The 62,612-nt window shown below is 35.6% G+C and overlaps 3 protein-coding genes, 1 long non-coding RNA gene and 1 pseudogene across 4 annotated transcripts; 3 read left to right on the plus strand and 2 right to left on the minus strand.

Moving 5' to 3' along the window:
• Positions 1–20,388: 20,388 nt before the first annotated feature.
• Positions 20,389–22,543, minus strand: LOC142644581 (uncharacterized). Its single transcript, XM_075819161.1, has 4 exons — positions 22,433–22,543; positions 22,049–22,132; positions 20,602–21,213; positions 20,389–20,472 (listed from the first exon to the last, which is right to left on the minus strand). The coding sequence occupies exons 1-4, from the start codon at positions 22,481–22,483 to the stop codon at positions 20,389–20,391; spliced, it is 831 nt and encodes a 276-aa protein (XP_075675276.1). The 5' UTR covers positions 22,484–22,543.
• Positions 22,544–22,934: 391 nt separating this feature from the next.
• LOC142642372 (uncharacterized) lies at positions 22,935–23,593 on the plus strand. Its single transcript, XR_012845646.1, has 3 exons — positions 22,935–23,012; positions 23,094–23,215; positions 23,378–23,593. It is a non-coding gene; the product is annotated as an uncharacterized LOC142642372 (long non-coding RNA).
• A 1,113-nt stretch (positions 23,594–24,706) lies between these two features.
• Positions 24,707–35,787, plus strand: LOC142644582 (coleoptile phototropism protein 1-like; annotated as a pseudogene).
• An 8,618-nt stretch (positions 35,788–44,405) lies between these two features.
• LOC142643029 (uncharacterized) lies at positions 44,406–54,635 on the plus strand. The gene is made up of 13 exons (XM_075817553.1): positions 44,406–44,874; positions 45,406–46,453; positions 47,186–47,395; positions 47,491–47,717; positions 48,552–48,626; positions 49,274–49,345; positions 49,429–49,527; positions 49,659–49,730; positions 49,807–49,921; positions 51,018–51,086; positions 51,378–51,720; positions 53,058–53,181; positions 53,816–54,635. Exons 1-13 carry the CDS (start codon positions 44,725–44,727, stop codon positions 54,320–54,322), a joined length of 3,111 nt encoding a protein of 1,036 aa, XP_075673668.1. The 5' UTR covers positions 44,406–44,724; the 3' UTR covers positions 54,323–54,635.
• Positions 54,636–58,384: 3,749 nt separating this feature from the next.
• On the minus strand, positions 58,385–60,294 carry LOC142642401 (amino acid transporter AVT3B-like). Its single transcript, XM_075816749.1, has one exon. It carries the CDS (start codon positions 59,882–59,884, stop codon positions 58,595–58,597), a length of 1,290 nt encoding a protein of 429 aa, XP_075672864.1. The 5' UTR covers positions 59,885–60,294; the 3' UTR covers positions 58,385–58,594.
• Positions 60,295–62,612: the final 2,318 nt, after the last annotated feature.

Genomic DNA, 62,612 nt, shown 5'->3' on the forward strand with positions numbered 1-62,612 from the left:
AAATTTTTTTTTTCTTTAAAAAAAAAAAAAGATTAGAGAAAAGAGAAGACTAGTATATACATCTAGGTTGGGAAGCACAAGTTCTTTGCTTTCTTGCATAAAGAAGACAAGCATATACTTTTCTTTTTCTTTCTCCAATTATTTGTCTATGGTGTTGGAGATGCTTTTTGTTTTGGCATGATGGAGAGAAAAATGGGGTGGTGGTGACCGTGACTATAGCATTGATAGTGATGATGTATAACATAAATAAAAATGAGCAAATAAATTTCATAAAATGAATAACAACAAAATGTTAGTGTAGACATGTTTTTGGGGTGTGGGGGGGGGGCAAAGGGAAAAATAAATATTATTATGATATCTAGGCATGAACAAACGTTTTTTTTTTTCTTTAAAAAAAAGATTAGAGAAAAGAGAAGACTAGTATATACATCTAGGTTGGGAAGCACAAGTTCTTTGCTTTCTTGCATATAGAAGGCAAGCATATACTTTTCTTTTTCTTTCTCCAATTCTTTGTCCATGGTGTTTGAGATGCTTTTTTGTTTTGGCATGATAGAATGAGATGAGAACAATGGGGTTGTGGTGACCGTGACTATAGCATTGATAGTGATGATTGTATAACATAAATAAAAATGAGCAAATAAATTTCATAAAATGAATAACAACAAAATGTTAGTGTAGACATGTTTTTGGGGTGGGGGGGGGGGGCAAAGGGAAAAATAAATATTATTATGATATCTAGGCATGAACAAAAGTTTTATTTTTCTTTAAAAAAAAAATAAAAGATTAGAGAAAAGAGAAGACTAGTATGTACATCTAAGTTGGGAAGCACAAGTTCTTTACTTTATTGCATATAGAAGGCTAGCATATACTTTTCTTTTTCTTTCTCCAATTCTTTGTCTATGGTGTTGGACATGCTTTTTGTTTTGGCATGATGGAATGAGATGAGAAAAATGGGGTGGTGATGACCTTGACTATAGCATTGATAGTGATGATGTATAACATAAATAAAAATGAGCAAATAAATTTCATAAAATGAATAACAACAAAATGTTAGTGTAGACATTTTTTGGGGTGGGGGAAGGGCAAAGGGAAAAATAAATATTATTATGACATCTAAGCATGAACAATTTTTTTTTTTCTTAAAAAAAAAAAAAAGATTAGAGAAAAGAGAAGACTAGTATATACATCTAGGTTGGGAAGCACAAGTTCTTTGCTTTCTTGCATATAGAAGGCAAGCATATACTTTTATTTTTCTTTCTCCAATTCTTTGTCTATGGTGTTAGAGATGCTTTTTTGTTTTGGCATGATGGAATGAGATGAGAAAAATGGGGTGGTGGTGACCGTGACTATATCATTCATAGTGATGATGTATAATATAATTAAAAATGAGCAAATAAATTTCATAAAATGAATAACAACAAAATGTTAGTGTAGACATGTTTTTGGGGTGTAGGGGGGGGCAAAGGGAAAAATAAATATTATTGTGACATCTAGGCATGAACAAACGTTTTTTTTTCTTTAAAAAAAAAGATTAGAGAAAAGAGAAGACTAGTATATACATCTAGCTTGGGAAGCACAAGTTCTTGGCTTTCTTGCATATAGAAGGCAAGCATATACTTTTCTTTTTCTTTCTCCAATTCTTTGTCTATGGTGTTGGAGGTGCTTTTTTGTTTTGGCATGATCGAATTTGATAAATTTATCCTTATAAAGCAACCCATCAAATCTATATATAGTAGAAGCTTGGATGAACTCCATATAAACTTCACATTAACAAAATTCAAATTAGGGCTAACTTGGAAACTTCCCTAAGAGTGTTTTAAAGCTAAAGTTTGATTTTTGTTCCTTTAAGTATTGGTGGTTATTTCTCCAACTTTTGTTGTAAGTCTATGGGTTTTTTAATACTATTCATTAACAACAGGTTGCTTTACTTTCTTAATTTTTCTTATAAATGTTAAAAATGCAATGAATTTTGGGTTTATTTACTTCTTAATTTTCACTTGAATTAATGATATTTATTGCTAATAGGTTTGGTTCATGTGACATCTGATGCAACTTTGATAAAAGGTACGTGATATTATTTTTTTTTGTTTAGTCTATTTAGGAATACAAAAATACACACAAAAATTAAGCTTGTCATATAGTGAGTCTTTTTAGTTAGTGACATTGATATTTGAAAAGCATGATAAACTAGCTTAATATTTGGTAAGCAGAAGGCAAGACTAAACCAAACTAATCCCCGCCATCATTTCAAATTTCAATTTTTTTATGTCCACACATTTATTTCTCTTCTTAAACTCTTTTTCACACTTTCTTTCTTATAGTGTATAATCCTCACTTTTGCACATCAAATTGAGTAGCACATGAGATTGGAGACATTGTAGCAATAGAGGAGCTGAGGACTTTGTGAGCATAGTTTGAGTTCAGTGCCCTATCAAATATACACAAATTTATAAAGGTATCTATTGGTTTCCAATAATTTTTTTTTTTTTTGCCTATGCTCTAGTTTTAATTTAAGGTATATAACTCCCAGCCCTATTCTATAAATTCGTTTTCTAAACAAACTAGAACATATAAAAGGAAAACCTATATATATAATCTAAAAAATTGTAAACATATAAAAGGAATTAGAATTTACTAATAAAGTTTGAAAATATCATGATTTACCATTTTCTTTATAGTAAACAAGGTGAATAATGCTCTAACGGGATTAGGTACATGCAATATGACTTTCATATTTGGAATGATTGATTTTAAGAATTGATTGAATGTATTTTGAGCAAACATTAAAGTTATATGGTACCTCAAAGTCTATTAGTTTCTAAATGTCATTCATCATGGAAAAAGAGACAAAAGATGTCAAAAATATTGTAAACAAATGGAAATATGAAAAGTAATAGAAATATAGAAAAAGAAATGGTAAGAAAGGAAAAGTAGTACTTGATTTAAGATTAATTAGCAAGGCCCATTACCTTTCATTCACCATCTTTGTCTTTTTTTTTTCTTCTACTTCTTCTTCTTCTTCCTTTTATTTTTTTATTTTTTTATTCCTTGTCAATGAAAGGAAATGTTAAAATAAAAATAATATAGGAAAGGAATACTTGACAAATAAGAGAGAGAAGCATTTGACTTGTATGTTGTTTAGCAAGCTTATTGCTTTTATTTTATTTTATTTTTTCTCTAGCTTTAGAATTTTCAAATGATGGTGGTGTTATATACTTTTTATAAGGCCATGCTTGATGCTAACGATAGAATCTTCTTCTTTTTTTTCTTTTTTTTTTTTTTTGTGTGCGTTGGGGTGGGAAAAGGGGGGGGGGTGTTGTCTACACCCACTGGGGCACTGGAATTAATCTTGCTTTGTTTATAGGATAAGAAACTATTTCAAAGCGATATGTTATAAGAAACCCTAAGAAAGAAGACTAAAAAATATATGACAACGCTAAGAGATTGAATCTCATATATTGATAAGTTGAAGAGAGATGGGCAAAAGATATCTCGTAAGTGAATGACAAAAAAATAAAATGTTAGTTTGGAAGTGTTATGAGAAAAAGAAAATTGAAGATTTTAATTATTTTACCAATATTTTAACACCCTCTCACATGTGTCTAGACTTCCCCTTGATAAGTAGGGTCCAAAATGTGAAGACAAAATTCATATTCTTACTATAATTGATTAACACTTATCAAAAAAAAAAAAAAAAAATTTGAGGTCACGTTTGGTACATTGGATGGAAATTATGTTAGGAATAGAAATTCATATTACTAGAAATATTAGACGTTGCAATATAATAACTATTTATATTTATATTTTTGGTTTGAAATTTGATAGAAATTGCGTTCAAGTTACCCTTAAAGACAACTTTTACAAAATTATACTATATAATAAGTTTTTTCCTTAATAATATTTTGATAAAACACCTACAATTGTTCAAATTAAAAAAAAAATCTAAAATACTATAATTTGAGTTCTTGATATATAGATTAGTGAATTTGTAATATCCAATCAACTTGATATTCGTGAAGTGTGATAGATACAAAAATGACATTTGAACAAATAATTTGTTTAGCAAAATATTACTATGAAAAAAGTTACAAAGTAGTATAATTTTGTAAAAGTTACCTTAAGTGTAACTTGAAGGCAATGCCTATTAAAATATTCATCTTGCCTTGTGTTAAAAAATTGTTAGGATATATCTTTACTTGCAATATTAGGAAGGCATTGGAAAGGATTTGGGATTACTTTACTCCTAAGAAAGCGTCTGAATGCAAAGGTTTAGCTTATAGTCTTAGGAAATGTTCTTAATTCCTTATCGACTAGAAACAAATTAAAGTTGGGCAAATATAAGTGAGGGGGACAAGCTTATGAGAAATGACCAATTAGTGTTTCATTTTTCCTATGTCATTGTCCCCACTTATAGCTCCCATACCCTTAAGTACAACTTTTGTGTGTTATCAAAAAAAGAAGAAAAAGTATGGCTTTTTTGGTTCAGTTGAGGACAATCATTTTCATTTACATAGTTACTGTAACAACATTGTATATTTATATATTTTTAAATTGAATAATGTGGGTGATTTTGGAATTAAATTGTAAAATTAACATCTTATAATATTTTAAGTTCTTTAGGTAATAAGAATATATAACAAGAAAAGAAGAGAGAGAAAAACATACGAATCTAGTTTGCTTAAGTCAGATCCCCCCCTACTCGTAAATTTTCACATAAATTGGTTGACATGTAATTTTGCTTTTGTAAATTATTCACCCACGATAAACATTTAATTTTTAAAAAAAAAAATCTAGTACTACAAATGGTAGGTTAATGTGTAATTGATAGACAATCACTTGCAGCCTACCATGTCAAAGTTGTGACAACAAGTTGTAAAATATTTTGTGGTCCTAAAACCACTCTTAATACTTTCAAGTGCAAGTATGAGCCTTTATGTGGAGCTAATGAACCTTTACGTGGAGCTAATGAAATTTCCCTTTTTTTTTTTCCCTTTTTTTTAGCCTTCAACTGCAAGTATCAAGTATGAGACTTTTAAGTGAAGTACCCTACAATTTTTTTTTTTTTTTTTCCAGTTGTTGTCTTTTTTGTGGGCCCAGGGGGAGAGAGTTATTTAGTTAGGATGGTGTGAGAATGAAACTTTGTTGGGAGAGTGCAAGTATGAGCCTTTATGTATAAGTTTTTCTTTTTCTCTCTAATTTGTTGTCTTTTGTGTTGGAGATGCTTTTTTATTTTTGGCACAATGGAATAACTTTAATATGTTTTATCTTTTGAAAGTAACACCATCTAGTCTATATATAGTAAAAGTTATAGATGAGCTCTATATGAACTTCGTATCAACAAAATTAAAATTAAGGCTAACTTAGAAGCTTTTTCTTATAAGTATCGGTGGCTGATTCTTCAAGTATGTTTGTATGTATATGTTTTTCTACTAATGTTCATAAGGTTGCTTTACTTGCTTAATTTTTCTTATAAATGTTACAAATGCAATTGGGACTATTTACTTGTTTTGCACTTGAATTAACGATATTTATTGTCAAATGGGTTTAGTTCATGTTACGTCTAATGTAGCTTTGATAAAAGGTATATCACTCACAACAATCGGATGCAATTCACTATGAAGATATCTATTTAGTATATTTAGGAATACCAACACACATGCAAACCCTATAATTTGAAGCTCTTTCGTATATTACTGAGTTTATAATGTCTAGTCACATTAAATTTGAAAAGCACGATAGAATAGATTAGCTTGATTAAAAAATTAATCAAGAAAATATTTTTTTTCTAAAAACTAAAAAAAAAAAATTATTTTCAAATTTAAATAAAAAAAGTACTTGAGAAATTTAACAAAAAAAAAAAAAAACCAATTTGATTAACTGTTCAGCTTGTTGTACAATGGATCAATTGCCCAGGTAAAAAGGCAAAAGTGGTGACTTAATGGCAGGGAATTTGGGTGAAGAGGATCAGACCCGGAAAGCGAAAGAGGTACAAAAAGAACAACAAACTGAGGCAGAGACTACTGATCATCCCAAAAGCGTTCCCAAGGTAACAAACACCTCAAACGAGTTATATATATATATATATATATATATATATATATATCTTTTTATGATAAATAAATATTATCATTTAGGTATAATTGTGAGAAAAAATGTGAATTATTTTGTAATAACTCTAGCACCATTCGACAATAGACCCAAAATGAAACACATGATGTGAGTCATGTGATCCACCCAGTCATTCCGTTAGACACTTTGGGTAACTTATACAAAATTATATGATTTGATAAATTTTTTCCATAATAATATTTTGCTAAAAAATCTGCACTTTGTTCAAATATAACTACATCCTTACCTTGCAATACAGGTTTCTTAAAAAGTTATTAAAAAAAAAACTTATATATATATATATATATATATATATATATATCTAAATATTTTATACTCTCTAACATTGCCTTCCAATTTTTTACATTGCAAAAAATAAGAAACAATATATTTTTATATGACAAATAGAGTTAAATAAATATTAATATAATTTAGGGGATAATAGTAAGAGAAGATGTGAATTATGTTTTAGGGAGGAAGATAATATATAGTAAAAATTTAATGAATGATAACAAAATGCTAGTCTACAACTAGAATTAAATATAAAAAAAAATGTTTTGACACACCAATTTTAATTCATGAAACCCCCAAATAACAAGCCCATAATCCGGTGAGAGCCATTTACTAACAAGCCCACAACACAGCACATGCAGTAATAGGTATTCCCAAAACCCCAAAAATAAACTTGAGCAAAACCAAGCCCACCATCATGTTCAACAGTAAGCCCAAATTCCCACCCAGCCCAAACGCTAACATCATCACCTCACCGTTTATGTTTACGTCTGTTGCTATTTACAAAAACACAGAGAGCAAAACAAAACAAGTGCGCACTTCTCTCTCTCTTTCTCTCTCCGTTTGTTTCACTATGTCTGTGTATGTCATTAGGAGATGAAGCAGCTTCAACATTTTAGGCATCCGGAGCATCCGTTGGTCTTCAATGAAGACAGAATTTACGGCGAAATTTGTGGGGGGTGCTGGGAACGAATATTGGGTCCTAGCTACAGTTGTAAAGAATGCAGCAGATGGGGAGAAACCTTTCATCATAAATCATGTGCGGAACTACCCCTTGGGTTGCTGCACCATCCCTTGCACCCATTACATCCTCTTATTCTCATTGATGAAGGGACAGATCATCCTGAGCCAGAGGGAGAAAAGAGCAATTGCGAAGTCTGCAAAGAAATGCGTGGGGAATACTGTTATTTTTGTTACCGATGCAACTTTAAGCTTCACATCAAATGTGGTTCTTTAGCGCCCACCACGGAAGCGACTAAAGTCCACCACCACCCATTGACCCCCTATTGGAAGTGGATGACTTTCACTTGCGACTTTTGTGGCAAAGAAGACAAAGGTATGCCCTATGTGTGTACCTCATGTGGTTTTGGGATTCATACAAGATGTGCTAATTTCCCAGGCAGACTCAAAGTCATACGGCACAATCACCCCCTCAACCTCATCCATTCTCTTGAACTCCATCAATCCAACTCCCAATTATGTCAACTCTGTTTTCAAAAAGTGGACACAAACTATGGGCTTTACTATTGCTCCAGATGTGATTTCGTTGCCCACCTCGATTGTGCTATAAGCGGGGGAAACATGGAAGACATAAATTTGCTGGAACTTAAAGAGGAGAAGTCCGTCGAGTCAAAAGCTATGCTGAAAAATGTAGATTCAAAGCTCGATCAATCCGTTGACTCAGAAATTTGCAAAGTCATAAAAACCACTGTGGGGGAGGACGGAACTGAAACTGCCACAGAAATCAAGCACTTCAGCCATGAGCATGACTTAAAGCTTACTGATGAGGTTCCAAATAACAAAATTTGCGACGGGTGCGTACGAGCTATTCTCCTTCCATCTTTTTACAGTTGTGTCATATCCAATTGTAGCTTCTTTCTTCATATATCTTGTACTAAATTACCCAAAATAAAACAACACCCACTTCATCAACACTCACTCACCCTCACTTTTAGAAAGAATCATGTTTGGTGTCATGCCTGTCGTCAATTTTTCAATGGCTTAGGCTACATATGTCATAAAATGCAGCTTTACACTCGATGTTCAATGTAGTTTGACCTCAAACACCCTTACTCATGCCTGTCACGAGCATCCTCTTTACCTCTCTATCACAAACTATGCACAGAAGTGTAGTATTTGTGATTCTAAAGAATACCAAGTGTTTCGTTGTACCACTTGTGAATTTGTTCTAAACTTCAAATGTGCTACACTACCACAAACCGCATGGAACAACCAACATGAGCATCCCTTCACTCTATGTTATGCTCCCGAAGACGACTCCAATGAATATTATTGTGATATTTGTGAAGAAGAACGAGATCCCAAACAATGGTTTTACTACTGTGTAGATTGCAGTTTTCCTGCTCATTCCAAATGTATTCTTGGAGATGACCCAAATATAAAATAACATATAATAGCCACATGTTTGGAGATGTTACACATTAATTTGATTGTAAATACAATGTTCAATGACATAAATGATCTATATCAATGTGCCCAGTGTAATTTTCAGCATTCATGATAATTGTTTATAGAAAGACCAATGTTATTTTTATTTGTATGTTTTCCTTTTGTGTTGAGCCTTACTTCTTTGTTGTTGAATCTAATGTGTTATTATGGCTATCTATTTGTGTAGTTTAGGGGGAATTTTCATTTTATTTTTTCCCCCGTTTGAGAAAAGCTTTTTTGTGCTGTCAAATTTATTAATCAATTCAGTCATTTGCTTCCCCTGGATTAAAATTGAAATAGTAGTGCAGGTCATTGATTCATTTTATAACCCTGTTTTATCACAACAATCAAGGCTGAAATTAGAGAGTGCTTCAGTTAGCAATTCTGTTTTTTCAAGTCAAATCTTTGTGGATGACAATAATGGGTCCATACACTATCCATCATCTGGCTTAGGATGTTAGCACTAATGAGATGGAGGGTTTGTCTTTGATGGAAAGGTTTAAGATAGAGGAGTTAGATGAACAATGGAAGAAGCAGGGGATAGAATATGATCGGTATCACTTGAAGTGAAATGCTTTGTAGAGGGAAAAGAAATGCTATCCTGGATCTTATTAATGTGGCTGATTAGCACAAGAATAATAGAGAACAAGAGCTATTTTTGACTTCTTAAGTATTTCTATTTGGCACAATTCTTCAAGTTTGGATGTTGTAATAGCTTGGATATTTCAAGGAAAGCTTTGCATACTCATAGAAGGTTTTAGAATTTATTAATGAGTTATCCATTTTGTATTATTATCTAGAATTTCACATGTCAAACAGAGATTTGTGTATGTGCAGAGATTTACTATATTTTTAAAGAAAGAAACAAACTTGTAATAAATAAATAATTAGAACTATAAGACACTGATAAATTGTAGATGGATTGAAACTACAAGAGAATGTACTGTAGGCTGTGGCATCTACGATTTTAGTAGCAGTCATATTATTTACTCATATTCTTACACCAAAGGTATTGAAATATGGAAAAAAAAAAAAAATTTCTTGTTATTGCCTCAAGACAGTATGGTTTTAGATCAACAACTGGCTTAATATATTCAAGCAAGGAACTAGTCCATTCTTAGAAAAAAGCTGATTCCAATGAGGATAAGCATTAGAAGGTAGGGTATATTACCTTGTCATTGTTATTAGTGATTAATCCATTACTTTAAATAAGATGTTGGTAACTGTTAGTGACATCTAGAGTTAATGGTCAGAGCTGTCATCTATGTGACAAGGTTGGTCCATTAAATCAAGCAAAGCAGCAAAGCTAGGTAACCTCAAGATATCATTAATATTATCCCCCACCCCTCCCCAGACATGGACGTAGTATGTGGAAAAGCATTAGAATAAAATGAGATAGATTTCTACAACACATTAATTTTGATGTTGGCTATGATAGTCAGATATGATTCTGACATGACCATTGGTGTGGAGATCAACCTTTGAGGGTGGCTTTTTCATTCTTGTAGGCTAGTTCTATGATAAAGATTCTTTAGTGGAATATTTGCTGGTGAGATAGGGTGAGGGGACGAAGAAGTTGGGATGTAAGGTCCTTCGGAACTTTAATGACTGGGACTTAGAGCTGGTGGCATCATTCCTCCATCTTTTAGATGCTCATATGCCCAATAGAGAGGGTGGTGGCTAAGTGAGATGGAGGTTGAAGAGAAATGGGGAATTCAGTGTCCACTCATTCTATCCGATTCTATGGGGCTCAAACACTGATATCTTTCCTTGGAAAGGCATTTGCGGGGTTAAGGCTTCACAGAGGGTCTCCTTTTTTTGTTTGCACCATGGCATGGGGAAAGATTCTTACTTGTGAGGACCTTATCAAGGAGGGTTATACTATTGAGGGTTGGTGTTGTATATGCCGATGTAGTAAGGAGACAGTGGATCATATTTTGATACACTTACAATAACTTGGTCATCGTCTTTTGGAATACCCATAGTGTTGAAATCAATTGCAGGGACAAAATTTCACAATGGCAGTCAATAAATTGCTTGGAATGGTCCTCAGATGCCAGTAGAAACCAAGGGCTTTGTAAGTAACAATGACAGCCCAAAAACGAAGACTCAGTTTGAGATTGTATATAATAGAGAGAGATTAAGAATGGAGGGTCAACTCAAGTTTGTAAATATTAACAAAGAAGGCCTAAAAATGGAGAATCATTTTGAAGATGAGCTTGTTTAGAGTTATGTTCTTATCTGGTTATATGGGTTGTTGGACATGAAAAATGAAGTTACTAAGCTTAATAGAATTGATTGGCTTGGTATCTAGTAAAAATGAAAAACTAAACAAAGTGGGTATGTATATATATATGTTATTTCGAAGCAATACTATGGTTGTTTGAAGCATATAATACTTGACATTTCATGCTATTCGCTAATGTTAGCATAAGAATGCTATTTGCACACTTTGTGATACACTTATTTTTCACACCCGATCTTTAGACCTTTATTTGAAAATAAAATGGAGATCACACATTTCCTTGAATTTCTAATCTGCAATCATTTTTTCATGTGTAGTTTAGGGGGGAACTTTCATTTTTTTTTCCCCTTTTGAGATGAAGCCTATTCAGATTGTTCTTTTGTACCTCTCAAATCAATTAATGTGTTGTCACATTTATTAAAGTAGGATTTTAATTCTACCATCAGCTTACTAAATTCTTCATTGTACCTACCAATGGTGGTGCAAGTAACAACCCTGAGCTGGGCTTTTATCTGATTTTGTGATGGTCTGGCTAACTGTATTTTAATTCTTTTTTTCTTTTTTTTTGTTTTCTTGGTGGATTTGTGATAGTTTGCAGCTGATCTACATTTGTGGTAGGTGCATTTGGGTGTTTTGAACAAAATTTGGGCTGGTTGTGGCTTTGCATGTGTGTTTGGGGAACATCCTTTCCAAATAACGTTACTGTGCAAATGATTTCGTTAGTTGGCTGGGTTTGGAAAGTATGTGGGAAACTAACAACTCGAGTTTTAGAAACTCGAGATTTAATTGAAACTCGAGTTTTTAAAACTCGAGTTGTCGTGTTTGTTCTTCGATTACGTGGACAAAGTTTCCACCTGGAGGAATTTAGCCACGTAGAAATCGAGTTTATAAGACTCGAAATATGTATTAAAAATCGAGATTTTAAAACTCGAGTTATTGGGTTTGTCGGAATTTAGCCACGTAGAAATCGAGTTTATAAGACTCGAAATCCACACAATTTTGCCCCCACTTTACCTTTCAAACGCGTAACTGAAACACTCTCAACTCTCAGTACTCTCAATCTCTCAACTCTCAATCTCTCAATCTCTCAATCTCTCAACTCTCAGTCTCTCAACTCTCAGTACTCTCAATCTCTCAACTCTCAGTCTCTCAAACGCTCTCTCTCAATCTGTCACTTTGAAACGCTCTTTCTCCTCTTTCAGAACCCTCTCTCTCTCGCTTCTCAGCTGCTGCTACACCGACCGCTGCTACACCGACCGCCGGTCCGCCGTAACACCGCCGGTAAGCCTCTCTCCCTTCTCTCCATTTCCTTTCATCTTTCTTTTCTTTGCTCCATCTTTTCTTTGATCTTTGGTACCAATTCTGGGTTGTGAAAATTTGTGGGGGGCAATTAATGTGGGTAATGGGTTTGTGAACATCATAGGTGTGAGAAATTAGGTCTAGTTTTAAGAGGCCAATGCTGAGCTTGATACTTATTGATGAAGAGGTAAGATCCTCCTAATCTTTTTACCTTTTTCCTTTTTTGCTTCCCGTTCTATAAATTTCTTTGGGGTTGGTATCATTACTGGCCAAGGCTGTATCATGGTATCCACCTATCCAAAACCATCGTTGCCGGCCACAACCCAACTTCAACTTCTTGCAGCAAGTAACATTCTTTTTCCCCTCTCCTTTAGTTCTTGTTGGTTCCATTTGCTAGTCTTCTTCTATGCTTATGGGTTGTCATACGTGTTCTTGCTTTATTTGGACATAAAATGCAAGAATTTGTATGGGTTTGGTAGTAGGTGTCTCGTTTTAAGTTAGTTCAAATGTTGATTTTTATTGCATGGAAGCTGTTTGTGAAATTGTCTCTTACAAGCTTTGAAACTAATTGGGTGTATCTATGAAGTTGGTCCAGATGGTTTCATTAATTTTAACTATCAGTTTGTGTGTAGTTAAAATTTTGAAAGCTATATTGATATGCTTTCTAGTGTGAATGAATGGTACCGATCGTTTTGAGTCATTTTTCTAGTAAAAAAGAAAAGGAAAATTTTTTCTTAATTGTTTGCTACATTCTGAGTTCATAATATATTCTTTTATCTTTAGGTTGACATACGACCATTTGCAATATGCAAAATGGGGCGTAGAAATGCATTACTTGGAATCTTCCACTTCAAGGCCTAATTTTCCCGCCTTAATCATTAATAAGGAGAAGTTGAGCATATTTGACTAAACACAAATATAAGACGATTTGAAAACACAATAAATCATTTGGTAATGGACATAATGATTATATCTATTGCACAAGGATACTGAAATCTGAAAAGGTATTGATGGAGATTTAGTTATATGTATAAGCCGTGTCTTACAGGACTTTTAATAATATATTTTTTTTCTCTACTTATGGACTTCATATAAGCAAAAAGATATTTTGGGATCAGGAGTCTTTTTTTTTTTTTTTTTTAAGTTACGAGGGTCTTGAACCCACCACCTAGCACTTACAAGGGAAGGAGGTGCCAATTGAGCTAGAGCTCATTGGCGGGATCATAGTAGTTAATGTGAAATAGAATTGAACATTTAAATTTTGTACTGGCATGTGAGTGGGTTAATTGATACATCCTTAAATCATGCCATAATAATGCTGTAGTTTATAGAGACTCTATGGATAGCTTGCCATTTGCCTGGCAAGTTAGATTGACATGATAGTTACTGTTCAGAGCTTTTTTCATTCTAATTTATTTCACTGTCTTAATGTTTCAATGTCTATGATGCCCTTGTTTCCATCTTTGGTTTTGATGACTATGACCATCCTCAATATGTAGATTATGCTTTTTTGGTTGGCATATGTACATTATGTGCTTTGACAAGGCCGTTCTTAATATTACTGAAAATAATAATGAAGATGAATTTTGGTTGCTTACTTGCTTATAGTCTTGAAATTTGTTAAACTTAAGATAATTTAATTTTTAAAGTGAAATAACCAGTATTGATTCAATTAGATGGTAAGGTGAAGATCTCTTGCATCTGGACCAATTCATTACTGTTTTGTTCTTCTCTATATTATGTTGCATCAGTTTCAAATTTTTTATTTTATAAATTAAAATCAAACTTGGAACTTAGAGATGCTTTGATATCCTAAATCACAAGTTCTATTCTCCTACTGTATAGAGATTTAATGGCATTGGTCATATGCCAAAAATAAATTCAGTAGATGCCAACCAAATACAAAATAGCAGCAATAAGATGTCTGAAAAACATAATGAAATATACAATTACTACACAGCTAAACACCCTAAACCATGTAATATTATTTTTAATTCGACTACAATTGGGTTAGATCTGCTGCTAATTTACATCGATCACAATGTGAACATCCCTTTATTTAAAGCTATTAACATTTTTCCACTAATAATTTATTTCTTATTAATAACCCCGTCATAACCTTGTCATAAGGGACAGTCACAATTTAGTCTTCCTACCAATCTTGATCGGATTTATATTTGAATTAATAGGTGTGAGAAATTAGGTCTAGTTTTAAGAGGCCCCGCAATTTTTTTGAAGTCATTGTTTGTAGTTTTTGGTTGAAGATTCTATATCCTTAAAAGAAATACCTTAGTGAGATAAATTTTGGGTTTTTGAGTATCTTATTTTGCAGGGAAGTGTAGTAGCAATATTCATACTTGCTATGTAGGTCATTGGTTTGAGGACGTAACTAGTTCATTAGCTAATGAAAAAGTAAATGTAAAAAATTGGTTAGATTTGTCGGTTCAACTGCCAAATTTGTTCACATTTATGCGGTATGTGTTGGTTTAGACCAGTTTAGAATTAGATCCCGGTAAAGGCTACCATTTTTCAAACTCGATTGACATTAAATTGTTCTTTGAAACTTTAGTTTCAGCCATCAAATAATCATGGCTTAAAGATTCACTTGGACAAATCACTTTAATGTCAAGCTTTATTTGATATGAAGCGCTTTCACTACGCACCATGTGGTCTCACTCCACATTACTACCCAAGTAGGTTGATATAAGTAGTAAGCAGATTTATTGCTTCCCTAAAAAAAAATTTCTTGTCATCTGGAAATTTGTTTTGCCATGTCTATTAGTAGATAGATTCACTCATTAGCATCACTTTGACCTCGTCCCGAGAATTTCTGGTTAGTGTTTTGTTTCTCTTTCCCTTTAGTAACTAGACCGAGTGATATACACTACATGTGCACCTTATGACCATCCGTCCTCCTACCGTCCCCATTTCCCTTAGTAAGTATGAGAAGCTTATTATGTAGAATTTGATGGTGGTCTCGATTTGTTTGGAAAATGGGTCATGAACCGACAATATTTACATACTGTTAAAATACTATTTTACTTGGAATGCCTTTTATTAAAAATGTTTCAGGGGATAGAAAGTGGTTTTTGGTCGGCACTAGACAAGCTTCTCTGCTTAAGATCAAAATTTTCCACCTAATTATCATTCTTTGGACACCCTCTTCAAATAACTTATTACCATTAGAATTCAATCACTTGAAGCATCTTAGTATCTTTTTAATTATTGTAGGAGGCATCAAATAATGTTACCTTAGAGTTATTTATGAAGACTTAATTCTGTGGAATATTGTTGCACTCTTTGCAGTATGGAGCCTGGGATTGATGAGGAGCCAGAGATTGTGCGCCCTGGTCCAGAAGATCCTTCATTGTTGACGCGACAACGAAATCATCGATCAGAGGACATTTGGAATGGCGAGGTGAAATATCTAGTTTTAACAACTGCTTTAATTTTTACGTTGTCTTTGACTTTTAGCAAGTTCTTTGAAAGTTGTATATCTAATTCTAATGACCGCTATAATTTTTATCCATTTTACAGGACTCGGGCTCACTTACATGCCGTGGTCGCGCTAAGGAGATGGCAAAGATAACGATGCAAGATAATCGGGTGATTGATATTATCAAGTTGGTGGGGTTAGAAGGATTGTTTAGGGTCCCTTCCAGAGAGATAGATCATTGCCTAATATCGGCCCTAGTTGAGCGATGGCGGCCGGAGACTCATACGTTCCATCTTCCACATGGTGAGATGTCAATCACCCTAGAAGATGTGGAGGTCATTTTTGGACTTCCTATAGACGGTGAGGTCTTGGTTGGGCCGACTACTGTGGTGGATGGGAATTGGAGGCAACTGTGCGTGGAGTTGCTTGGTTTTGGCGTTCGGAGAATGACAACAAAACTTTGGTGGGGCAAAGAATTCTCATTAGTCGCCTTGTTGAGCGCATTGCAGAGCCCCTGCCTCATGATGCAACGGAGGAGCAAGTACATCGCATGCCCGGTGCTATATTTTAGCGCTACTAGGGGATAAGATTTTCATGGACAAGTCGGGAGATAGGGTGCATCCGATGTTCTTGGAGTTCTGCGGAACCTTCATGATCCGCCAAAGTATAGTTGGGGTAGTGGTTGCCCGGCATGGTTGTATAGGGAGTTGTGCCGGGCAAGTGATAAAGAGGCATCGCAGATTGGTGGGGCGTTGCAATTGGTTCAGTATTGGGCATGGGCGAGGTTGCCATTCTTGTGCCCGAGGATAGAGCCTCCACCGGATGCGATTATGGCCCATGGCCAAAAGCTCCACTTGCATTTAAGTAAGTATTTTCCCGATACTTAGTGTGTGTTATGCAATGTACTATTCTTAGTAACTAAGTGGTAATATCTTATGTTATTCGATCGTAATCGTAGGTGGGTGCGGGTGCCAAGCCCGAAGAGTAGGCCATCCGGCACGGCGTTGATCCATTATCGTGAGCAATTAGTTAGAATGCAGCCGGACCGGGTAATAGTATACAAAATTTACTGTAGACGTTATGTTAATTTTCCTTAAGAATATGTTGAAATCGTTGCTTTCACATTTATTCTATTTTAATTTTTGTTTTTCACTTTATGTATGTATTCTCCTTTGTTTCACATTGTGAGAGGCTATGATAATTGTATTTTGTTTCTACCGTAGATTATATGGCAGCCATATGAGGCGGACTTCGGCCACCTTCCCGACTTCGCGTCGCAGGAGGGATACGTGGACGGCAAGGGTGCCACCGGTGTGTTTTTGCATAGTAGAGACACACCACCCGCATCGTGTCCTTCGACAGTTTGGGTTGGCGCAAGAGCGGCCCGACCATGTTGTGTACGATGATAGACTGCATAGAATAGACTTACGTGGGAAGGTGGAAAAGAATTGGAGGGAGGAGCATGGACCGTATATCCTTACATGGGATACGAGACAACAACGAGTTTGCCATGCACCTCCTCAGATTGGTGAGATGCCTCGCAATCATGATTATTACCGCTGGTACCGTTCGGTCACTCGAAAGTATGTTGACCGCAACAGCGCTAAATTAGATATAACGGTAATGTGTTAAATTAGATTTTATTGCCTACTTTGTTTTTTCTTCAGTAGAATCAATTGATTTCTTTTTTCAGCAAATCTGGTTTGATCTGACTGACCTCCAATTAAGAAGACTTTCTATTACATATAGTATTCTAATAACACTTTTTGTTCTTAGTTGAGTATTTGAGTAGATCAAATCTGATTGTACTGGTTATTTCTCCGTTTTAGATTGAAAGCCATTTAGCACTGTTGGAGATGCTTCCTGTAGGCAGCCGAGCACACAACCATGTCCGACGTGTCCTAAATAATGTGGCTGGGCTTGGTGGTGGTCTTGCAGCAAATGGGCAGGCAAACAATGGGCATGAGACTGAGTCAACAGCTATTGCAACCCCAAGCACAAACCCAGCACCCCGAAGTACATCGACCCGTGGTCAAGGTGCTACTGCAAGCCCAAGCACAAGTGCAGCTAGGGGCCGTGGTCGGCCTGCTACCGCAAGCCCAAGCACACGTGCAGGTAGGGGCCGTGGTCGGCGTGCACCAACCCCGCGGGTTGTAACTAGTCCGGAGGTACCTGCACCCATCCCACACGCATCTCCTCCACCCGAGGTTCCTCCACCCATCCTGCATGCATCTCCTCAACTCGAGGTCCCTTCACCCACCCCTCCTTCGCAGCCTAGTTTTGATCTTGGTTTTGATTTTCATATGACCCCTCCTACGCACCCTGAGACACCCTCATACCCACCCACCAGCTCCAATGCACCCACTTTGCCCATGACAATGATCCCCACTCCTAGCTATACAGAGCATCATTACCCACCTACCTCTTCCTCATCCGACCCTTTAGGGCCTCCGGTTGGGATTGACACTGATGTACCAGACGAGCATCCCCCTCAGCAGCCCTCACCCCCACGAGGTAGACCACAACGTACTAGAAGAGCACCCACTTGTGGGACTGGTGGACACAAAATAGGACACAAAGGCGGCTCTATGGTATGATAACATTACCAACAATGTAATGATATATCTTGTGGTTCACTTTATTCTTATCATTACACCGAATATTGATTGTATGCATCTAATGTCTTTGCAGCACGATGATGAGCCTAAGGATGATGCCCCACAGCCTCCTCCCCTGGCGCCCAAACATTACATAAGGGTTAAAAAACGCAAAATTGGTGAATCTTGAAAAAGAAGCAATACCTGAAATGTGGTGGATGTGGATGTGGATAATGTGAGGCAATGAGTTACAGTAAAATTTAATTCCAAGCTTGGCTGCTTTTTAATTCATTTTTGCCACATGCTTTTTAGGAATTTTTTGATTTCTTTACTTGTTGAATTGTTTGTGATAGTGCTTCTAAATCACCTTTTATCTGTGATATAGGTTGTTCTTGTTGCTTCCATTGTAGGCAAGTCTGGGAAAGGTGAGTTTTTACTTGTTACTTACATTTAACACTTTCTTTTTTTTACTTGTCATTATGGGAGTAACTATGTAAGTTAGCCCAAAAGAAGAGTGATTAGGATTCGAATGTTTTAAAAGCATTCTTAAGTGGACAAGTAACCAGTAACTATTTAAGGTATTTAAATGTCCTTTATTGTCACAGAATTTGCACAAGTAACCATATCCTTCTTGATCTCTCAAAAACAAAAATTCATTCTTTATATTAATGTAACTATTAAATGATCCTGGAAATATATATTGACACATTGTGGAGCATGTTGAGATTCATGAGTTGCCGTTGGATTTTCATGCAGGGTGAAGTATTTGAGATTCTTATATATAAACCTGTTGGTCTGATGATTTGATATCGTGTCCTGCTTTGTATTAAATGTTTAATTCTTGTAATTTCTTGTGGTTGTTCATGGCTTATAAATTTTTCATTTATCACAGCTTTGTGATTTTGGGTTTGCACGTGCAATGTCCACGAATACTGTTGTTTTGAGATCCATAAAAGGTTTGTCCAATCTTCGCATTAAATTTCTGGTTACCTTTCTATTTTGTGAACTTTTATTGAGATGCTATGATATCCTTGAGGAATTAAGGTGTTCTAATACAACTTCTATCTATATTATTCAGGCACTCCACTGTATATGGCTCCCCAACTGGTACGGGAACAGCCTTACAACCACACGGCTGATTTATGGTCCCTTGGAGTTATTCTGTATGTTAAATCTCATTGATTGTACTTTGGAATTTTCTAATTTGATTGATTGCTTGCATTCTATTCTTTATTTTAGTTTACTTCGAGTTTTGACTCATTTAGTTGCACTTGGGATAGAGCCTCCACCTGATGGGCCTTGAACCCACAACCCTCTCCACCTAGAACTTATAAGGGTAGTTGGTAACTTATGTACTTGATTATAATGGTTCCCAGCTGAATTCGTCGTGTATACTTGGGTGATTCTTTTTTATGATTTGAAACTTACATTACTTATTAAAAAAAAAAATTATAAGGGGGAGGAGGTGCCAGGCTAGAGCTGATTTGCTGGTGTCTTTGCTTTGAAATCTGTTATGTAAGTGGAGACATTGCTATAAGTAGGTGTCAGTTTGATATCATCACTTGACCAAGATGAAGCTCTGTGGATCTTATCACTTTGTGATTATCGTTTGATAGCCTTTTACCTCATTATTAAGGATTGTCTTAGCATGGTCTAATATGTCACATACCTGGGCCCTGTTTTGGTATAGCTCTGGTTCTCATCATTAAGCGTACCATAATGTCATCAAGTTTCAGCACGCCTTTTGCACCATCAATGATATAGCTACAAACGAGTTGCATATTGTTGCTTGCTTAAAATAGTTGCATGATTTGATTTTGTGATATATTCCCCCCTTCGTTTTTTTTTGACAAGTATGTTCCCCTCGCCCCCCCCCCCCTTTGTTTTTTGAAGACATAATTGAACCTTCCTCATGAGTCTGTTATGATTTGCTTACTTCCCATCATTTTTCCTTGATTTCTCAGATCCTCAAGAGTGCTAGGCAGCTGGGAGATTTTCTATTGGTTGGTATTCACACAGACCAGATTGTGAGGTATATCCTCCTTATACATGATATGACCCAAGTTCATGGTTGCTTTGCCACTTTCCCATGGCTTTTTGTAAAGTTTGGAAGTTGTACATCATACAGTCTTTCTTTTAGTAATATGAAAAAAATAAATAACAAGAACCAAGGTACATCATATGAAGGGGCTAGACATTTTAGATAATTGACAACAAGATTCTATTGCACTAGATTTCACAATCTAGTATTGGTGTCCAGTTGTAAATATATTAATATTAACATTATCCAAACCAACAAGTTTATCAACTTCAGTGAATGCAATCAGCTGAAATTCAAGAGTAAAACAAACTCACTGTAATTTTCAGCCAAATATCTTCATCTTCATATTCATATTTACCGCAACAAGCACAACGGTTCCTCTGTCCGTGATATGCACCACAAACATTGGTCAGACCTGTCCAATTCCAACAAATATATTGTGTAATTGAATTCGAGCCTTGTGTTTCCTCCCATTATAGTGAGCAGCCAAGTCATTCTCTCCATTGCATTTTGTATTGCAGATATTGCACCTAAAAGTATAATTTTCCTCACTATCAGCTTCATTCTTCGGTTCTAGTCCACTGTTTGACATTGAAACTCTTTTTTCATTCTCCTCTCTTGTGGGCTGATCAGATTTTTTAGCAGTTGAAGCTGAGACGCCCATTGACTGCCCATTCTGTTCACCCTCATTATTTGTAATACTTTTTTGTTTCCATTCTTTCCTATATACAGTCTTTTGTGGCTCCTCAACTGGCCGAGCAGTTTTCTTTGCGGTTGAAGCTCGGACAATATTTGGTTGGTTCTTTGTTTTCAGTGCCTCATAAGTAGCCTTGTGTTTCCTTCCTTGAAGGTGTAAATTTAAGTTTTTCTCACATAGAACAGTTAACTGACATATATCACAAGTCCACTTTTTTCGGACTTCCTTAGGCATGGGTATATCGGGAAGTTCTCTTGCTGTTTCTTTAATCTCCTTAGTGGCTGATGTTCTGTTCTCAGTCTGATCAAGATTAGGCTCTGTTAGAACTACCTGGAAATTCGGTGATTAAGCAAAACTATTGTTTAGTCATCCTACTTGTGAAAAAAGCATATGAATTCCATTGCCAAAAAGAAAACACGACTGAAACAACCTAAAATACATAATCAATGTTATAGAGATCTCTTAATTTAAACCTAAAATATGTACAATACAAATGCAGATGCAAATGATGATGAAAACTCAATAACAACAATCATAGGAAAAAACCATTCCTTTTGAGGATTCATTTTATTTATTTATTTGGGATAGATATGATAGGCTTTGAAAACTATGGCATCGTATTCATGAGAAAAAAGAAGAAGAAGAAGGTCCAATAGTGCACAAAGCTCCCACTTTTGAGGGCTTTGGGAGAGATAACTAGTGAGCTGCCCCCATTCTTTCTTTCTTTCTTTTTATTTTTGTTTTTTGGAGAGTGAGCTTGAGACTCAAATTTGTGACATTTCTCCTTGGGAGGAAGGCACTTGCCATCACACCAAGGTCATACCCCCATGATAATTGCTCTTTTGAGTCATTATTTATAACAAGATTATGATGCTATTGCTGACCCTTCTAATAGTCTAGACCGACCCAAACCAGGTTAAAATGTGAAGCCCCTGAGAATGTACTGCGATTTAAAAGTTAGCTACGTTCATTGCCACCTTCTGGTTTCCCATACCTTGATTGTAACCACTAACATTATCAACCCACTATTTTAAGCATTCAAAGAACTGATTCTCCATGAAAAATACTCATTTTTACACCCTTCTTAAAAAGATTGGGTTTTCTACAGAACATTTTCATAAAGTTGAACGATAAACTTCCTAGTGAATATAATACAAAATCTTACCTTGGCACTAGGTACTTCCTTTTTCTCTATTACTTCCATAGATTTATTATCTTTATGCACAATGTTAGCCTCTCTGCTATTTGACTGAACCAAGAGAAAAGGAGTGGAGATTAGCTCATCTAGAAATTTTTAATAAAAAAATTGTAATATACATCACAGACTCACAGCTCTTTTTCTTCAATAATTAAAGAATAATTGAAATTTGGAAAAAGTGATTTTTCATATGATTTCCAAATAGTGAACACTTTATTAATAAGATTCTTTCAAAACTCTTTGGAATCCTTTTATTACATCTAACTAAAACCAATAACTGTTGGGCATAAGAGTATATTAAAAGACTCATAGTAAATGTTCTAGTTGCATGAGTAACACTTTAAGCTTTACCCTCTCCACTTGTTTCTTGACCATAACCGAAATAGCTTTGAACTCTTCCATGCCATGATTAGGATTTTTACTATTTTTCTGAAAAAATGAAGGCAAAGTTAGAGATAAAGGTGTGATCATTAGTCCATTTTGTCACCCGGGAATAAGATCCTAATAAATATAACAAAAGAAAAGCACAAATCTATTAAAATATTTTTTTTGTCAAGTTTGGGTATCAGTCCTGTGCCATATTGTTAAGTGCTAGTTCTAGAATTCTATGTGGATATGGATTGTGAAGTGTAATGCAAGTGTGTGTTATGTTCCACAGTGCGCATGTACTTAGTCCATCTGCATTATACAAGTGACTATGGGAAGCTTTAATTGTGACCAATCCTTTCGGGATATCATGCAAATATGACTAGTGCATACTCAGTTTGTGGTAATTCCACAAAAACCAATTTATCTGAATGTCAATTCCAACCTATCTTGTTAAATATTTTGTATCATCTGAGTTGTATTTTCTTGGCATGAGCAGATTACAACTTTCAATATCTCATTGGTTGTGCATGGAACAATGGCTGAGAGTAACCCCTTGCTGACTGTAAGTTGGGTTTTTATTTTTTTATTTTCCCAGTTTATATTTTTACTGAGTTATGGATAGTGATGATCTTGTATTCCTTAGGGTGAAAATGATCCATACAAGGTTCCCAAGAGCATGGGAATTTTCCGGTTGCTTGCAAGCCCCAAAAATATAACCACTAGCTCGCAGCCCAAAGGATAATGGCCAATCATGAGGCTTTCTTGGTATTCCTTGTTCTTTTGCTGCATCTCTCGTATTCAAAATTTCTTTAAATTTGAGCATCCCATCCGAAATACAAACCATCAATTTATACATGTTTTGTGTTTGCAAGTTTCATTTATAAAAAGAAATGCTGCTTATGGTTTTGTATCTTATTTTCAATGCAGAAACGCAATGCAAAGAAGGCTGAGAGTGAGAAGAAATACTATGCTCAGAAAAAGTATGTCTCAGGAGACTAGTACTAACATAGATATGAGCAGGAAGCCTAGTTTGGTACAGTTCATCGTCTACCTTTGTCCTCCCATAGAGATGCCTGTTGTTCAATACGTAGAGGAGCCCATACTTTGTTCTTGAAGGATAGGAGAAAGGAATATCATATGAGAATACATGCGGCAGAGACCCGGTAGAATTATATTACTTCAAATTTTGATGTTACTCATTGTAGGATTATAGGGATTCAAATTCTAAATTTATATGCCAATCGATCATTACCTAGTCATATTTGTAAACATTGAACTCAACTAGTTGTTTAACAATTATTTTTTTATGGCATTTGATTTTGTGGTGGGTGTTATTTATTTTTACAAACAAGTTAAACCGGATGTTTCGCTTGTCTCACCGAGAGATTTATTAGATCATTGAGTGCCTTAAATCAAGTCGGGACTCGCTTGCCTAAAAGCTAAAAACTCGTTTGCTAGGCTTTTCCTCTTTTACTTTTCCTTAGAGTGAGGACCGTTTTAGGACATGATTGAAAGCGAAATATTTTTAAGAATTTGGCTCCATCTTATGTACTCAACCTTTAATATTCTCGTTATTTATACCTCTCGCATATAAAAGGCATTGGGATGGTTTAGACTTTAGACTCATTTTGTCACATATCATCATTGTGATGGTCCGGTAATCGTAGCATACTGTTTAAGGCATGATTGAAGGCTAGATATATTCAAATAACTTGGCTTCATCTCGATGATTCCGATGTACTCTTTTAGTTCCATCTATTCTATGTGAGGCCGGCTTCTACGAGGCATTACACCCATGACCGTTATACCTAATATTGTCTCGCATAAAAAAGGCTTTGGTTTTTAAAATGATACTAATTTTGCCAATTATCATTACTATTTACTATGAATGGTCTATCGTACTAGACCCAAGCCAAATTTTCTAATTATATTTGCCTAGTCAAAAATACTGGACAAAATTGTGATTGGTAGAATAGAAAATCCTGATCCTTGACCAGTTCAGTTTCTTCTCATACTGTTTTCAACTATGGAGAACGCTAAATGGCTGACAGCAGTCAGCAGTCAAAAAGCACCAAGAACATATCTGAAGAAGGATTTAACGTTCGGTCCATCACTTACAAGGCACAATATATTCCTTACAACCACTCTGAATTTAAGTAAAAATTATCATATGTCGGCAGAGTCACATAGCACCCCATAAATATCAAAGACTAAAAATTGAAGTGTTACACAGTCAAACACCAAACTCTAAAGCTTATGGAAACTGGATCAAATGATTCAAGACTAGACGTCATTGCAGAAAGGATTAAAAATATTCAAATTGTTGCTGCCACTGATGTAACCCCTCACTTCCAGGCATTTCACCACACACATTTACATTTGGGTGCACTTGCCCTAATCCCGCATTGTGACTTCACCACATGTGACTTCTTGAGGTAAACAAAATATCACTTAATGGACCATTCTAAGCATTATCATGTGTTTCATGATGACTTACCTCTATAGGTAGGAGCTATTGGGATGCTTCTATGTTTTGGTTTCATTTTTCTGTTACAGCTGGTTTATGATCATATTGGTTTATTATTATTTTTTAAATGTCTAAAATTAAACAGGGTTCAGGCCTTGATCTTGTCACCAACAAGAGAATTGGCATCTCAGACAGAGAAGGTGATATTGGCAATGGGTAATTTCATAAGTATTAAAGTACATGCATGCATTGGAGGCAAGAGTGTGGGTGATGATATCAGACAGCTAGAATTAGGCCATCGAGTGGTGTCCGGAACTCCAGGCAGAGTTTGTGACATGATCAAAAGGAGAACACTGAAAACTACACACATCAAATTGTTAATTGTTGTAAGTTTATGTTTTGTGATCCCTAACCTTACTCTTTTAACTCTCCTCTCTCTCTCAGATGTGCAAAATGCCTATGAATGTTGCTGATCTAATATAAGTTTTGCTGGCCGTCTTGTGTGTTGATGCATCACAGTTGTGCGGTTTAGACCATAATTTTCACCAAGCACTTATAATTCTTGCAAACACTAATACAAGTACACCTTTTCATAACATACCAACAACGTACAGCAGGGAAAAAATGAGCAAGTAGACATCAACAACAACAACAACAACAACAACACTAATACAAGTAGGTTCACAAAACGTGTAGACATCAACAACAACGTTGAATGTTCGTAGGTAGAAATTTTTGGAAGTCATCATTGCTTGAATCTGAGAAGTCTGAAATGTCACTTTCATCATCTAACGCAGTAATTTCATTAATAGACTTCATGGCTCGCTCTTGCGCCTTCCCCTTTAGATGCTTCCTAGCTTTTTGGACTGCATGAAAACGGTCTAGCCGCCTTTGCATTTGATTGTTCTCTTGTTCAAGGCGAGCAAGTATGTTGGCAGGTTCATCTCTAGGTAACTCGGCTGAGCGTACCTTAGGAACTCGTAACCCGTGCCATCGACAATACACCTCCAACTCACACCTCTTCTCGTATAGGGTTGACCATGGTGGTTCTACTACGGTGAACTCCATTGCGGTGGTATCTGTACTTAGTTTTGTAGGTTTGCCAACTATGATGTGCCCAACGCTTCCAAGACTCTCGTACGTGTATATTGGCATATTAACGAAATCTCTCTTCTTTCCAACCCATTTCCCTCCATAGTGGTCTGTGTATGTTTGTAGTTGTTGATCTGCTGGAACTTGTGATGATTCATTTGTTGAAGTAGATTGAAACTTGTTTCTACGTGTACGAGATGATGTTGAGGCGTTGCGACTCATAGCTTACTCAACCTACAAAGTTAGTGGTGTAGGAATAAGAAAAGAATTGTGGTACATTTATAACCTCATTCCACTGTGTATTCAATAATAAAATTTAATATATTCAGGCTTGTCATGTCAATACAGCCGGAAAACCACTACACGAATTTTTTGTTCAAATGTTCCCAATGTCACGGTGAGATTCTCTTATTCTCGGCGTAGTTGCAGCAGTATCGCCATGACTATTCAAACGAACAAGATTCATGTGAAGAGTATTTAGCATGCTTGTGTTTCATCCGACATGAACTTGACAAGACAATACCGAGTTGTGTTAAATGCATCATAAACTTTTCAGGGGTCTTCGCATCCTTGAAAACGATTGCATTGCAAAATGATGCAGATCCGTGTATTGACGTGAGTGTGAATGATATGACTAGATAGGGTTCAACAGTTGCCGAGCTATTGAGCAAAGACATGTAGCACTATGAATATCGGTATAGCAATGGTGGACGGTGACCCCCAAACTCGAGAATTCGTTTTAATAAATTTAGATTTTGAATAAGGCCTCTCAACCTAACCTTGTTGTCTCCAATTACATATGTAAGTACACAAAGATGGATCTTCCTTACCAAAATGGAACAAAGTGGACTGAATGGACCAAATTAGGCCAAATCAGACCAAATTAGACCAAATCAGACCAAATCAGACCAAATAATTAGACCAAATTATCCAAATCAGACCAAATTAGGCCAAATCAGACCAAATTAGACCAAATCAGACCAAATTAGACCAAATCAGACCAAATCAGACCAAATAATTAGACCAAATTATCCAAATCAGACCAAATCAGACCAAATAATTAGACCAAATCAATGTTCCTATCCCAGACCAAATCAGACCAAGTAAGACCAAATTAGACCAAATAAGACCAAATCAGACCAAATCAGACCAAATCAGACCAAGTAAGACCAAATAATCAGACCAAATCAGACCAAATAATCAGACCAAATAATTAGACCAAATCAATGTTCCTATCCCAGACCAAATCAGACCAAGTAAGACCAAATTAGACCAAATAAGACCAAATCAGACCAAATAAGACCAAATCAGACCAAGTAAGACCAAATTAGACCAAAATAGACCAAATCAGACCAAATTAGACCAAATGGACCGATTTTATTTTCCATTACTCGTAACCAAAGAAACTCGAGTTTTAGAGACTCGAGTTCCACTGGGCAAATTTTTTTTCCCCAACTGCTCTGTTTCAGGCAGAGAGGCAGAGAGCCATGCCCTGTTTCACAAAATTTTGCCCAGTGGAACTCGAGTTTCTAAAACTCGATTTTCACTGGGCAAATATTTTTCCCCAGCATCATGCTCTGTTTCAGTGCAGAGGCAGAGAGCCATGCCCCGTTTCACAAAATTTTGCCCGTGGAACTCGAGTTTCTAAAACTCGATTTTCACCGGGCAAATATTTTTCCCAAGGAACTCGAGTGTCTAAAACTCGATTTTTACTGGGCAAATTTTTTTTTCCCAGCAGAAAATGCTCGTTTCAGGCATTGTTTTACAATGTAAATGCACTCAAATCACAACAAAAGTCATTCTCAATATATCACCATTCTAAACATGTCCAACCACACTTAATTTGCAATTCTAACCATACTACTCAAATCACAATCTTCATAGAGGTACATTGGATAGAGAATTACAAGTACATTCAACAACAATCAAAAAGTTCACATAGAGCCAATACAACGTCGTCCATGGAAGGATGCCCGAAAAACGTAGAGTATTTACGTTAGGAGACAAGATAGTAAACATCGAATGAACAACAATTATTTAACCGATGCATAAATTTTTGCCAACCTACCTAGTGTGGAACATGGCCGCTTGTGGAAGCACCGCGGACCGCGGACATTTTCTCGCGGTTATGCCCGGAAGCATGACACAGTCCACATGTCTGCTTCGGTTGACTCTCTATCAAATCTGCGTCCTCCCTCCGCCATCCCGGTTCTTGATCCTTATTCCTCACTCCATCCATCTCATTTCTTATTCGTGACTTCACCGGTCGACCTTTGGCCCGCAACAATGCCGGATTAGGCAACCACTTTGGCCCCATGGGATCCCTCCATAATGATCGTGACTTAGGAACCACAAATCCATGCTCATAAGTGCTAAGGGCATGGTTCAAACCATAACATGGGTGAATATACGTGGTCGAATCAATATGTAAATAGTCACATACTCTAATTGCATGTGAACACGGGATCCCTATATTTTGCCATTTCCCACAACTGCATGTTTTTTCCCCTAACCGAACTTCGTAATCGTGGTTTCCCCCTCCCGCGCTAGACACGTTGAGTTGGGTAACTACTTGAAATATCGCCTCTTCATTGCTAAATGGCTTGAGATAGTGTTTCTCAGATTTACGCTTATTTCCATCCCACGTGGATAAGGCATATTCACTCCATTTCTTACCCTCTGACAACTCATAATGGTATTCTTTGCGCCGGTCGTGGAAATATTGAACAATTTTGCTCCAAGTGAACTCAACCAACGCGGCAATAGGAAGGCCCCGTGCACCTTTCAAAGACACCATTGAAACACTCGATATATTGGTTGTCATTGCTCCAAAACGTCTCCCACCATCGTATGACTGGGTCCACATGTCCACATCCTCGCTCATTAGGTATGTGTATGGAAGATAATCTTGATTCTTTTCCTTACCATCCCTCCCCGTCACCTTCTTCTTCTTCCTAATGGCCTCAATTTCCACCTGCTTAATGGAGTCCATTATGGTAGCAAATTTAACTACCTGACTAGCATATCCCGCTTTCAACGCCGCTGACTTTAGAGTCGAGTTCTGAAAATGGGTGTTGAAGTTGCTAGCAACATGTCGAAGACAATATCTATGAAATACCTTTGCTTTTCCATCATCCCTTCTAGGCCAGTTTGCAATGGCGTTTTTGATACCGAGATGTCGGTCAGAAATTATGCAAATGCCGTCGTCAGGTATTAGGTGGCCAATCGTTTCTCTGAGGCATCGTAAAAACCACCTCCAACTGGACCCTGACTCACAATCCACAACAGCAAAGGCGAGAGGGAATACCTTGTTGTTAGCATCGGTTGCCATTGCGACCAACAACTTTCCCTGATATTTACCATACGTATGGGTCCCATCAATACCGATAACCGGCTTGCGCATTTGAATCCCGATATGCATGGACCGAAAGACCAAAACACATAATGCAACAATACGGTGTGATCTTCATCGGTGGGTGTGACACGATAGCAAAACTGGGTAGTCGGGTCCTGATCAATATACGCCATTAGCAACTTTTGCAGCCTTTGGTAAGATTCTTCCCAATCTCCAAACATAAGCGCAATCGCCTTTTGTTTCGCATCCCATACCTTGTAGTAAGAAGGCTTATGGCCATTATATTTCGCCTCTATCGAGATCCGAGATGCTTAATTTGAGTGGTGTGATCCTCAAGTAACTTGTTATGGATTTTGCCGCAATAAAATTACAACTCATCATTCTACCATCATTTCGCACCCCGCCGGTAAACACGTGTGAGGACCCACATACACGGTGACCATCCATAGATTTTGGAGCTCGGGCTTCATAACCGCGTAGACATACCACTTGCACGACTCATGCACGCATTTCGCACAAAAATTTTTCCTCGTCGACCTAGTGATCTTAAAGTTTTTGTTTTCCTTGAGGGCACAAATTGTTAATACGCGCTTCACCTCCACTTTACTCGCAAAAGTCAACCCTTTGCACAAATTCATCCCCTCTCTCCAAGTAGACACAAATGGCATCTCAATATGCGAAGGATCAACCATATTTTCCCAAGTATTTGCAGAGAATGACAACGCAGGAGGTGCGTAGGCAGGGATTGTGTTTGTAATGTTTTGGACACTAATAACATTGTCTGCATCGGGTTCACCGCCGTCCAATGTCTCATCGTCATCAATGTCCCTCTCAAAGTCCCCAAAGTCCCGAAAGTCCCCTCTCTCAATCATGTCTTCATAGTCATCTTTATCGGCAAAATCTTCACCGTTAATGGCAAGATTCTCATCAACATAGTCGTCATCATCATCATCATCATCATCATCATCATCGTCATCATCATTGTTAACGACAAGTAGTCTCATCAACATAGTCGTCGTCGTCATCATCATCGTCATCATCATTGTTAACGGCGGTAGTCTCATCAACATAGTCGTCGTCGTCATCATCATCATCATCTCCATCGGCATGAACATCATCATCCTCTACATGTGTAGAATACTCATATTGAGCATCCAGAAGCGCAACTTGTAAGCTTCTAGTTGTTTGTTGGATATCCTCTTGCCATCCCGCACGCGGCTCCAACCGTATGTACAACTCAATATTACTTACTTCACTATACTCTCCAACTTGTCAAACATGATCTTCACATGTTTGTCTTTTTCTATCGCATATACTTGTAATTAATCCGGTGCTTCATGATTTCATTTGGCATACGATAAGTAATTTGCATGTTGTACGCATCGGATTCTTACCCAACTCTTCCATGACAAGTATCTTCAATTCATCAAGGGTTTTCAACCTACGATCAACTTCGGCATAATAGGTTTTCATACCCGGCCCCTCAAATGGCAATCCCTTGTTGGCATTGGGATTCTTAAGCGGACCACCATGGTATATGATTATAAGAATATCGTGCATTGTGAACCTGTTCAAGTCAAGTCCTATGTTAGTTAAATCACATAGTCGTAAAGTGAGGGAAAAAAGTAATGCAATCTTACCAATGAACATATTCAAGCCAGGTTATAGAGTGCCCATTAATATCTAAAGGCCAAGACGTAAACCTTCTAATCCTAGTGGATGGAGAGACGGAATTATCTATTACTCCATTGTGTGGTGACCTATAATGCCTAAAAGGGTTCTGAAAGAACTAGGTGGGTAGAGGAGCATGATTACATACCCATTCACTACATTCATTCACTACACATTTCATACCCAAACCAATGATAAATAAAGTCAAAAAAACTTGAAAGATCATGATAAAAATAAAAGCCTAGAAATGATGAATAAAATTTTGATAATTACATACCCATTCCCATTCATTACATTCATTCACTACCCATTTCATACCCAAACCAATGATAAATAAAGTCAAAGAAATTTGTAAAATCATGATAAAAATAAAAACCTAGAAATGATGAATAAAATTTTGATAATTACATACTCATTCCCATTCATTACATTCATTCACTACCCATTTCATACCCAAACTAATGATAAATAAAGTCAAAGAAATTTGTAAGATCATGATCAAAATAAAATGATGAATAAAATTTTGATAACAAAAACTATACAAATAAATACTCAAAAAATTAACACTAACAAAACAAAGTTCTATAATTCACAATATTGATAAATTAACTAAGTTATGTTAACTATCTACAAAATAAATGGTAAAACTCTTTAACCCACCCATACACAACATACCCAACTATAATGACAATCAAATTATGCAAACCCTTACCTTAGATATGAATTTGCTGAGAGGGAAGAGTAGTGAGAGTGGAGAATGTGGTTTTGTGAGAGTGAGTGGTGTGAGAGAGTTATGGGTGAGTGAGTTAGTGAGGGTGAGTGAGTGAGAGAGTTAGTGAGGCTGAGATTTTAGGTTTTCTCTGTGTGTTGAGCAGTGAGAGTGGAGAATGTGAGAGAGTTAAATGCCACGGGCTGAGTTTAAATAAACATGCCCAGAGGAATATGCGTATAAACTACATAATTTATAATAAGATATATAGTTAAACTCGAGTTTATAAAACTCGAGTTTAGGTAGACTTAAAACTCGAGTTTATAAAACTCGAGATCCAGGTGGCATTTTCTCCACCTCAGCAAGCCCAAAGCGAGCATAAAGCGAGTTTTTGAAACTCGATTTATTATGTAAATCTCGAGTTTCAAAAACTCGAGTTGCTATTTTCCTACATAGTTTCAAACTATGCCTAACTTACTATATTCATGCATCCACGTGCCTAATCTGCACATTCCCCCTGTGTTTGGGTGTTGGTTGTCGATGATGTGACCTTTTTGAGGCTGTGGGTGGTGTTTCGTGTTTGACAAAAGGTCTTAGTGAACTCAAGTTTTAATTTGCATCGATTACATAATGCAGAAGCAAATAAAACTTATAACTTTAAGAATGCAACCTTTTTTATTTTGGGTAAATTACAAATTCTCTGAAGGTCCTTGAATTTTCTTAGATGTTTACCAAAAACATTTAGTTTGTTCCCTTCCAACTATGGGGGAAACGTCTTAAATGAAGTGCAACCATGTAGTCATAGAGAAGATAAGAATCCAAAAAAACAGAGCCAAACGACCCAAAAGAGAAAGTTGGCTTTCCTCTTAGTTTTTAATTATTTGCTTTATTTTTTTTTTCACTTGATTTCCTCTTTGAAGGTGGTTGCCTTGTGGATTACCCAGAATGCCAAAAGCAATCTTTCAAGGGCTTTGTAAATAATAATGACAGCTAAAAACGAAGACTTAGCTGGAGATCATAAATTATAGAGAGAACTTAAGAATGAAGCTTCGACTCAAGTTTGTAATAGTAACAAAGAAAGCCTGAAAATGGTGAATCATTTTGAAGATGAAGATCCTGAGCTTGATTAGAGTTATGTTCCTTTTCTGGTTTAAATGGTTATTGGACACAAAAAATGAAGTTCCTGAGCTTGTTAGTGTTGATTGGTTTGGTATATTGTAAAGATGACAAGCTGAACAAAGTGGGTATATATTTACACACTTTGTTGTACAACTGTTTTTCGCACCCAACCTTTAGACCTTCAGTTAAAATTAAATAAGAAATCACATTACCTTCAATTTGTAAAAAATGCAATCATTTTTCCCCTGTTACTCAAAGTTTGTAATCAAGCACACATACTATAAGATGCTAGATATTGGGACCTTTTTTTTCCCTCATTTTTAGAAAAGGTATGTGGACCATTTTATTCTCAGGGATGATATCTATAGTGGTCCTCTGTTGGAGGAAAAGAACACCCCCACTGACCCCCCCACCTCTCTCTTTCAAGACACCCTCCTCTCTATGCATACATTTATAAGGAATGTTGATGATTTACATGTAATATTACATACATATGAATTTTTATGGAAACAACTCCCACTTATTCTTTGCAGGGTTGTCTAGACAAAAGTTGCAAGCGATCTTATCATAAAAGTTGGCTATTCAAGCTTTTATTTGCACAAGGTGCAATCAATTACTCTGTTCTTAATAAAAGATGAATCAATCTTTCTGTGTCTGACAAATGTAAAGCTGACATCAAACCCTTAGAACCTTCATTAAAAATACTGACTCATCCAGATAATTTGCTTCCGTATGGTGTCCTGTATTCAATCCAAAGAAGAAAAACATAGCAGTCAAATGAATTCATTCTCCTTTCTTATTGGATTTGAAACCATGCTATGTTGTTGTATCCCAAAATCCTTAAATTTACCTGCTAGTCTAAATAATAAATTTTTTAAAAACCTTAATTCTTACATCTTGATTACCCTTCCTTAATATTTTAACTCAACTCAACTAAAGCCTTAATCCCAATTAAAATGGAGTCAGCTATGAGTTATTATCAATTTAATATTCAAGATATTCAATCTGCTTATTATTTTACTAAATACTGAAAATAATATTTTTATAAACATTCATGATAACAAGTTCAAATTCGTTAAATTTTAACTAAATTATTTTTTGTTATGTCAGCTCCATATGGTTACAAGAAGTGTACATTTGAATTGACTAGTATTCCAAAGTATTGGCCAGAGAGACACTAGCCCCATTATTCAACCAAACAATCTTCTAGGTGGATCAAAATCTTTTGAATTAGTAGTTAAATTTTGTTATGGATGGATGGTTGACAGCAGCCAATGTTGCTGCATTATATTTTCTGCTCATTCTTTAGAAAAAATAGCGACAATCTTGGAAAAGGAAATCTAATATCCAAAACAGATGTTTTTATTAAGCTTCTTAATACTTACATCGTGGGAGGGAAATTTTTAAATTTTTCAGAAGCAGTGAACCCATTTCTGCTTGTGCCAAAAAGTTGGAACCAAAAAGTTACAACTTGTGAAAAGATTGTCAGAAGCCATTGCTTGGAAGGCCTTCACCCATCCACGGGCACTTGGAAATGACAATGTACAGTGCTTGTATGTTCTTGCAAATAGTGTTGAGAGCTCAAAACTTAAAAAACAAAACAAAACAAAAAGATGTGATAATTGGTGGTTTGAAGATTTTTCATTCCTTCAAGTAGATAATTTTTTCATAGAGATTCAAACTATCAAAAGTAAAAGGGATGAGATCAGAGCTTGTAGGATCATGCATGGTCCGTTGGACTACAAAATGGCTTTCCCAAAATACTTTTGGATTTCACAATTTGGCTCCCAAAATCTAAACCATCACTTACAAAGAGTTACAACTGAACACTTAATTAATGTGCTCCCTATGGAGAAATTCAGTTTCGTGCAGTTCTCTGCTACACCTTCTCAAGGTTGGTTTAACCATAAAAATAAATTCTGAATTATATATGTTAGAAGAATTGCTTCAATGTTGGTGCAGTTTCATGTCTTAGATCTCTTGGTAAAGAATTATGAAGACAATAATAATAATTATGATGTGGGCATTGCTATTAGTGTGGTAGAATCTTAGGCTATTTTTGTTTCAAGAAAACTTGCACCAAAAATATTTTCCATTGGAAGATTGATAGACTGTTATCTTTCCCTGGTTGCAAGGGATGAGAACTTAGTGCAAAAGTTCAGTCACTTGCAGAAACATTGCCAAAAGATGCACAGTAATGTGATGACAACCTCTCTAGGACCATTGACATGTATCCCATGGTACGGAAATTTTTTCATTCTTAGTGATGATTACATTGTTTGAAAATTGAGTTTCTAAGACCTACAATCATAAAATAGAGATTTACTTTATTTAAAAGAAGAAGTACAACTTTTCTTTTGGGTATTTTATTGGATATTTCAATCTTCAATGGGCTATAAATCTCTTAAATTTCAAATCTTAACCCTGGACAACTAGTGTTGTTGAATTATATAGCATTTTATTGACAGACTTCAAAAACTTGTAGACTCACATCTTAATCAGTCACAGAAGCACTTAAATTTAAGTTCCAATTGACCATTCTTTTGAGACCATTTATGCACGTACACCCTAGGTTGATAAAAGAAGAAAGAATAAGTGGATGTAAAAGCACTGGAATACCATAGATTATCACAAGAAACATAAGAGAACATGATGAGGAACTACCAGCTGCCCTTGAAAATCACAACACGTTTCATCCTCTTAGAGCAAGTAAACGTGACAAGGTCAATGAGAGCTTTTGAATCAAATTACTAAAGAACAAAGACTCAGACAATTATTAGAGTATCTAAAGGTTTCAAAAATGGATGGATGATTTTGCAGAAAGAGAGATACTGCAAGTAGTTGACACAATGAAGGTGCAACTCAATGAATTACAAATGTGTAAGCTAAAGCTGCAAAGACAAGTGAAGATATGGACCAATTAGTAGGGAAAACTCTGCTTAGTAAGAAAAAATTCTGGTTGGGTTTCTTAACCTGCTATCTTGCAATTGAAGCATGCCTTATTATGTTTTTAGGAATTTGAAACTGTATATTTGTATCTTCTTAATATTTTTCAGTGTAAAAGAGGAACTTTTCACTACCATGGCCGATATAGTTATGGTAAGTCATTTGAGACAACCTTGTTTCTTGTTGGGGAATATATTAGAAGCATCCTAAAATATTGACCAGAATTTTGGTAATATTTTCTGCATTAGACAGTGCTTCATAGTTTTTAACCGAACTTGATCATTATATTAGTGCTCATCTATGAACTCAGCCAGTTTCATGTGCACTATTAGCAAGATAGACTTGCCTCATAGGACTTGAACCATATTAAGAAAAATGATAAAGCATAGATAACAGAAACGCATTGTATTGAAAAAAATTGATATGACTCATTCTCCCAATATAAAGAAAGTTTTTTTTTTTTTTTCAATTCCTTCCACACCTTTTCTTTCTTCTGCTTCCATTCTATTTCATTTTCATGATGAAGAACATGTTGAGGGTTGGAACTTGGAAGTGGCAAGGAGAAGATAGTGGTAGCACCAATGGTAAGGAAGTTTGTAGCGGTTTGTCAGAAAGTAGTAACTCTTGGCTATTTAGGACTAGACTTACAACAAATCATGTTTGTGGGATAGCCTCAAGATTTCACTTTCAAGGAGTTTGAAGTACACATTTTAGGTAAGATGAATAAGGATAGTCATAGAGCTCTTGAGGCATGGATTTCTTTAGAAATATCAATTTATGATGTTGACACTCATGAAATGTATCCTCTAAATTTGTCAAAGAAATAGTCATTTTGGTCCAAACCAACACCTTTTATTGATTATAGCCTGAGAAAAGAAATATCTTTTTATCTTAATGCAACAATGATGGAGCAACCAGCTTGTTATGATTTGGAAGAAGCAAGAGAAGAGTTATTTATTTGATGAGTCCTTTAGTTTTAGTTTTCATCACAAATGTACATTTGGGATGTACAATTTGGCATTTACTGCCAAATTGTACATTTGTGATTAGTCCGCACAATTTTGTGGTACTTATTGAACTTATCCAAGGAATTATTCTGTCTTCAAAACTAGTGCCATTTTTTTTGCGTAAAACCAGATTTTCAAGCCCCAAAAGCTGCAGAAATTCTTATCTCTGAAGCCATTCAATTTGTTACAGCTTACCAAGCTCTCCAAGATCGCCCCACCTCGTCAGCAACTCCTCTTCCTCCTCAATGGACTCCCCCTGTGTCAGGTGACTTCAAAGCAAATGTGGATGGGGCTGTTTTCAAGGATCTTTCCTCTGCTGGTATAGGCGTGATTCTCTGGGATGATAAGGGTAATGTTATTGGAGCTTTGAGCCAGAGAATCTATGCTCCTTTGAGACCTCTTGAGACTGAAGCATAGGCAATGGAAGCTGCGATGCTCTTTGCTAGAGATATGGGCAACAAGCCTGCACATTTGTTAGTGCAGCAAGCTAAGTATGTTTCTGACTTTGAGGCTTGGGTTGAGGAAACCCCCAGCTTCATAGAAGCTGCTATTGCCTCTGATATTTCTGATTGTAAATGATTCTTTCTTCCCTTCTATTAACAATACGTAGCTGAGTTCTCATAAAAAAAAAAAGAAAAAAAAAAGAAGCTAATTTACATAGCCCGGTACTAAACAAAACAACAATTATAGTTGAGGTGATCGTTAGTGCACTATCTTCTGATAACGTCTTGTCAGAATTTACAAACTGCAATTGTAGATTGCAAAAGTTAATAACTGCTCAAGAATCAACATATTCAATTGTTATTGACTTGTGATACTGTCTACTTACCTGGTTATAAGACATGGCAATTGTTACTGCACCTCTCATAAGGCCTGCCCACCATATTATACACTGAGGTTTCAGATAGTTAGCAAAGCTTGAACTAGAATCAATGGCGATAGCTAAGTGTTGAAGATGTCTGAAATTATCACCTGTTTCCGTAGCTCAATTTTCGTACTTGGTCTTTTCTTTATAAAATTTGTAATATTGACGATAGGGAACACAAATGCTGCTCTTCCAACCAACACTAAAGCAAACAATGTTGAACTCACTGCAATGGAAGTTCGTGGGCTGAAGCAAATAGCATGAAACCAATTAAATGGTATCAAATCCATAGGAAAAGAAAATGGAAAAGTCAATATATCACTTGTCTTCTGAATGTTGTAATTGTGATTTTACTTTGGTGAGAACAAAAAGAAAATAAAAATAGAATATTCTTATGTGTTGCACTATCATATATAGTATTTGTCTAACTGCCATTTTTTGTTCAGTTGAGGGCTTGAGGCAATGATTTTCTATCTAGGATCTTAGAGAGTATGGTCTGTACCACCTAGCCTAGACCCCTTAGAAGCTGGGGCCTTGTGCACTACATATGACCTTTTCTTTTCTTCTCCTTTTTTCCAAACATATATTAGAGATGATAGTTACAATAGCTACAAGTTACGATGCATTTATTTTGACCATTTTTATAGCAACATGCATGACATGACATTTAATATCTGAATTTGGTCATTGTTGTTTCATATTATCTGAGACAATATACTAGTTGTCAGTTAACAATGAGCTCTGAAATGTGAAATAGGAAAGTAGTAAAATTACCTTGCTTTGCTGCTTTTCCATTTATCAATGTCTAAGGCATCCACGCCAACATATAGGAATATAAAAGTCTCTGCAATGAACGATATTGTTGCAAATGCATGCCTGAGATCACCAAACCATTTTGAAGATTAGAATAGGTCATTGGAGCTTAATCTTCATTTGTATTCTTAAAATGTTGACACTTGTCTTGCCTAGTCATGTGCAAAGGTCAGAGTCCCTTGTTTCTGTTAAAACGTGTAAATTGCAGACTAATAAGAATTTATTCAATAGAGCCGCAAACGAGAGGATAGAAACAAAGTTAAATTACATTGGAGATTTGAAGTAAAAAGGGAAAGAGAACATAGTAAATAGGTAAACATTTGAATCCTGACACCTTTTCAAATGAAATCCACCAAAGATTATTGCTGACTGAGAGATTTTTTTACATAAGAACATTGATTGAGGATCCAGCTTGAGAGAAACTTAATTGTGAAAGAAAAAATCATGACTTCTGCGTACCTTGCTTGCCAGCATTTCAATCTAGAGTTACTAATTGCCCTCTTTTCCTGTCAAATACTTATTTTCTGCTAAGATTTTTACAAGCATTTATTGATTAAGACACCCTTTCTAAGTTCCTAAAGGGCCTATTGAGTAAATTCTTAGATTTTACAAATACTACAATTAGATGTGACAACAATTTGAACAAATTTTCTATCTCCTATTTTTTTAAGGGGGGGTTGATGCCTCCATATTACTGGCAGTTTAAAAAAAAAAAAAAACCATGGTACTTGTATGCTGCCATGGATTTGTGAACATTACACTGTCTTTCCACTCCAACAACAAGAATATCAACAAATTGTAGTGAAAGTGCAATAGGAGCTCACCCTTGTTGTAGGCATTATGATACTTCATATACACAAACTAGCTTGTAACCCCATGCATATGCTTATATATATATATTTAAAAGACACATATTAAGATATATAGTATAATTCTTACAGATATAATTTAGATATTATTGATAGTCATTTTTTTAACTCTTTAAAAAGTTTTGTAAGAATGTTATTAAGTAGAAAATGTAAATTGTCCATTTTTTAAATATTTTTATGTTCATTAATTCTAAACTCTTTGGTTTTTGTACACAATAAATCACTTGAATGGATATTTATAATATGATCTCACATTTGATTCTAAAATTAAGAAATGAAACTCTCTCTAAAAATAAATAATTTAGGACACATGGCACAAAATTGGACTTCAATTGTAGGATCTAATTAGATTTTCTCAAAATTTTACCTATATATATATATATATAGGTGACTTACAAAATTTGAATTGTTTTTAGTTATACAAAAAAAAAAAAAAAAAGCCTCATAAATATAAAATCATTCAAACTCTCTCTTCCCCTAATTTTATATATAGTGTTTGATATATGATTATGTTTTTTATGATTTATTTATATTGGACTTCTTATTTTTGTATAGTAAATTAACTCGTTTGGCACAAAAATTAAAAAACTTCAATTAGATGGGACACATGACGTAAAATTAAGCTCTAATTGAAATCCAATTTTTACATTGAATTAACTAACTTGGCAAAAAAAATTAAAAATTTTGATTAGATGGAACACGTGGTATAAAATTAAACTCTAATTGAATTCCAATTTGAAATCTAATTAGATTTTCTCTTAACTTTACCTATATATATGACTTATAAACTTGAATTGTTTTTAGTTCTACAAAAAAAAGCCCATAAATATAAAATCATTCAAAAATTATGTTTTCTATGATTTACTTGTATTGGACTCATCGTTTTTTTACATTAAATTAATTCATTTGGCACAAAAATTAAAAAATGTAGGTTAGATGAGACATGTAAGTGCACAATTGCATCTGAACTTAATGATAGACTTGGGCTCAGGCCCAATGAGCCTTAAACAATAAGATTTGTAGAGTGTGGATTTGAAATCTAGTTTAGGGGTATTGGAAACTTGACAAGCAGGCTAGAATGCCACAATCTTTGCAAATGATAAACAAATATAATAAGGGAACCTCCTCAGACGTAAGCCGATGACGATTTATATATTGCTTCTCTTTTATGCCAAAATTACAGTTCTTAGCTCTTTTTCTCCTAACTGACAGATCCCCCTCTTCTTTTTTCCCTTTTTTCCTTAAATATTCTTCTTCTTCCCTCCTAACTCCACGTGTCTCACAAATCTTATCTTTCGGTTTTTCTTTCCACCACCTTCTTGAAGTCTTTAAATAATAGCAGGAAAGTTTTGTTCTACTGTTCAGGGGTCATTTTTTCATTAATGCGGTTAGGGAGGTAGGTGCAGGGTCTTTAATGTGGAGGTAGCAGCCTTTTTCTCATATATTTTTATCACGCCGTTGCCTTTAGAGGGTACTTGGATCCCCCTCTTACCCAATAGTTTTTCCAGGACTCTGCCTTTAATCTTCTTGGCAAATCCCAGGGTGCGTGCTGGGCCCATCCGAGGAGACATTCATCCTCGGACGGTTCCTCGGATGTCTGTAGTGTAGACTGACTCATGGGCTTGGGGCCCAATGACAAAAACAAACTGGTACCAATTGATCAAGCCCATGACCCATTTGTTTATTTTATAAATCTTACCCCCCACAAGACACATGTCGCAAAATTAAACTTAAATTTAAATCCAATTTTTACATTGAATTGACTCACTTAGCACAAAAATTCAAAAACTTAGATTAGTTGGGACACGTGGTGTAAAATTAGATTCTAATTAAATTCCAATTTAAAATCTAATTGGATTTTCTTTTAGCTTTCCCTACTATTATTATTATTATTATTATAAGTTTAATTCTGATTGGAGCTGTTCAATAATATCACCATTAAGAGGGAAATGATACGTTCTTACTTGGTTGTAACTCGTGAGCTTTCCGTAACATTATGCCAAGTGTAGTGAGACATGACAATGTCACTGAAGAATATTGTCAAAATCCCACTTAGATTTAAAAGCTGCATGAAAAATGAGAATTTATTAATTTATAAGAAAAAACGACAGGGTGATATTTTTATATTCATCGCATATCTTGTATCAGTCAGATGGTGTTGTTTGTTTGATAAATTAGTTTAAGCTACTGATGTCATTTCCCTAAATTCTTCTGTTTGTATTTGTAGACAAATGTTTTCTGCAATGAGATTATATCTCTTCTTTTTTATTGGGTGGTAACTCGATTCATTTTAGCCGTACTATTTTTGAACTACAAATGACTCAAACATTAAACAAGTATGGTGCAATCTATTCCAATGGAAGTCCAAAATGCCTGCTTAAACTAATGTACATGTATTACAAGATATAAGTAATTTACTGAAGAAGCGTGCCCAAAGGAGATAGAATGATGAAATGTAAGGCATTCATCTTCAGATTCTTTTTTCTGTTCCATTCCTTGCTATAAACCTTTGATATTTCAATTTGACATATACTATAGAATTTTACTTTATATGAATTCTAATACTTTTGGATATACTTTATGGAGGTTGAAGGCATCATGATTTTTCCAAATGAAATAAAAGTGATAAAACAAAAATTAAAACTCTGAAAAACACAAGAGAAATAAATAAATAAATAATTGAAGTTATATAAAAATTTGTCGTTGGTACCTCAGCCAACATGTATGACAAATAAGTCATAAGCATCATGAGTGCAACTTCAGTCTGTGGAGTGCCTGTTGTAGAAAAATGACAATGTCAAGTTATATAACGAGATTACATATAAGTCACAATTAATCATTTAGATATGCAAGACTCATTGACTAGTAAGATGTCCTTCCACAATTGCAACTAGGTGATTTCAAGATTGTGTTGGTTATGGGATTCCTTCACATTCCCCCCTCCCCTCATCTTCTCCTTGTATCACCTTCACTAATTTTCTCATCACTTGAATTCCACCTTTTCTTTTCCCATTTAGCTTTCTTCTTTTGTTTAGTTCTAAATTCTTAATACCATTCAAATGAGCAAAATCATGTAGTCTTCAAGTAAATGTATATAGAAGCACCAGAAGTATGCAAGGATAGAGGAGCAAATAATCCAACAATCCATTTCTCTTCAAGAAACTCCATACATTCACCGTCAAGAAATTCCAAACATTCACCATAATACATTGGCTTGCCTTAATAATTATCTTAAAGAGGATGACTTGTTTGGTTTGTATCCAACTTTTATTTATTTATTAGATCGTCTGGTTTGTATCTAACTTTTTTCATTAAGTTATCTTAAAGTAAAGAATGATTTGTCTGGCTTGTTTCCGACTTTTTTTTAAGTTATTAATATTCCAAATATGAGTGAAGTAACTCGGTATATTTTAAACAATCAATTGCTAGCCATTGATCAATCATCTCATCATTCGTTGACACTAGCTTATAACAGTATTCCTTCCAAACATCTTCAAAAACCTAGATTTAACCAAAAACAAAATGTAATTAAGGCAAGTCAACAAATATTTGTAGTGGAGTACATTTTGGGTATTGCCAAAAAACAAAAGAACGAATAACTTCAAAAAAAAAAAATACTAGAACAAAAACAAAAATAAAATTAAACGTGAAAATGAGTCAAAGCAAAAGAACTTGATCTGTAAGAAATCTCTTGATAGCTAGCAACTTAAACATGAGAGCCAAATGCATGCTGTTGTAAGAAAAGAAATAGACAAACTAGAAACTCCCTGGCCTACCATTGCACACTATTGTTCTAGGGATGGAAATAAAGATTTCGAGCAAAAACAAAATTGTATACCAAAAGATTCCAACAATTTCTAAGTTTTAGAAATATAAATTCTACTCCAACTAAAAATCTATTATCAAAAATTTTATAATTGATATATATTCAACCATGACTTTTTAATACAATCTCTCTTAACCAATAAGTCATCTCTATAATCAAATCCCACACAAAACACCCCGCATTGTTGTATTTTTTTTTTTTTCAAAATGCAACTTACACTTATATTTTAATTTAATAAATTCACCTTACTTATTGTTATTTACTTATGAATTTGCGTGTAGGATATTAAGCCAAAGAAAGTTTACTATAAAGAAGCAAAAAATGGACACCCATTTAAGTTCTTGGTTCTTGTATGTAAGTTTTTATTTATTTATTTTTATTTTCTCAAATTTGAACTCTTTTGTGTATGTTTTGGTTTATAGTTTTGGTCATTGTATTTTTATAGTTTATGAGTGTGTTGATTTTTTCAATTAGACTATCATTTGGTTATTTAACTTAAAAAATACACTTTCATTCTTGAAAAAAAGCCACATGACAGAATCTTAAAAGAGGAGCCTAGGGAACAACACTTAAATACTGTACTTTTTTTTTGAGAAAGCCTAAATATTGTACTTAAGCCTTGCTCATATCCTTCTAAAAAAAAAAAATCTTGCTCATAATATTTTATTTCTATATATTAAGAGAACTCAGAAAGTTAGTTATAACTTAAAAAAATATCAAAAATACTCCTAATCTAATTAGATAATTCTTAGTCTTAAAAAATAAAAAATAGGGTTAAAATTGTAATTAACAAAAAAAAAACTACGAGATAAATTTTTTTCCTAAAAATTAGCACATTCTCTATCTAAACATATCTCACCTAGCACATATTATTAAACTCAGCAGTTTACTTCATTTCAAATCCTAAATTTTAGTTTTATAAATATCCCTTTCTGTGTAACTTCACTAACAATAGATAAATTCAAAATTGAAAAATTATGTTAAACTCAAAATAAAAAAGAGTCTCATAGCACGTGCGGACTGCGTGTGACGAAGCTAGTTTTATATTATTTATATACCCAAAAAAAAAAATAGAAAAAGAAATTTATCATATTCATAGTTAGGTAATGGGCCGGACGGTGGTGAGTGAGTCTGGGCCAATGGTAGTTTTGAGAAATGAGTAAGAAGACAGAGGTAGTTTTGTCCTTAAAACAGAAAATTAAAAACATCCATCAAATTTTTTTCTTCTCTCTCTCTCTCTCACTATCTCCATCTGTTTTCTCTTTCATCGAATCACACACCCAAAAATATTATTAAAAAAAAAAATCATTTCATTTCATTTCATTTCATTACAAATCGAAACCATATATTTTTTGATCGTTCCGGTGCTTCTCACCACAAACGATTTTGTTTCTTCTCATGCACTCGCGCACGCTGATTCCGATCACTGCCTTTTTTTTGATTCCAATGTTCTGATCGATCCTCCACACCCACACACGCGCACGCGGAGGCTGTTTTGAATTTCGGCGGCGGCGGCGGCGGCAGAAGAAGAAGAAATGGCTTCGGCGCAGAACCAAGCGCCGAATGTGGATCTCTTCGATGCGTATTTCCGTCGCGCCGATTTGGACCGCGACGGCAAAATCAGCGGCGCCGAAGCCGTCTCCTTCTTCCAAGGCTCCGGTTTGTCTCAGCAAGTTCTTGCTCAGGTCTCTCTCTCTCTCTCTCTGTCTATCTATCTATTTGTGTATGTAATTTGATATTGAGTTGGATCGGATTGATTCGTAAATTTTGATGTATTTTAGTTGTTTAAGCTTTTGTTAACGTCACTGATTGGTGCTAGGGTTTTTTGGATGCTCAAATTTTGATATCTATTGTGATTTTGATTATAGTTAGGAACATGTGTACATTAGAGCTGTGTGCAATGGGACATAGAGTGGGTTAATGCATTGAATAAAGTCTTCAATTTTTTGAAGAGTGATGGAATAGGATAAATGTGGTGACTGTGATTAGTTTGTTGAGTTAATTCATAGCGGACTTCAAAATTGTTGTTATTTTGATAGTAATTACACGCTGGTCGCGCTGAGATAACAGAGAGTATTGACTTTTAGATTTTCTTTACTGTAAATCTTAGTGCTTGATATAGCTCTTTGGGGGAATTTAAAATTATGGGTAGAATGAACATGAGAGAGTGTATGATTTAATCGGTTTTAGTTTTATGTTGGTGTTTTTATCTGCAGATATGGGCAATTGCCAACCAGAGCCAGAGTGGATTTCTTGGTCGGCCAGAGTTCTATAATGCCCTTAAACTTGTCACTGTGGCGCAAAGTAAACGAGACCTAACGCCTGACATAGTGAAGGCAGCATTGTATGGCCCAGCTTCAGCTAAAATACCTGCACCGCAGATCAGTGTTACTGCCATGCCCGCACCTCAGTTCAATACTTCTGCTGCTGCATCAGCTCCTACCCCTCCAGTTGGTCCGGTTACTCCAACGTCCTCCCAAAATCTTGGGTTCAGGGGGCCACAAGTTCCTCCTAATGCGGGTATCAACCAGCAGCAATTTCCTTCACAAGGAAGTCAGTTGATGAGGCCTCCACAGGCTGTAACTTCCTCTGCTCCCCGCCCTCCAAATCCAAGCGTCTCAAGTGATTGGGTTGGTGCAAGGACAGGTTCCTTACAAGTCCCAGTCAGTGGAATGAGTACCTCAGCAACTTCTGATGGATTTGGGTTGGCAACATCTGGATCGCCTGCCACACTGCCACCTAGGCCACAAGCAACATCTGGAATGAGGCCATCCGGACCACCGGCTAAGGATTCTAAACCCTTGGATATATCTGGAAATGGTTTTGCACCTGACTCAATTTTTGGTGGTGATGTTTTTTCTGCTACCCCATCTCAACCAAAGCAAGATTCTTCCACACGTACGATTTCTGCAAGCAATTTACCAGTCTCATCACCAGTTGTTCCGGTATCTTCAGTGATCCAGCCTTCTTTGCAGAGTTCACTCATAACACAGCCTGTTGGTGGTCAGCGTCTGCAGGTTCCGGCACTTGCAAATCAGTACCAAAAGGTTTCAACACAGACCACTTCTGCATCTAGTTCATCTGGAATATCAGTTGGTGCTGAGATTTCTGCTTCCAGTCAGTCCCAGCGGTCATGGCCTAGGATGAGTCCAACTGATGTTCAGAAGTATACCAAAGTATTTATGGACGTAGACAAGGACAGAGATGGGAGGATTACTGGTGAAGAAGCCCGCAATTTATTTCTTAGTTGGCGACTGCCAAGAGGTAGAACTATTTTTCATTATGGAATTTATCTTTGGGCTTTATGCCCATTACTAAATTGCTAATGTGGTTTATGAAAGGTTTATACTTTCTTGTATTTTATTTTAGTCTGAATGCATAATATGCTATCAGTTTAAAGCTTCTGCTATCCTTATATCTGAATTTAGGTTGCCGTGAATTATTGTTTATTTCCTGTTTAACTTCCTGCTGGAATGTTTATTCAAATTATTAAGTTATGGCTTTAAGTGCCCAATTTTTAGAATGGTCTATATCATCTGCTATGTAACTCTAGTATAGAAGGAGCTTGGCTACTGGGTCAGTTATTGTGCATTTGTGACTTGTGTGCTGTTGAGTATCTTTGGTGATCACAAAGCCTCATGAGTTTGCACAACCTCCATGTCATGGACCTATTGTTGTATAAGATGGGTTTCTATCATGTACTAATGATTTAAAATTTTTTTTTTTTTATCTTGGTATGCTCAATGTTCAACTCCAGCAGATAATTTTATTTACAGAAGTTTCTAAAGTTTAGTGGCTTCTAAAGACTGGCTTTAAACCAGGAAAGGTCTATCTTGATATTTTTTAAATTCTAAGGCTCAACATAGCCAGGTCTAAGGCTATGTCTTGTTTTTTGGCCCAACTTCTTACATATGATTTATGGAGATAATTTCTTAACGGCAGCTAATAATCCCATGATCACATTGTTCTCACTAGTATGTATTGTTCATATTTCAGAGGTTCTAAAGCAGGTGTGGGACTTGGCGGATCAGGATAATGATAGCATGCTTTCTCACAGGGAGTTCTGTGTTGCTCTGTATTTGATGGAGCGGTATAGAGAAGGCACTCCTCTTCCAGCAGTGCTCCCAAGCAGCATTATATCTGATTTACCTACCCCTGGCCAACCTGTGACCAACTACTCCAATGCAGCATGGGGACATGCGCCTGGTACTATTCCACACCATGAATCTTTTAGTTTATGGTACCAGCTGGCGCAATTTATTACAAAATAGATCCTATCTTTACCCTTTTTTTGTTCAAAGGTTTTCAACAACAGCAAGGGATGCCTGGTCCTGGTCCTGGTGCTCGGCACATGGCAGCAGGAAGGCCTCCGAGGCCTGTTCCTGTCCCTCAGGCTGAAGGGTCACAGGTCAATCAGCAGAAGGCAAAAGTTCCAGTGTTGGAGAAACACCTTGTAGATCAACTCAGTACCGACGAGCAGAACTTGCTCAATTCAAGGTTCCAAGAAGCAACAGAGGCTGATAAAAAGGCACTTATTCTATCTCTGTTTCTTGCATCATTTTGCTTTAGCCATTTGATCTTTTTGCTGGATTCCCATTATTTGCTATATCTGGGGATGTTGCAGTAAAATTAGGTGTTCAATGACATTTGGTTTCTTTGACTGGTTCTCCACTTGATTACCCCTGTGCTCTACTCTTTGCCATACCTAGGTGAACACAAATATTGCATGATCAACCAGCAAGAGAAAGCTTTTTCAACCCTGCTGGGCCTGTAGCCTTTTTTAATTGTTGAAATCTACATCAGTTTGGTAGTGTTTGTTCTTCTATTTCTTCATTATATTTATTTCACTTGGAACCCTATACTTTTCCATAACCTCTTTATTTAGCGTCTAAATCTATCTACTATTTTTAATATCACATTTCTTTTTTTCCCCCCCTATCTTTGTATCTTACATATTTTGAACCATAGTTCTCTGGTTGTTAACTTGTTATAGGTTTATGGTTGCATACAGTTTACCCATTCACCCTACCCAAGCCCTTTGTGTTTCTCTTCCAGCAACATAGCACATTATAGACGACCCTTCTTGCAACATTGAAGTTTTAACTTTTGGTTTTGCCCTGAATTTTTTGTTTTCTTTTATTATTTGTTCCAATTTGAAGATCCATGCTAAGGTGACATAAAAGCTTTCTGTTGTGTTCCTCTTTCCTTCAAGAGTTGAAGGAAAGACTTGAATGAGTCTTTAGTTGAATATACTTTTTATCATCTTCACCTGGTAGCATTTTTACTTTGACCAAGATGTTGTGTTCCTCTTTCCTTAAAGAGTTGCTAATCATCTTTTGACCTGATCCTTTCTTAATTGTAGGTAGAAGAACTGGAGAAAGAAATATTGGATTCTAGACAGAAAATTGAATTCTGCCGCACCAAAATGCAAGAACTTGTGAGTATTTAATGTTCTTTTTGAAGGTTATATGACATTGTATGTGTGTTCCTTTGATTGTTGTTGGGGATCTAATTGTTACATATTGATAAATGAAAATACTTGTTTGTCCTTTTGCCTATAGCTAATGACAAGCTTTTATGAACAACTTTTTAAAACTTCACTTTTTCAAAATACAAGCATACTTCAACACACTTTCAACAACAACAAAAAATCATCAAAACACACACAATATATGCAATGCTCTGCAAAATAGTGTTTCCTTTGCATGTGACATTGTTAGTTATGATAACTGAAAAAAAAAAAAAAATGTTTTGATGCTAGCAGCATGGACATGTCTTTAGTTATATAATCCACCTATGTTTGTTTGTTTGTTTTTTGTTCCCCAAATATGAAAAAAAATGACTTAAATTAATTGTCAATTTGTTAGTAGACCTCTTTTTTCCTGATCATTATTCTGATTGCAATCTGTATTAAGGTGGATAAAAAATGTAAAGACATCATGTTTCTTACTTTGAACTTATAGGTGCTTATTCTGGATGGCTGGGAACTGCACTTGTTTCTACTATTCTCTTTGTAGTCAGAAGCAATGATGCTTAATTATTCCGCTATGTTTTCCCTAAATTTATTTTTCACTTTGGTACAAGGTTTTATACAAGAGCAGATGTGACAATCGCCTTAATGAAATCACAGAAAGAGCATCTGCTGATAAACGTGAGGTATCTTTTGGATGCTTGAGCTTATGTATGTTTCCTCATGTTTCTTTTGTAATATGGGCTCAATGATCATTATCTGTCTTCAGGTCGAGTCCCTGGCCAAGAAATATGAAGAGAAATACAAGCAAAGTGGAGATGTAGCCTCCAAGTTAACTATTGAAGAAGCAACATTTCGTGATTTACAGGTAGCCATAATTTCTTTTCATGAATGACCAATAAATGGCCTGCTGTTGGTCATTAAAGTATTAAAAGTGTGTCATTGTGCTGGTCCTTCTGTTAGATTTATGTTAAACAATCTTATGCTTTTTATTTGTAGGAGAGGAAAATGGAGCTTTATCAGGCCATTGTTAAGATGGAACAAGATGGCAGTGCTGATGGCGTTCTTCAGGTATGTCTTCACAAATTTGGTCTGGTGCAGGCCTATTTAGAACTTGTTTATGTTCATTTTCAACTGCAAATTTCAGGTTCACGCTGATCGTATCCAATCAGATCTTGATGAACTAGTAAAAGGTCTAAATGAACGCTGCAAGAAATATGGATTACGTGCGAAACCAACCACATTGACTGAGCTTCCCTTTGGTAAGTTTTTGTCATAATTGCCCCGTTTTGTTTATTCCCTTTACCCAATAAGGAAGGCTCGGTAATCCTTCACTTCTTTTTCTTTTTGTTATGTGGGAAAAGTAATTGCACTGTAATTGGATACTAATATTAAATTATAGAAATCTTAAGTTGAAATGTGATTATGAAAGGATGACGAAGGATAGGGAAAAAAAGTAAGATTTATTGCAAATTTTTGTTATGAACTACCTAAGCATTCATTTTAAAAATTTCTATCTTTTCCTTTTTATTATGTGGAATGCGACATTTTATTATTTTAAGACAGTTCCTTAACAAACTTTTTGTCCCTCAAGCTATGTTTGAGTCCTTTTGCTTGGTGGCAAGAAACAGTGACACTTGTCTGTGAAATACTCAAATTCTTTTTTCCATTAAACAATGAAAAGCAGTTTTTTTTTTTCACAGGGAATGAAATTATTCCTATTTGTAATTAATCAGAAGCTTTCATCATGTTTAATAAGGGTCTGTTTGGGATTTATTTATTTTGTTGAAAGTACTATAGATAAATGTAAAAGTTAGCCAAAATAATACAGTGAGACTCATAAATAATACTAAAAAGTGCAATATGACCTATGAATAGTAACAAAAATAAGCTGAATAGTAAAATAAGCTGGCTTTTTAATTTGGAGCCAAACGCACACTAAATGTGACTTACTAATTACAATCTCCCCATTTTGAGTGTGAAATAGTAAAGCATCTGACAAGGATGGATTGATTATTGAGAAGAAATGGTGTTGCAGCATGATTGGACGTTGCTGCCCCAATCATTGACCTATGTTTTTCCCTTCTTCAAGGCTTCAGTTGATTTAATTTCAATTTACTATTAGTTCTGTCAGTGTTATCCTGGGTTTGCCTTTTCTGTTCATCCGATTTTATTTTGATAATTCAATTGTTACAACAAGTGCAGGAGGGGGGATTCAAACTGTGTTTCTCCTCATAAAGAAGACCAAGCCATTGAGTTACAAGGCTCTTGGCTTGTTTATCCAATTTCATACTGCTGAAGATTTTGTGTTGTGTTATATTGCATTCGCTTACCTGAAGTGTTTTTATTATTTTTTAGGTTGGCAACCTGGGATCCAAGAGGGTGCTGCTGACTGGGATGAAGATTGGGACAAGTTTGAGGATGAAGGTATGCAAAAATAATTCCTTGTAGGATGAGATCAGTCTTTACTTATTAACTTAAAGAGATTTTCTGGGCATATCAAGTGGTATTTCATCTTTGAGCATGTGATGCATTGGGTTACCAATCATGCATTGCTACATACACAACAACAAAGCCTTTGTCATAAATCATTTTCAAGTATATATGTTATGATAATTGTCTTGCATATTTTGGTATTGCCATTTGTCCCTTATGCAATGTGCTCTGGTTGTGAGCCCAATGCCTGTGGTTGCTAATGATTAATGTCCAATTTTTCAGGATTCTCTTTTGTGAAGGAGCTCACTCTTGACGTCCAAAATGTCATAGCACCTCCAAAGGAAAAATCCAAATCAGCTAGTAATGAAAAAGCCTCCACAGTTGAAAGTCCAACAGCTGCTTCACCTAAAGCTGATGTTAAGGTGGAAAAGCCGCACACTATGGATGAACAAGCTGTTGAAAATGGATCGGCATATAATAGAAGTGAAGATGAGTCAGTAAAAAGTGCCCCTAGCAGTCCCTTTGCAAGGAGTGCTGTTGAAAGTCCACCAAGAGAATTCCCAGATTCTAACTTTGACAAGGCTCATAGTGCAGATGCCTCACCCAGTAATAAAGATTTTCAAAGGTATTCTTCTAAAATTGGTATATAAGTTTTTGTCTTGCAATATGTGCTTAGTTGACGCTTATTAATGCAGCACCTTGTTTCAACATTGAATGTGTATCTTTTGATTGAATTGCCCATTAAGATTTGTATGTCTTCTTCTTTGTTTTTATTTTGGTGAAGTGTTATTGTTCCCTCATTCTCTGTTCATTATGCCTTTTACTCAACAATATACCAACCTATTCTTATTATCACTAATGGGCCTATCTCAGCTATCAGAGGTCATTATTTTAATGATTTTTTCCTGAGTCTACTCTATATGAGGAGAAGGTATTTGGTATCAAATGATATCATATCAACGGTATGAAATGATATCATATCAGCGGTATCAAAATTCATTAAATGTGAGACATGTCAACAAAAAATAATTAACCCACTAACAATTGAAAGACGTGTTAGTGGGTAGTTATTTTTGCACGCATGTCTCTCATTTATTGGATTTTGATACAGATGACGTAGTATCATTTGATACAAAATACTTTTTCCTATATGAGACCCTTTCATCTTTCAATGTAAATAATTAGTTACCATGTCTGATGTATTTAGAGAGATGGATAAAAGAAAAGGAAGCTATAACTTAATAAAAAGAAAAAAAGAAGCTATCATGTCCAATCTCAAAACATTGCATTGCAGTCTTTTTGACATCTGTCTGTCCTTGTGTGGCATTCATCTGCAGATAACAGATAATACTGCTGGTCTCTTCCTTTGTTTGATTGTTTTTGGGTTTTTTTTGGGTGTTTTGGGGGGGAGAGAGAGAGAGGGGGGGGGGGGGTGGTGGGGAGCAATTGGAAGTAAGGGGACGCGACACCAAAAACTAAACCTCACAAAAGGAGTGAATTTACTGCTCATATGGCTACTAGTTTTTGTAGTCATTGCAAGTGATAGCAATCTAATTTTACATGTTCTCTTCTTTGTAAATGGTGATACCTTTGACTTCTGACATTTACCTTTAATTCATGCATCTCATCATCATTGGATATATGCATGAGGCACATTTACCTGCCATGACTTTGTTCATGTATACATAAATTGAAATACTCCTATTCAATACCCCATGTTCATGTCAAATGGTAACAGTTGAATACTTGAAAGTACTGTTCTTTTTGTTGCTTCTATGATTTAAGCTTATTAGTAGCTTTTAGAATACCAGTGCATATCTTAGCCATTCTACGACATTCTCTGGTTTGTCCTCTCCACTTGATGTAAATCTTATAATTTATATTACACGTATCTTTTTTTTTTTTTTTTTTTAGAATAAATATTATATTACACATCTAATTATATATTTACTATATGTGCAGTGATGGTGGTGCGGGGTCTATGTTTTCTGGTGATAAGAGTTTTGATGAATCAGCTTGGGGAACATTTGACGCTAATGATGATGTTGACTCAGTGTGGGGCTTTAATCCAATCAAAACAACCAAGGTATGCAAATCTACATAATGTTATTGAATATTTTATTTAACAAAGAACTTGGTGTACTATAGTCACGCTGCAAACATATCCTGTAAACCTTGTGAAAAAGCAATATAATATATTATGTAAAATAAGAAACATTTGCTGAAGTAAAAATCTAGAAAATAAAAAGGAGGGCCAAGCCTAATAAGATAGCTTATATACAAAAGTTCCCAACATACGAGCATGTATTCCTCTAAAATTTTGTAGGTTGATGTAATTTCACATTATTTTTCTTCACTTTTAATTGACAACTCAACCAATCCCACACCCTTAATAAGATAATTCTTTAGGTGGCTCAAAAATGATTTTTGGGAAAAGTTCATGGATGGGTATTGGTTAAGAAATATTTTTAAGAACTTTTTATAGGAAAATAAAATAGTAACTGATTTTTTGACAACCTTTTATATTTCCCATAAAAGTGGTATTCAAACTTTTTAAAAATAGTCCATTAACAAATGCCCTAAGGGCACCCATTAATAGGACCTATTAATTAATTCTATGGCTTTGATTGTATAGCCACTTGAATCTTTATGTTTGGTCATTAATGAGCTGGGTTCTAAATTCCACATGCTTTTATATAAAAATGATTTGAATTGTGCAGGAGCCTGCCCAAGAAAGAAATGGAGATAACTATTTATTTGGGTATGGGGATTTTGGTCTAAACCCTATCAGAACTGGGTCACCACAGGCAGGTGGCCTTTTCCAGAAGAAGAGTACATTTGCTTTTGACGAGTCTGTTCCTAACACACCCGGTGGCCTTTTCCAGAAGAAGAGTACATTTGCTTTTGACGAGTCTGTTCCTAGCACACCACTCTACAGTTCAAGCAATTCGCCACATAGATATGAGGGGTCAGGACCCGCTTTTGATGGCTTCTCAAGATTTGATTCTTTCAGCACGCATGACAGTGGCTTTTTTGCCCCACGGGAATCTCATACAATAGCACGATTTGATTCTGTTCTCAGCAGTAGAGACTCTGATCAAGGTCATGGATTCCCAACCTTCGAAGACTCGGACCTTTTTGGGTCTGAGCCATTTAGAACATCCATAGATAGCCAACCTGCCAGTCAACCTGCTAGGAAAACATCTGATAATTGGAATGCATTTTAGCTGGGTGGTTCTGCATCTTATCTGTGTGCGCTTTTCTGCGTTAAAACCTTCTGAGTGCTGTTTATTTCATGATGATGCAATCTTGGGAGTGGTTTGAGTCAGCATGCTTTGGTTTGCATCCATCGACTGTTTGTAATGTATTTTTGTATTACTCCTTGTGTATCCATCCTCCCTTTTATCTTTCTTTTAATTCTTTTTCTTCCATTTACTTTTCTAGCTCTTTGGGTATTCTTTTTTTTCTTTTCCATCTTTGTCAGTCTCTAGTTCTGTTAAAAGAAATCTTTAAATAAATAAATAAATATATATATATATATATATATTTTTTTTGTAACTCATTGATGAGTGTGTCTTATCATCAAGGAGTTATCTTTGTTGTATGCAATTAAAAATCTTAAATAAATTTTTGGTCGCTGATGTTGTTCTACGCAAATATTGAATAAATTTTGTTAAGTCAATGTGGCTTTATTGGATCTTTCCATTGAATGGAATGCATATATGCATTGCATAATTGTATTGGTAAGGGAAATGGGGCAAAACTTAAAATTAATTTTTAGTATGTCTCAGTGGGTGGCTCATTGCCCTTCATACACCCACCTCTTCCACTTCTCTCTCTCTCTCTCTCTCTCTCTCTCTCTGTTTCACTTTCTTTTCAATGTGGGAAGCATAAAACATTATAACGTAAAACCTCAATACACGCCCTTTTTTGTCTTACCACTTCGTGTGTGAAGGGTTTGACCGCTAATATGGCTTAGCCGGATCTGTTTGAGATTCTCATTGATGATGAACTTGATGTTTTGGGTTTTGGGGGTGTGGAATCTGGAAAGAGTAGTGTTCCAATCAGTGTCATCACTTGTAAGATTTAACACGATAGTTTCAACGGGTGTAGCTGGTCATAGAGATGGCAATGAGACGAGGTCAGGTAGATCATAGGTGCTCCATCCCTTCTTCGAGGAGGGATCATTACAGGTCAGGATTATACATGGTGGAGTTATTTTGCCATCCTTATTAGAGAAGTGAGGGTTTGAGAAAGTTTGAAAGACCAAATTACAAAACTGAGACTCTGAAAGTTTGAGATTAACCGACTCTGAAAGTATGAGATTAACCGAAGCTAAAAGCTTTAAAGTGAAGAAGTGAAGAGGTGAGGAAGGGTGAAGAGGGGAGGAAGCGCAAAGGCAAAGCCATGACCCATGAATTTTGCAATTTGAAGATTCTGAACTAAACTCATCTACTTGTAGACTTCGTAATAAACTCGTCCACTTGTGGACTTCATAATGAACTCGTCCACTTGTGGACTTCGTAATGAATGAAATGAACAGACTTGTTAGAGATGGTGAGATATCTGATCTTTGATATGAAATTCTTACCATTAGATTATGTCTTCATTTTGTATTATAACCGTTGATTTGAAATTAGGTAATTGTGCTACTGCAATCAGTCAAATCATGCTCAACTTCCACTCTCATCAACACCGTTGATTTTGAATTTTAATTTGAGATTAACGGTTGATTTGTATATTGAGAATTTGTGTGGAAAAAGCAACTGTTGCTTACTGATGTCTGATGGGATTATACACTCATAGAGTCTCATACACGTTTCCCCTCTCTCAGTCTGATACCAAAACGTGTGGGCTGGTAGTCTGGGGCTTTGGGCATGTCAAATTATTATTATTTTTTTGTAAGTTTATATAAATAATTCGGTCGGTTTGGGTTATTTGGGTGAAATTTTTGTAATCCCAAATTCGACCATCGACAGATTCAGAGCCACTCGTGGACCTTTGGTTCGGGCTGGTGGGTCGTTTGGTCCGGGTCATTGAACAGCCCTAATTAACATTGATAGGGTTGAACTGGTCAAGTCAAGAAAAGGTGGGGACATTTTGTGTCACCCTAACCTAGAGTGCTCTTCTGCTACCCAAAGCTTATGCACTCCCTCACTTTTAAGTTGGTTTTATCTTCAGCAGTTTTACCCGCACTGTTTCATTTGGTCTTTTTTTATGAGGTTAAAGGGGAAGGTGAAAATGGTACCGGTTAAATTAATTTTTAGATCTTTAATGATTTCCTTCTCCAGGTACAAGCACCTAAAATTCAACTCATGTTAATTACCAAGAAGTGAAAACAGTACTCATTTAAATTAAAAAATTTCAATAATCAATTAACTTATTATAGCTCTTGGGTCAATTCAATGCCGTCTCTGTGCGTTATATACGTGCAATTTAGGTCTTAAGAACTAAGTCAGGTCTAATATATATAATTGGTCTTATGACCTACCTTTACCCCCCATTTGACACTCCATTCTTCTAGAAGATGCAGACATTATTGAATTTTAAACTTTTTTTAGAATTAAAAGGATTGAAAAGATGAACAACATATAGTCCATTTCAGGGGGCTGGTCCACAATCATAACAAATATACACCTACACGAATCTTACACCATATTCTTATCACTTTCCAGATAAGGACACCAACCCTTACTCCACTGACACGAAAATTAGCAGCCAATGAGCATTAGCAATCAGAGAAGATGTTACTAAAAAATTATTTCAGCTGCCCATGTTAGGGGAAGATTTCTTTGTGAAATAACTATTTATTGTATCCGACATATTCATCATCTCTCTCATAATCTATGGTCTTAAAACTCTCGCTCACAACATGTAAGTCCCACAACTGTGTATGTCTAGATATTGTAAGAGAAATGATATATGCCAAATGCATTAAAAATTATGACACATCAACCTGTTAGGAAATGTGTGCATTGCCCTTGTTTATGGACTAGGCCTACAAACATTTTACAAGAGATTTGAAATGGGTTATAATTTCGTGCCTAACCTTGAAAGTAAATAAATATTTTGAACCATTTTAATGTAGAACAAATCAAATTAATCAACCTAAACATAATAGGGAATATCTGAACTACGGAATTTCCATAGCTGAAGATTTGATCATCTAAAATAAACATAGGTTCAGAAACCAAAAATGTTGATGTCTTCTATGTGACAGAAATGCAAAATCTTCACGTTGCACTTGCATCATTACAAACAGAGGGTTTAAATTTGAACACATCTATCAGCCCTTTACCAGAAAAATTATGAAGTAGAAGACCTTGTTCCTAGAATTGCAAAACCAACAATAAATATCCCATGAACACCTCTAAATTCTCTTTGCAATTGCTTATTCAAAATCAGGCAAACAAACCTAACAGGCAAGACAAAAGATGGTGCATGGCAGATGCCTCTCACTACCAAAGACAAGAGATTAGCAAAACTCCAGACTAATGGAGCCAAATTGAATTGGTTCATTAAAAGAACCACTGAGTTGACAAAGTAACTTGGAACAACTCTGCAGACATTAACAAAATATACGCCAAGCTGAAGTCTGATTTTTCCAAACGGAAAGTAACTCCAATTCTAGTCCTTTGAAGACAAAAACAGCTACTCCATTCAACAGAAGATGAGCATGAATTGGAAGCAACAACTCAACTAACATCATCCCAACCATTTTCAGTCAGTCCGTTCCACAAATTTCCACTGCTTGAATCAAGGGCTAAAGACTTATAACCTTCAGGTCATCCCATCTTTTCTCCATCCCTTACTCACATGTATTAGATCCAGTTGAAGGCAACCCAAACCATATTTATCTATGGAATTTCTATTTTCTGACAATAAAATATCTTATGCTGCAATTTATCCATCCCAAAAATCTCATTTTAATCAAGCTAACTTTTAATGGACATATTGCTGACATACCCAACCTTACACTAAATTGAAATAATTAGGAGGAAAACATTTTCAACATGTCAATCAATTTCAGACGTTTTTGAATCAATATTAATATCTTCTGAATACAAGTATGCTGATATGCATTTACGTTATGATTTATTGCACATCATAAGTATGCCTTTTCAAGCATCTTTAAGAGTTTAAGAAATAATACTGAGAATTGAGAACCTTGTTGTCCAAATGGATCGACTATATATGGGCAGAGACTCTGACTACCATCTAAAATAAAGTATCCTTCTAAACAGATATCATAGTTGAAGAGCTTCCACATATTAAAAACTCAAAGAACAAAAGCTTTAAATCGAGATTCTCATAACACGTTATTGTAAAATCATATGAAAAATGACTAAGTAATGTAACTGAAACATATCCCACAAGAAATTCACAAGAAATTCAGAATTTCTGTAAGATTGTAATATTGTACCTGCATTTTTTATGACTAATAATGCCATTTCTTACCAACATGGTAACATGGTTCATAGTTCACTCTACACTACCATTCACAGTACACTCAATTTGAAATCATTCACTTTTGGGAAGAAAATCTCCAGCAGAGCATACCAAGTTCCTGAAACCCCAAGAACAATTCCTAACAACATAATCCCCACATCCAAAGCCCATCCTTTCCATCCTATCTCGCTCCTAAACACCTTTAAGTGAAACAAGGGAGGCAAAACAAATCCCAAAGCACAGCATACACCACTCCCCACCAAAGACAAGAAATCAGCAAAATTTGGGACAGACAAAGCCACCAAACTCACCAACACAACCAGCAACCATCTCAGCCACAGGCAGTAAGTCCCACCCCAAAACCGCCTCTCAACAATCTCATAAACTGGGTTCATCATTATAGGCAATGTAAAGAACAAATTCACACAAAGACCGAGTTTAACGAGAGTGCTCACAAAGCCTCCACCCAAATTAGCTGTGATCATATCCTTTGTATCTTCTCCAAAAGCAAAGTAACCGAATGCTCCAAATCCCCCATACATCAAGGCAATGAAAGCCATGGTCAAGGCCAAGATTTTCCCAAACTTGTCCTTATCTTTCATCTCTGACTCCAAAGGCAAAGCCATCCCAACCCCTTCAAATGAATAAACAGCCACACCCATTCCATAAAAGAACACAGAAACACCCCCAAAGGCCTTCACAGCATGGCTCTGTTTCAAAAAAACCAACACATCCTCAACCATCACCACCCCAATTGCTCCAAGATCAACCACATCAGCAAAAATACTCAAAGGGGCTAAATGGGTCAAACTTGCAATTGAATTCAACCCCAACTGAAAAGGCAAGCACCCCCATATGTAAAAACTCTTGGGTGCCAATCCCAGAATACTGGTGCTCAAATTACCAACATCAACCAAAGTATTGCCAATGAAAATCAAATAACCAACACAAAAGCCAGCTTGTGATAAAATAATTAGAATATCAACAAGGAACCTACCAGTTGAGCCACAAACAGTGAACCCCAAATCTCCAAAAGATGCAATCTTTGAGAATCCATTAGAAGATTCAAGCTTCCGGCGAGTGTAGACCAAGAGCATCATGCAATAGTGAGTTAGAGCAGCCACAAAGAAAATCATGAGGAGGTTCATGACCCAACCTGTGCGCTTGAAAGAATAGGGAAGGCCTAAAACACCAGCACCAACAATGGCAATGAAAACATTGGCAAAGGTCTTGGCTTGTGAGGACAAAGCTTGTGGTGAATGACCAAGAAGAGGTGTGTCTTCTCTGGGTGGTGATGGAGCATTCAATGCATTAGAGGAAGACCCTGCTTCAAACCCCATGATGCAAAACTCTGATTTTGACTCCAAAAAGCTTGTCTTTTCTAATCAAAGTTTTGGTTTTGACTCAAAAAGTTTGATTATTTGTAGAATTCTACAGAACTAAATGAATGAAAAAATATGTTCATGCAAGAGAGAGAGGGCTCTGATTGTGTTTGCTAAGGCTTGGCAGATACATATAAAGAGATTGAGAATTGGCAACGTAAATGGAGAGAAGGCTTTGGTTTCGGATGTTTCAGTTTTCAGTTTGTGACAGAAAAAGAGGGTGGAAATTTGAAAATGAACGAGAAATCTTTATTGGCTGATAATTACCTGCAGAATCTAAAGAGTCCAATCTGAACTGGACACTTCTGTGGTTTACAGTTTTTTTATGAGGAAAAAATAATTCTTTGTGGAAATAAAAGGGCTGCAACCATTAAAATGTTGGGAAATGGTTTGCTTATTATAGAATCTGAGAGTATCCACATAAATTTTTCCATTTTGCATGTCTTAAAACCTACCATTTTTATTTTATACATCTATTTTTATAAAATATTCACATCAGTTTATTTATTATACACATTTATTCAAATAAAATATTTATTTTTTTAACACTGTGAACAGTAACCGTGAGAGTGAGGTGAGAAAGGAAATAAGAAAAAAAGAGTGAGGAGAGAGAAAAAAGAATAAAAAAATTATTTACACGGTGAACAATAAGAGCAACCACACCAGATCAGTTAAAATCTTGTAAAATAGACAAAAGTACAATTTTTAAACATTTTGTGCAAAAAAACACCCACATTAGTGAGTGTAAAAATGGGTAAAAATGTGCAAAATCATAAACGAGCTACAGTACTCGTGTAAATATACACGGGTACTATAGCACATGTATAAGTTATTTTATTAATTTTTTCTCTCTCCACCTCACTTTCTTTTTCTCTCGGGTTGCTGAAGCCACTGAATTGTTGCTCCATCCTCCGCTGATCTCCTCCACTAATCTCCGTTGCTCTCTCAAGTCTCGCCACAGCCGTGCCATCGCCGATCATCTCACTCGCCGCTGCTCACCCCGATCGCCGCTACATCAACGATCACTCGCCGCTACATCAACGATCTGATCGCCGTTACTTTCGCCTAGCCTCGCCGCTGCTCTGATCGCCGTTGCTTTCGCCTTGTCTCGTCGCTGCTCTGATCGTTGATGTAGCTCAATCTTTGTTTGATGGTTTTGTGATTTTGATTCGTGGATTTTGATGGTTTTGATTTGTGGGTTTGATGGTTTTGATTTGTGGGTTTGATGATTTTGATGAGTGGGTTTGGGATTTTGATTAGTAGGTTTTGATGATTTTGATTAGTGGTTTTGGGATTTTGATGGTGGGTTGATGATGGAGGCTGGCTTGATGGTGGTGGTTGTGTGGGTTGTTGATGAAGGCTGGTTCTGTTGCTCTGAGCGTTGACGGTGGCTGGGTGTGATTCAAGAATGAATATTTTATTTGAATAAACATATATAATAAACAAACTGATGTGACTATTTTGTAAAAGTGATTGTGTAAAATAGAAAAAGTAAGTTTTTTGTGTAAAATAGACGAAATCTTTTAAAAGAACTGATATGGTTGCTCTAACCATGTATATATGCACGGTTACTATTCATTTACAAGACTATTGTGTATATTTAGACATTTTTATAAAGACTAATGTGAGGGGGTTTTGGGTTAAAATGTGTAAAATTGAGCACTTTTTGTATTTTAGAAGGCTATTCACGAGCTGGTGTGGTTGCTCTAATTAGCTAACTCGTACTATGCATGAAAACCTACCTATTTGTAAGGTAAATTAAAATAATTTTATAAAAAATTTAAGAAACTATACCATTGCATGATTTGATTTTGCATGACTTCAATTTGTGTTACAATTTGATGAAGAAGTCATTGCTTGAACGTGCAATGACTTACAAAAAATTTGTCAGAAAGTTTCAGATACTGCAAAAAATTAACTTTAAAATTCAGATATCAAAACTTCTGAAAGACTAAAAAATATTAAAGAATTAGATGTTTCACGGCTTAGAAATTATTGAAACAAAACAAAATAGATATGACTAAACAATAGAGAGATATAAGAGAAAGATGAGTTACATCCAAAAGAATAATTTCAATTATCGCAAGTTTTTTTATCTTGTAAAAAACGGGTAAAGAGAATTTGGTGGTTCATGTATGAAAATCAATTTTTAAAAAATACATGAAAAATCATAAAATAATTTTTTTTTAACAAAATAGAGGTAGTGTTTATAATTAACCTCACAAATTTGGAGATAAATTATCAATATTTGAGTTTGAATTTAAGTTGGACTTATTAGAGAGATAGAGTTTTACTCTTTGTTAAGTTTGGATTAAACAAAAATAAGCTTTGCTTTTATAGTGTTCATGATTAACCTCGCAAATTTAGAGATAAATTATCAATGTTTGAGTTTGAGTTTAAGTTGAACTTGTTAGAGAGATAAAATTTCACTTCTTATTAAGTTTGGATTAAACAAAAATAATTTTGTTTTTAAAAAATGATAATGATGAGTTAGAGTTTAAGTTAGACTTGTTTGAGAGATAGAGTTTCACTCCTTGTTAAGTTTGGACTAAACAAAAATAATTTTATCTAAATAAAATGATAATTTTATTTAAATATTGTGAGAGTTTTTGGAGACTTCAGTTATATATATATATATATATATATATATATATATATATATATAAGAATAGAAGGTGAAAATTGT

This window comes from Castanea sativa, chromosome 7, assembly GCF_040712315.1.
Source record: "Castanea sativa cultivar Marrone di Chiusa Pesio chromosome 7, ASM4071231v1".
Taxonomy (NCBI): domain Eukaryota; kingdom Viridiplantae; phylum Streptophyta; class Magnoliopsida; order Fagales; family Fagaceae; genus Castanea; species Castanea sativa.

Bases quoted from the DNA above. Each gene is read 5' to 3' on its own strand.
- LOC142644581 (XM_075819161.1), bottom strand. From the start codon at position 22,483: ATGGAAGAGTTCAAAGCTATTTCGGTTATGGTCAAGAAACAAGTGGAG. The intron at 22,133-22,432 runs GTAAAGCTTAAA...CTCTTGGTTCAG, and splicing joins TCAAGAAACAAGTGGAGAGG to TCAAATAGCAGAGAGGCTAA. The intron at 21,214-22,048 runs GTAAGATTTTGT...CCGAATTTCCAG, and splicing joins AGGAAGTACCTAGTGCCAAG to GTAGTTCTAACAGAGCCTAA.
- LOC142643029 (XM_075817553.1), top strand. From the start codon at position 44,725: ATGGCTTCGGCGCAGAACCAAGCGCCGAATGTGGATCTCTTCGATGCG. The intron at 44,875-45,405 runs GTCTCTCTCTCT...TTTTATCTGCAG, and splicing joins CTCAGCAAGTTCTTGCTCAG to ATATGGGCAATTGCCAACCA. The intron at 49,731-49,806 runs GTATGTCTTCAC...TGCAAATTTCAG, and splicing joins GTGCTGATGGCGTTCTTCAG to GTTCACGCTGATCGTATCCA.
- LOC142642401 (XM_075816749.1), bottom strand. From the start codon at position 59,884: ATGGGGTTTGAAGCAGGGTCTTCCTCTAATGCATTGAATGCTCCATCA.